Source organism: Pinus tabuliformis, chromosome 1_2 (genome assembly GCF_031772625.1).
Source record: "Pinus tabuliformis cultivar Carrire ecotype Pingquan chromosome 1_2, CPIR1, whole genome shotgun sequence".
NCBI lineage: Eukaryota > Viridiplantae > Streptophyta > Pinopsida > Pinales > Pinaceae > Pinus > Pinus tabuliformis.
The window spans coordinates 252,254,468-252,326,556 of NC_142298.1; positions in this window are offsets into that span (position 1 = coordinate 252,254,468).

Below are 72,089 nucleotides of genomic sequence, written 5' to 3' on the forward strand. Positions count from 1 at the left end.
ATTATATAATCATATGCATTGGTGCTTAACAACATCTGGTGAACCATGATAATATTTTTTTTATCAAAAATAAAAAATAAAAAATGTAGTGGTGCGCTAAGTACATAATGCGTAGCAGTGCGTATAATACTCGATAACACCGAAAAGGGTTGAATTTAAAAAAAAATCGGTCATAAAATTCATTTTGCCCTACTCGGTGCTATACTCTCACAATGCCCCAATGCTAAACAAGTATGCGAACACCCCAATGCGTAACTAACATCAAGCACCAGTGATTAATAGCGAGTGGTACACTGTTGCAGGGTTATTTTTTTATAAAAATAAAAAAACAACGGTGTGCTACCTATATAAAGCGCACCAGTGCGTATACTACTCTATAACACCCAACAAATATTAAGTTTATGAAATGCCAATCATAAAATTCATTTTCACCATTTTGGTGTTATACTCAAATGATGCACCAATGCTCTTAATGTATTTAAATGCATCAGTGCATAAACAATAAGGTGCACCACCATAGGGTTTTTAATTAAAAAATTAGTGGTGCGCTCGGCAATATGCACATACCGATGTAGTTAACCTAGCGCATGTTAGGTACCTATAATACTAGTGTAGCACCCTTATTGTTATTGTTAGTATATCCCCCTATTGTTATTGTTGTACCCATGTATCCCCCATATTGTTATTGTTGTGCCTCATAGAAGCCCACTATTATTATTGTTGTGCCCTTACATTATTGTTATGTAGGCTTTGATTATATTGTGACCCCTTAGGCTCCTATATATACCAAGTATGTCTAATCATTTGTATCATCCAATAATTGTTATTTATGTGATGTAAAGGAGGTCTCCCCCTCGAAGAGGCTATTTCTAATTTCTTTGATCTCTATTTTATTTAGTTTTATGATTTGGTTGCACAATATTTGGTATCAGAGATTTGGATTCTAGGGTTTCACTTCTTCAAATAGGCCATCTTGGAATTTTCACTATAATTTTTTTTATAGAAAGATTCAGAAGTTGAAATTACAACCATGTGGAGTGGAAATATTTTTGAACTTCGTGTACAAATTTTAGATCTTGGTTCGTTATATTTTTAGAGATATGATCTGAGGAAGTTAGGGTTTTTGCAGGCTCCAGAATTACATCTCAAACATGTGACATAGGGAAAATCATCATAACTTTCTCTCTGAGCATCAGATTTGAATTTCGTAAAAAGTAATTGAAATTGCACGAAATTTATTTTTTCTTGTATCATTTTTAGGGCTGAAGGTCGAAACAGTGACACATGGCACTCCGTACAAGTTCACTCTACTGAACCACTCTATAATCAATGCATTGTAGGAGATTGAGCATAGTTTTTTGTTGAAGAATCCAATATTTGTCAGACTTATGACAATGTAAAGAAGACTCAGAGGGCTACCTCAAGACGAAGTTTCAGACCTTGGATATCCGAAATTACAAAGAGACAACAATTTCAATATAGAGCTCCAAAAAATCAAGAAAAATGTGTCTATTTTTCAAAACTTTGCATAACTTTTGTTTGAAAAATCAGTTTGAAGTGATTTAAAGGGCATAGTGAAGCATAGATATCATTGTTTGATTCTGAAATGCCTTAAAAAAAAATGGACACACCTAGTAAGCAACCATAAATCTCTACTATGATGCATGAAGAAGAGGAAGAAATGCAACATGATATATCAAAATTACGAGACCAAGTGCAAAAAATTTCGCTCTCGCAAAGAGTAACCAAAAATGAATTGGAAGCGATGATGAATGTTAAGATGGATGGTTTAGAAGTAAAATAAAAAGGTACATGGAAGGCTTGAAGGATGGTTTAAAGGTAGATATGGGAGTTTTTAATGTAGACATGGACACGATGAATGTCAAATTGGAAGGGTTGACAAGGTTGCTGCAAGAAAGGCTTCTTGGTGGTGACAGGGTAATCCATGAAAATCACATTGAGGACAAAAGGAATATGAATTATTATTTTAGAGACTCCAATGTTGGGTTTAAGACCCACCACATTCCAAAGATCGATATGAGGAAGTTTGATGGCAATGATTCGATAACATGGATACTACAGATGGAGCAATATTTTGATCTCCACGATGACACACAGAAAAGGTACACATTGCATCTTTATATTTAGAACCCAATCAATTTGTATGGAATCGATGCATTTGTCCTCGTAAACCACTTGTAACTTGGTCAATTTTTACGGAGGAAATGATAACACATTATGAGGATATAAAGAGCAACACCTTCTTTAGCCAATTGATAAATCTCAAGCAAAGGGGTTTAATGGTGGAGCACATTGAGGACTTACAAATATTGAATATTAGGGTAACTAATATTACAGAGGAACATAGCATTGATGTCTTCATGGGGACTTTAAACAATAACATCGAACATGAGGTTCGCCTTTGGGAACCTTATTCATTGGAGAAGGAATTGAGGGTGGCAAGACAAGTTGAAAGAAAAATTACGGCAACAATGAAGTCTACCACTCACAACTATAAAGATGGAAGTGTTGTTGCTTCTAGCTTTCCACAACCTACACGGCCGACACCAAAATAATTGGAGGAAAAAATAGAAAAATGGATTTGTTGTAGTTGTGAGTACAAATACATTATAGGTCATAAGTGTGTTGAGAAGAAATTATTTTACATAGATTGTGAAGAGGAGGAAGAAAAGGAACAAGAAACATCAAAAGAGGAGGATATACACCAGGAACCAACTCCAGAGAAAGAAGAAATGAATCCAACCATATCTTGTAATGCATTTGCAAGAATTACCACTCCTCAAACTCTCAATATAGAAGGATACATCAAGAAGAAAAAGGTAATAATGCTCATTGATTCAGGTAGTACCCATAATTTTATTCATTGTAAGATAGCCAAGGAATTGAATTGCTTTGTATATCCAACACCAAAGTGTCAAGTGATGGTTGCAAATGGAGGAACTATAAATTTCTCTGGAAAGTGCCATAATATCAAGCTAACCATGGGCAAATATGTATTGAATAGTCAAATGCTTTCCATTCCAATGGGTGGTGCTAATGTTGTACTAGGAATCCAATGGTTACAATATTCGGGGACAATAAATTTTAGTTTTTAAGAACTTTTCTTGATTTTTTTTGGGAAGGAAAGGAAGTTGAATTAAGTGTTATAGTAGGAAAACCGAGGAAGATAATAAGCTCTAATGGCATGACAAAGCTTCTGAATAAAGAACAACGAGGCGTAATTGCACAATTATGCTCACTAGAGGTTTAAACATCGAAATCATCTATTTATCTAGATCTCCAAAATGTCTTAGATAATCATTCCAAGGTATTTGAGACTCCTAAAGGCCTCCAACCTATTCGTGATCATGATCATTCTATTCACTTGATTCCAGGACATATTCCTCCAAATATCAGGCCTTACAAAAATCCCTATGCCCAAAACCGTGAAATTGAACGTATGGTTGCAGAAATGCTAGAGGCCGGTATAATTCATCCTAGTCAAAGTTCTTTCTCTGCTCCAATAGTATTGGTGCACAAGAAGGATGGATCATGGCGTATGTGTCCGGATTACAGGGAGCTAAACCAGATCACTATTAAATATAAATTTCCCATTCCTGTCATTGATGAATTGACTGATGAATTACATGGAGCAATTTACTTCACCAAGTTGGATCTTCTTTGAGGATATCATCAAATTATAATAAAGATTGAAGACATTCCAAAAACAACATTCAGAACTCATGAAGGTCATTATGAATTTTTGGTCATGCCTTTTGGCCTTACTAATGCACCTTCCACATTTCAAGGTTTGATGAATTCCATTTTCAAACCCTTCCTTAGAAAATTTGTGTTAGTATTTTTTGATGATATACTAATCTACAACAATTCTTGGAAGGATCATGTTCAACATGTTGACAAGGTGCTCAAACTATTAGAGGAGAAACAATTATATGCAAAAACTTCCAAATGTTTCTTTGGAGTACAAGAGGTGGAATATTTGGGTTATATTGTATCTCATGAGGGTGTTAAGGTAGACCCTAACAAAATTAAAGCCATTAAGGAATGGAAAATCCCCACAACCCTAAAGCATCTTCGAGGATTTCTTGGGTTGACAGGGTATTATCACAAGTTTGTTAAGAATTATGGGAAAATAGTAGCACCTCTAACAAAATTACTAAAGAAAGATGCATTTTCTTGGACTCCAAAAGAAACTAAGTTCTTTGAAAATCTTAAAGAGGAAATGTGCCAAGCACCAATCTTATCTACGCCAGACTTCACAAAAACCTTTATTCTAAAATGTGATGCCTCAGGAAATGGAATTATTGCCGTTTTAATGCAAGAAGGAAGACCCATTGCTTTTGAAAGTCATCCAATCAAGGGAAAGTATTTACACAAATCTATTTATGACAAGGAAATGTTGGCAATACTACATGCACTAAAGTAATGACAACCTTGCCTAATGGGAAGACACTTCAAGGTAAAAAAAATCATGATAGTCTTTAATACTTTTTGGAACAAATATTATGTTCATAAGAGCATCAAAAATTGGTCACAAAGATGTTGAGTTATGACTTTGAAATCATCTACCAAAAAGGGAAGCAAAATGTTGTTGCAGATGCACTCTTAAGAAAGGATGAGGATGTAGAAGCATTACTTTGTGCCATTTCTATTATCCAACCTTATTGGATAACTGGAGCAAGGGATGAATGGAAGAATGATGAAGAGGTGTGGGCACTCATTCAAAAGTTGTAGAAAGATCCCAGTACATCTGATACATTTATCTGGAAAAACAATTCATTATGGTACAAATATCACTTGTATCTTTGTAAGAATTCCCAACTTAAACAAAAGATTCTTTTGGAATTGCACACCTCCCCCTTATGAGGGCACTTAGGATTTTTAAAAACTTACCACAGGGTCAAGAAGAGTTTTTTTTGGGATGGCCTTAAATATGATATTCATAAGTTTGTGGCACAATGTATGATTTTCCAACAAAATAAAGTTGAGACAATTAAGACCCTGAGTTTGTTACAACCATTATCTATTCCAAGTCAACATTGGGAGGAGGTCTCAATGGATTTTATCACATGTTTACCCAAGTTTGAAATAAAGAGTGTCATCATGGTGGTAGTTGATTTACCAAGTATGCACACTTTTGTGCATTATCTCATCTGTTTAAAGCTAGTACAATTGCTACTACATTTATGGAAACAATTCAAAAGATACATGGAAACCAAAAGATTATTATAAGTGACAGAGATCCAATATTCACTGGAAAATTTTGGATGAAATTATTTTCTTGCCTTGGTACTCAATTAGCTCATGGCTCATCTTATCATCCTCAATCTGACTAGTAAAATGATATAGTGAACAAATGTTTGGAAGGATATATTCGTTTCTATGTATCTGATAAACAAACACAATGGGTCAAGTGGTTACCTATGGATGAATGGTGGTATAACACTTCGTTCCATACTGTAGCAAAAATGACCCCATTTATGGAACTTTATGGATATCCTTCACTGTCCATCACATCATCTTTAAGAGATAATTCTAAGGTTCAAGCGATGGAAGATCACATCGAGCATCAACAACAAGTTCTGCAACTATTAAAGGATAACCTCACTCTGGTGCAAAATCGAGTGAAACAACAAGCAGATCAACATCATAGTGAAAGAAGATTTGATGTAGGAGACTAGGTATTTTTATGGCTACAACCATACAAAAAAATGTCCCTCAAGCTAGCTAAGAAGGATAATAAACTATCACCCAAGTACTATGGTCCTTACAAGGTGTTGCAAAAGATTGGTACTATGGCATACAAGTTGGAGCTGCCTGCATCATCTCGAGTACACCTAGTTTTCCATGCTTCATGCTTAACGAAGGTTATTGGTGACAAGCTCCCAGTTCAAATAGTATTGCTAGAATTTGATGAAGAAGGAAAAATCATATTTGAGCCTGAAGTAGTCACGGAAATAAGAGCTTGACAATTACGAAATCAATTAATTTTAGAATATCTCATTAAGTGAAAGAAATTACTAGCTGAAGATTCCACATGGGAGGATGAAAATTTTATACAAAATCATCCTGAATTACTCAAGCATAGAGTACACCACTTTTTTGAAGGAGAGGGGCATGTTAGGTCCCTAAAATACTAGTGTAGCACCCTTATTGTTATTGTTAGTGTAGCCCCTTATTGTTATTGTTGTACCCATGTATCCCCCATATTGTTATTGTTGTGCCCCATAGAATCCCACTATTATTATTGTTGTGCCCTTACATTATTATTGTTATGTAGGCTCTGATTATATTGTGACCCCTCAGACTCCTATCGATACTAAGGAGGTATAATCATTTGTATCATCCAAGAATTGTTCATTTATGTGATATAAAGGAGGTTACCCCCTCGAAAATCCTATTTCTAAAGTCGTTGATCTATCTTTTCTTCAGTTTTGTGAGTTGGTTGCATAATAGTGCACCAAAATAGGGTTAAATAAAAAAATCTATCAGCCGTAAAAAATCATTTTACCATTTGCAGTGTTGTAGAGATCTCAAGCAATAATGCTAATCTTGCCTTTTTCAAGTGCCCTATCGTCGGTGTTTCCCTTGCTTTCCATCCTTTTGTTCGTTGCTTTCGAATTTTCTCAAATGATTCTCAAATTTACTTTTTTCATTTACGTGGTAACCATGCCTCTAGGTAATGTCCATGTTTCTCTTTAATTTAACTTTTTAGTGGAGTAGAATTGAAAATTAGGTTAAAAAATCCATTGTTTTTTTTGTTTTTTGTTTTTTTGTTTTTTTTTGTTTTTGTTTTTTGTTTTTGTTTTTTTGTTTTTTGTTTTTTGTTTTTTTGTTTTTTTGTTTTGTTTTGTTTTGTTTTTTTGTTTTGTTTTGTTTTTTTGTTTTGTTTTGTTTTTTTGTTTTTTTTTTTTTTTTTTGTTTTTTTCCCCTATGTTGTGCGTTCGACTAGTTTGGATCGCACCGATGGCAGTGTTCCCTGTAAATTCACAGGGTGAATCGCAAATCAATGCGTTCTATTAATGCACCACAATTTTTTGCTGTGTTCGGTAAATTGATACACACTGGGAAAGTTATAATTTTTGCTGCGACATGCCTGGTAAAAGTTACTTCCTGGTGCGTTTGTTTTTACCAAACGCACCGCATGCATAAATATTTAAAAAATATAGCTCGATGTGTTCATAAATGTAAACATTCCGTTTCGGTGCGAAAATATTATTCATATGCACCAGTGTGAGTTGTATGTCGACGCACCACGTTGAGAAATAAAAAGCCATTTTTAAGCAATGCATTTGGTAAATTGATACATATTGGGAACGTTATAATTTTACCACGATGCATCTTGTAAAAGCTACTTCCTGATGCGTTTATTTTTACTAAATGCACCGCATGCATACATATTAAGAAAATGTAGCTCGGTGCGTTCGTTACCCTAAACATTTAGTTTCTGTGCGAAAAGGTTATTAATATGCACTGATGCGTATTGTATATCAACGCATTGCATCAAGAAATAAAACCAAATGTTTAAGTAGTGCATCAAGTAGTTGTATGCATCTTTGTCAATGCTTTAGTGTGTTTTTTGGCCCATCGTTCTCTGTGCTTTACTGTTTTTTTTGGCTCACTGAGGATGTTTTTTTTTGATTGAAAGTTATATTTCCATTTTTATAAACACATTATATATATATATATATATATATATATATATATATCTATTATGTTTTGTGTATGAGGCTGATGTATTTTATATGTCAATCATGCAGTAGAGACGTCAACAGAGGGAGGAGCAACAACAACAGGAGAAAATGGAAGACTAATACAATGTGGTTCAACCATGGGACGCATGAGAGAGGGAGCGAGATTTATACCCTCAACAACCCAAGTCTTCTTGAGGAATACAGGCCTCCTTAAGTACTATGAAGAGGTGACATCCATGAAGGGGCACTCTGGGTTGTTGGCACAACTGATTTGTCGATGGGATGCCCACCAACATGCTTTCCATGTTAGTCCTAACACGTGGTATGGTCCCACTAAGGAGGACATATATTTCATCATTGGCCTATTGAGGAGAGTGAAGGATTTTCCCCAGTTCCCCGATGTCCCCCATGGTATTGCAACATAGATTTAAATTGTCTACTCTTAGAGATATGTCAGGATGTGTTGTGTGCACCAAATATTTAGATGTCTGGTGTACAACTACAAATCGTTTCTTTTGGTGCAAAGGAGGTTAGATGCCTCTCACTATTAGCGAGTACCATTTCACACTATACTAGTGATGGGAAGTGCATTAGTTTCCCTCTTTTGTTTTATGTCGATTCTTTGGTGTAGAGGGAATGATGTATTAGATGGTATGCCATTGTTTTATGGTAGTTTTGCATGGCTTTAGATAGATGTCGTGCTATGATACAAGGGAGGAAGAAATTCCATTTTACATCATAGTTTTTTTGTTTATTTTTGAGAGGTTTACGAAGATGAGGCCTACTTTTAACCATCGTCCTCCTAGGACGATGACTGAGGTGCAGATGCCCACATGGGGCGAGATGATGCCCAAGAGGGGCCTGCCAGAGTATCTAGGTAGGATTTTCGTCAAGGCACTGTGGCTACTGGGTAGTGAGGATGACCACATGTTTGTCTTGTTTCCATGACCTTATGCTGGGATGGATTGGTGACAATGTCCGAACATTTTCTTTAAATTAATCTAGTTTCATTTTATTGTCTTAATTGATTAGAATAAAATTTATTCTAGCACATTCTTTAACTTGTTTTATTAATATGTTTAATGAATTTGTCTAATTATTGTTGTGTACTATATATTTTGTAGACATCGACAATTTTGTTGGGGACATGCCTCATCCCCCACCAGAGGGAGATGCGGAGATGGACGAGGTTGGGGGGAGGGTGAGGCACATCCTAAGATGTAGATGGACACAGGCATGCAGGCACTTAGGGTTGGTCTTAGATTCAGGATATACTACTGTGACCAACTCTGTAGACTGTTGGTTGAGGAGGGAGTTCGCCCTGTGATAGCTCAAGATATCAGGGAAGATATTAGGCTCGTGGAGCTCTTGAGGGACTGCGCACACGATATGATGAGTATGATGTGCAATATCATCAGAGCAACCAGGCTACTGGAAGCAAGGAGGGATCATGGGCATGCAATATATACAAATCAATATTCACCCAGTACTACCCCATCAGATCATGATGATCAGGGTGATGATCCTTCTAGTGATGAGGGTAGTGATCCTTTAGATACACAATCTTCACCGAGACGTATTGCCCCATCAGATCATGATTAGGGTGTCAATTATCCTTCTCTCAGTACTCCACCTCCTCATCATTCACCATGATCACCCACGACCGCCTAATGTTTATGATCCTCAGAGAGTAGATGAGCCACCTTCTTCTCCACCTCATAGTTCGACTTTTGAGACAATTGACCATCCATCGTCTTTTACTACAGACCAAATTTCCACTACTATTGTATCGTCTTCTATTACTTTAGAACATGCTACCCCTACTATTGTTATATCACATATTTCACTTGATCATGCAGTTATTTGACTTGTGTGTGTGTGTAGTTATTTGTTCATGTTTATGTATTTAATTTACATGTTGGTGTTGATGTGTATATTGTTAGGTCATGTTAGATATGTTCATTTAATGTGCTTGCAAATAGATGTGTATGTGATAACAATTATTTGACATGAGATGTATATTTGAGGATGTGTGTGGTGATGATGTAAGATTACAATGCTTTTATTTTGTTAGATGTGATCATGATGATGATGCCCTGTTAGATTATTAGATTTGTGTGCTAGCTAATGATGTTTATATGTGTTAGAGGTGCATATAATTAGATGATAACGAATTTGAATGTGTATTTTAGATGATGTTTATGTTTGTTAGATGACTATCATCACCACGATGTTTATTTTTATAAAATGATATTTATTATAGAAAATATATTGGTGAACTTATATCAAAATTTTATATATGAAATTACATGCAAAACGACTTACTTAAAAAAAATGCAAAGATATTTTTATAAATTAAAAAGTTTAATATGGTTGAAACTATAGTTATAAAATTACTGTAAATATTTTTCTATTGCTTAGATACTTCATACATATTCATTCTAACTTAATTAGTAAAATATTTCAATACTCACAATGAAAAAAAAATTAAAAGTAAAATAATTTAGTTAGTTCTTAATAAGACGAAAATGTGTAACTCATTCAATTTTTAATATATAATAATAATAATAATAATAATAAATACAATTTAAACAATGAAAAATTACACATGGTCTATATATAGAGATAGAAAACCACTATAGATCCATCTTAATCACAGATTTATGAAGCACTAAAAGAGATTAAATCTTTTGACATGTACATCTTTTTTCAAGTTTTGCATTCTAAAAAGAGATTTTCATATAATGAGATTCAATCCCTCTCGGCTCTTGGTAGATCCATTGTTAAGATGGATCTATATTGGTTTATAAAATTCAATCTATTGTTAAATTTAAAAAACTTAAGTCAAATTTTGTTATAATTAATTTACATTTAATATAACCTAAAAAGTTTTATTTTAATAAAATTTAATTTATCACTAAAGTTATGAGAGTTTCAAGCAATTTAAATTTAATATTTATGTCAACTCTTACCAATTTAAATTTAAATTTTCTCTCTCTAAAGACGAGGAAGAAATGTAAAATAAGGCTTGCGAAGTTACTTGTAGTTGGGGATTTGCTCTATTGGAAGTTCTCCCTTAAAGAGGCAAATGAACTTTTTTCTAATAATAAAGATATAACATTTTGGTGCTAATTTGGTTCTTTATTTTCTATTGTGGTTTAAATTTATCTTTTCTTTTTAATAATAAAATTGACTTAAATAATACAAAAACCATACTATATTAGATTTAACTTTTTGACAAACAATATATTTGAATATTTCTTTTTTGTTTGTTTGTCAAGTTGTCTGTGATCCTCGAGGATTGATCTATGGCTTGAGAAACCACGACCCAAGGGCATCTAATCCATCAAAGTGACCCAGGGATTGCACTCGGCCTGGGCCACACTAGCCCTAAGCTGATCGGATTTTTTAGCATGTCTCCTCCCCTAGCACAAACACAACCACCCCCGTGAGGTTTGATCCTAGGTCGCCTTGCTAACGAGGCCCATCCTCAACCGTTGTGCTAGTGGGACTTGACATATTTGGTTATTTCTTAATGAAGAACTCAAGAAATATTATTTTTCCACATACTTATCACGATATAGTCACTAAAATTCACGCTCTCACATTCTCCTAGCTAGCACATCATGTTTACAATGATAAAGACATGTCTACTTTAAATAATTTACTTATAAATACATAAAAATAGATATTTATTTTACATAATCTAAATAAGAAAGAAAAATGCATCACCAAGTCTATTAGAAATTCAAACAAATGCCTCTTAATCACCATCACACTATTTATCATTTAATTCTTAGCCATAAAATATTTATTAATTCAACTTTTATTTATAATTACCATTGAAAAGAAAAGTCAAAACTCTTCCATTATCCATGAAGAAAAAATTAAAACCTCTCATGCATCCATGTAAGCCCATTTGTTTCTCTTATGGTCCATAAAAAGATGTAATCAACATTTTACACATGCACATAAGACCTCCTTTTAGTTTACATAATGTTGCAAGAACTGGAATTTAAATATAGTAAACATGAGTTTACCTCTCATGTCAAGAATTTAATCTTACATATTAATACACAATTTTTTCATTGTTAAAGTCCTCATAGATTTATCACTACATGATTTATATTGATTTTGATATAAACCCAAAGAAAAAACATGTGAACTGATTAATAAATCAATAAATATCTAACTTCTAATTATACATTCATTTTCTTTAATTCCTTCATCTCAACCGTTTTATGTCAAGTATGGAAGAATCAACGCATTTTATCAAAATCATGAAGTGCTCTTGTGAACCTTTCTAGAATAAATCTTCAATGTTATGTTTCCAAATTCTGTGTATTCACATTATTAGGATATTCTTCTCATTTTCCTATTTGAGAAGGATTGTCACCTCGAATCCTTATTATCATAGATATTGTACACCATGTTTTAAACATTTATATTTATGGAGATATGTTTCATTGTGAAAATAAGGGAGGTTATTTTAATATATTGGAAAACTTTGACGATGGTTGTAGGAGGCCTTTTAGTACACATATAGAACACAAATATGATTTTCCTTCTCCATTTTCGACTATCACTTTGTGAGTTATTTTAGATTGATACTCACAATGTCATTTGAGAAAGGAGATAATGAGTATATTTAGATTGATATCTTAAAAAAATATAGTTATAAATAAGAATTCTTAATGGAGTGCTCACCTTTAGGATTCAAAATGGACTTTTACATTATCTAGGGTAGAAAATGTTTTATATTAGAAATATATGTTTGGGGTCACAAAAGTATGACAAAAGAGTAAAAAATTGATAACTCATGCTTAGAATTACAATCTTTTGATCCATTGTGATGTCTATCCAAAGCCTATAGAAAAAGTCTATTGTAAATTATAATTAAATAAATATGTTAAAATTTTAATTTTTAAATTATAAATTACATAATTGGAAATACTTAGTTTTAAGTGTGAAAATGTTTTCACTGGAAAAAAACGTGTAAAAATGTTTATGAATCTTACCAATTATATAAAATGCCAAAAAGATGAATAAAAAACAATATAATTAGTGAAATCAAGGAAACTAAAACATATCGCAATAGTATAAATGATGAAATAACACAAGTACATATCACTGCCCGTTGTCATCACCCTGATTATCTTCCTCACTTGGCATGATGACACTGTTGTTCTCAAAAATATGTTTTGATCTAGGGACAAGTCTTAATACGAACCACCAATCCCTATCCAGCAAATCTAGGTAAGTTGCAGCATTTGGGGAAAACATAAGGCTCCCTAGCTTCATGCCACATATTTATGGAGTTGATAGATATCAACCCATTATCGCGATCTTCCTTTACATTATTCTGATCAAAGGTGTCCCACCACTTGCACCTAAACAAACATATTGGAACAAATGTAATTCCACTTCAATGATCTCTTGTATCTTTCCAACGTAACCTAACGTCCCATGTACTACGTTTTGATCGTGGTGGCTAGCACAATTAGATTGGTCAAACTCAACTTCCACTCCATAGTCTTGTGTTATGCATCCATCATTGACATCCTCCGCGTGAAAATGATGTCTATATGCCCACATAAATGGGAACAAATGCACCTATAAAAATGTTAAAAAATCACAGTGTCATGTGTCTAATAACTTGAACATAATTAAAATATAAAATATAGATGTTACAATTCAAAGGTGCATTATGAAGTTAAAAATGTACCAAAAGAGATTATTACTGAGTTGTTGCACCCAATCCCGATGTTTACTACATCCTTCTCAGTACGCACGTAATGACCATATGCACCGTATTTCTCTCTGACTTGATCAACAACCCAACTGTTAGGGCATGCCATTGGCATATTTTCTTTTAAATGATAAAGATAAGACACACTTGAGTTTGATTTGGTGGATGGAATAAGTTTGTGGTCAAAGGGTCAAGTTTGTCTCAATTTGAATTAATCTACTAAAGAAAGAGTTGACTAGGTTTCCCCCTTCATAGGGGTTTTTCCCTGACCTTGTGCCTACCTCTTGTGTTCATGATCTTTTTTGTTTGGCATTTGTCTTGATGAATAAAATATGAAAGAACTAATAAGAAACCTAATTACAAGAAAATTTCAAATACTAAGAGAAATCTAGCTAAATAAATTAATCCTTTGAAGCCCTAAATTTCTCAACTGTTGGGTTGTGTTATATTCTTTCCACGACTAGCCGCAGTAGTGAAGCTGGGGTTTAGAGGGAGGGTGGTAACCCACCTCTATGGGGTTCGGGGCAACGGCTCGGGATTTTTTTTTTTTTGGACCCTATATTAGGTGGGTGGACCTACCTATGGTTTTGTGCATGGATTTCGCACATGGTTTTAGGCGCGATGGTTTTTGGTCCATGGCATTTTGTAGATCCAATCAAGGGAACTACGATTATGTTCCAATCCAAGGTTAATGGATTGGGGTTTATGGATGCTTCGACATGTATATATATGTATTGTAACATTGAAAGAAACATGATGAAAAATCAATATGGTAGTCCCGGTTTTGGGATCCAGGGGTAAATCTCTGTGTATACTTGTTTTATGTGTTATGCTCTCGCCATTGTTTATTTTTTGGTTTTAGAATTCGTATGCAGGTAATTTCTGTACGGGGTTAAAACCTACATTTGGTATTAGAGCTGTTTTGGCTTCAAGGGAACGCCTTTGCTGCTGAGGGGTTTTGCTCGGGTCTGTGGTAGACCCTGTTTAGTGGGAGATTTGTGGGATCGATTCTTGTGGTGAAAGAAGATGACAAGTAGTGGAAAGATAGAGATCGAGAAATTTAATGGTCAGAGTTTTGAGTTGTGGAAACTCAAGATGGAGGATCTGTTGGTGGATAAAGATCAGTGGATCGCGGTAGATCCACGTACTAAACCAACGACAATGTCCGATGAAGACTGGAAGAAGTTGGATTGGAAGGCAAAAAGCACAATAACATAGTTACCGATCAAACAAGAAAGTGAACTGGCACTCATTTTTTTGAGGTAGCAAAAGATCACTCGATTTTGACAAGTGGTGATGCCAGAATACACTTTTTTTTGAGTATATTTTTGGCAGTTTAAATTTTCTTATGTATCAAGTATGAGCATTTTTTTTTTCAATGTTAGTGATTTTCATGCTGATTTTGAAGAGTGTTGATGCAACATCAACACATTTTTTTAAATATTAGTGATTTTCATGTTGATTTTGAAAAGTGTTGATGCAACATCAACACATTTTTTTAGAGGGCTTATTTTTGACACTTTAATTTTTTTTGTGTATCAAGTGTGAACATTTTTTTTGTTAGTGATTTTCATCTTGATTTTGAAAAGTGTTGATGAGCATCAACTATTTTTGTTTAGAGGGCTTAGTTTTTACACTTTAAATTTTCTAATGGATTAAGTGTGGATAATTTTTTTTAAATGTTGGTGATTTTCGTGTTAATAATAAAACATAAAAAAATAATAATAAAAACATGACCAAAAAAATTCAAATTAAAAAAAAAAAGCATGACAAAAATAAAAATAATAAGAACATGTTAGTAATAAAACATAAAAATATATAAAAAACATAACAAAAATTAAAAACATAAAAAATAAAATAAAAATAAAAAAACATGACAAAAAAATCAAATACAAAAAATATATAAAAAAGACAAATAAAAACCTAAAAAAAAACCAAAAGTAACTCGTAAAAATAAAAAAAAATTGAATAAAAAATTAATGAAAAAAACAAAAAACGAATAAAAAAATATAAAAAAAATGAGTTGTTTATATATATATATATAATTTAAAGAAAAACAAATTGATCCACAAAAAAAAAATCTAAAAACATTTTTTTTAAAGTTAAAAAAAAATAATAAAAAAAAACTTCATTACAAAAAAAACTTAAAATAATTACAAAAAAAAAATTGAAATAAAAAAAAATTAAGAAAAAACATTTAAATTAAAATAAAATAAATATTTAAATTAAATAATTTAAATAAACAAAATAAAAAATAAAAAATAAAATAAAATAAAAATTTAAGAATTATTTATTTATTTATTTTAAATTAAAACTATAAAAATAAAGAAATAACATAAAAAAATTCAAAAAAATAACAAAAATAAAATAAATTTAAAAAAAAAAAAAAAAAAAAATATTAAAAAAAATTCAAAACAATTAAAAGATAATTAACTAATAAAAACAATTAAAAAAACAATTTAAAAAAAAATCAAAATAAACAATTAAAAAAAAATAATTAAAAAATCACAATTTAAAAAATAAAAACAATTAAAAAAACAATTTAAAAAATAAACAGTTAAAAAAACCATTAAAAAAACAATTAAAAAAAACAATTAAATTAAAAAAAATATAAAAAATAATTAAAAAAATAAAAATAAAAACACACTTCAAAAAAAATTCAGCCCACTCCCCGTCCTCTCGCACCCCTCCCGCACCCGGCTGCCACCCTACCCTCCGCCCTTACCCCACTTCGCCACCTGGCCCCCACTCGACCCCCGACCCTCATCCCACTCCCAAGCCCTCCCCCACTTGGCCCTCACCCCTCTTCCTCCCCTCTCCTCTCTCCTCCACCACCCGGCCCCCACACCACCCCTCACCCTCACCCCCCTACCTCCTCTCCACTCCTCCTCCCTCCGCTCCCTTCTCCCTACCCCTACCCGACCCTCACCCCAATCCCCACGCTCACCCCCCTCCCCTCTCCCCTCTACCATCCAGCCCCCACGCCAATCCCCGCCTTCACCCCCCTTCGCTCCCCACTCTCGCCCGTCCTCCTCCCCCCCTTACCCCTTCCCCTCCCTGCCCGGGCCCCTAGCCAGCAGCCAAGAGGTCACAGGCCGATTCCGGGAATCGGCCTGCGGCCTCTTGTCCGCTGGCTGGGGGCCCAAGTGGGCGGGGGAGGAGAGTGAGGGCAGGGGGTGGAGTGAGGGCCGTGTTGGGGAGGGGAGAGGGGAGCGAAGGGAGGGGCCGGGGCGGTAGGTGGGTGGGGTTATATTTTGTAATTGTTGTTGTTGTTTTTTTTTTTTTTTAAATTTTTGTTTTATATATATATATATATATATATATATATATTTTTTTTTTTTTAAATTTAAGTTTTTTTTTTGTTTTTTGTTTTTTATATAAATTTAAATATTTTTTTATTTTGAGTTTTAAATTTAAATATTTTTATAATTTTAAATTTAAAATAAAATTTAATTATTTTTTTTTCTTGATTTTTATTTTGTTTTTTAATATGAATTTTTTTTTTTAATTATTTAACATTTTTTTTTTGTTTTGTTTTTTTTTTTTAAATATTATATATATATATATATATATATATATATATATATATATAATTTTTGTTTGGTTTATTTTTTATATTTTTTGTTTTATTAAAATTTTTCATTTTTACAAGTTAATTAATTAATTATTATTATTATTATTATTATTTTTTTTTTTTTTTTTTTTTTTTTTTTTTTTTTTTGGTCATGAATCATCCTCTTGCCACCTCTAGCCAATTGGGCTTCGGGGTCGCCAGGGAATTTTTTTTTGGTAAGTTTTTAATTTTTTTTTTAATGTTGTATTTTATTTTCGTAATTTTTATTTTTAATTTTTGTAATTTTTAAGTTTTATTTGGTTTTTATTTTATTTATTTTTTAATTTTACGTGGTATGGTTATTTTTTTTTACATTTTATAGTTTTTTTTATGTCACTACTATATGTTTTTTATATTTGATTTTTTATGTTTTATTACTTGCTATTATTTTTATTTTTATTTTTTTTCAATATTTGAATTTTTGCATTTTTATATATTTTTTATATTTGTTTTTTTTTTTTTTGTCATGGTTTTTTTTTTTTAATATTTGACTTTTTTGTTGTTTATATATATATATATATAAATTTTTTTTTTTTTGTAGGGTATGTGTCGATGCTTGTCTAGCAACCCGATCCCATTATGTGCAATTTGATAGTTGATTTTAAATTTTTCGTTATAATGAATCAAGTCTGCCCCACAATGTGTTAATTTCATGGTTGGTCTTTAAGTTTTCATTACAATGGGTTGAGCTCACCTACACTGCGTGTCAATTCGATAGTTGATTTTTAAGTTTTTTCGCAACGTATCAAGTTGCCTTAGGCTAAGATTTCAAAATCGCTATACATTTAGCATTTTAAAAAAATTACTCTTGGTATAATAACTTTTTCATTCAGGTGTTCATTTTTAAAGTTTTTTTAGTCATAAATTTTTTCCATAATGTCATGCTTAAAATATTTTGAAAATTTAAGATTGTTTTGTAGTCATAATCTTTGGTTTTAATTCCATTGTTGAAAAATTGTCAAGATCTTTAATGTTTTTCTAAGCCGTGATATTTTATCTTTAATGTTATGGTTGAAAATAATTATAAATATTTTTTCTTAGCACTATGCTTGAAAATTGTTGGAATTTTAAGGTTTTTCAAAGAAATGATATTTTAAATTTAATGTCATGCTTAAAAATCATTGGAATTTTAAGGGTTTTCAAAGACATGATATTTTATCGTTAATGTCATGCTTGAAAATCATTGGAAATTTAAAGTTTTTCAGAGTCACGATATTTTGTTTTTAACGTCATTATTAAAAATTATTGAAAATGTACCTTGAAAAAAAATGTTATTCCGACATCAACACTTTTCGATTTCAAGGTGTTTTTTGCACCAAACAAAATGGCTTTTATTGTTTTTTACTGTTATTTTTAAAAAATATTGAAAATTTACTCTGAAAAAAAAAGAAGCTTTATTTCGGCATCAACACTTTTCGATTTCAAGGTGTCTTTTCATGTTTTTTTGGGAATTTTTGTTATGGATCTAACCCAGAAATATATGATAATATAAATAAACCCAAGAATAACAAGATCAAAATAGATAGAAATGCTTCTTTATTGATATCAAACCCTTAAGGTAGGGTAACACCATACATTCACTCATTAAGGAAGGAGAACACTCCACAAGCCATATGCTTGTTCATACAATAATCCTTGACAATATTCCTTCATGTGGAGTCTCTAGCCTTTATATAGGCCTCATACATACAATACTATGGATCATTACCATGGTTCCCTCATACCATCGAACTAATACCATGGGCCCATTACATTATTACTAACTACTTGTGGTCCCTTACATGAAATGGGTTAACCACCTTATTTATTACTATGGCCCATCCCATTATTACATTATTACCTTGGGTACCTCCCTTGGTACCCCATATTATCCCCCCTAGGTATATAACATTCCAACCCCCTTAGCATGTTTTGTCCCCGAAACATGGGAAGAACACAAATAATAAGATCTACTCAAAAGAGTAGTCCACTGGTACCATGCTCGTGTATCTAGCCATCAAAGAGAAAGGGAACCCTCGAGCTCGCTGGTGCCTCGCTCGCTTGAGATGGAAGTTGACCGTGTTAGCTCTTCTGTGTTGATGTGTAGTAGGTGGACCTTCGCTTCTCTCTATATGTCATGCGGGGGTTGTTTTCATTGTGGCTAATTTGTTGCCATCTTGTTGGTTGTTTTCTTGCTGGGTGGTGTGGGTGGTGATATGCTGACTGTGTATCTTTCTTTAATTCACCACCTAATGGAGCCTGATTGGTATCTGGTACATGTTGTGGTGCCTGTTGTTGTTTCTTATCTTCCAATATTACTTCAACCATTGAACCCTTATCAGATGTGTCGACACCTGTAACCTTTTCGGCTTCAGCCTCTGTTTGTGTCTGATTGTTGACCATCAACTGCTCATCATTTGATATGTCAGTCCCTGGAACATCTTCTGCGTCAACTTCCGTGGACTCTACCTGTTTATTGATGGAAATATCCTGTAGTGTAATTTTCTTCTTTTTATACCAGAGCTACAGGAATTTCTTCTGCACATTAATATTGATAGTATCCATTGATTCCATCCAAGGATATCCCAAAAAAACATCCATATTATCCATCTCTAAAGTATAAAAATCACCATGCAACACATACTTATCTATAGAAATCTTCAAATCCTTATACACTTGAACATCCTCATCATCCACCTGTGTGTTTTCAATGTGTTTTGCAGGAACTTGCAATTTGTTTGCCAAATTAACATTGATGAAATTATGCTAGGATTTATAGAAACAATGATCTTCTCTTTCTGAATCAATCCATGAACCTGCAATAAGGAGATACCAGCAGAAAATAACCCTTTAGGTTCCTTGGTTTCCTTCTTTTTTGTAAAAATAAAATCTTTGCTAGGCGGTATGTCTGTCTGTGTGAGCTTATCCACAAGATTAGTTTTACGGTCAAAGTGGTCCATAATAGCTTTTGTGAATATGTCCCAAGTCAAGGGCCTTCGATAGCAATGTTGATGCCTTTGCCACCATTGCCATCTTTCATTGTCCAAGTACATTTTTCCCATTCTCAGCCGAGTCTCATCATCCATGATGTAATTCAAACTAAAACATTTCTCCAGTTGTGCTAGCCATTTGGCTGGATGAGAGCCATCAAATTTATACAAGTCCCTCAAACTCTGATCTAGGCCCGCCATCACAAAAAAATTGGCGAAAATTTGAAATTGTCACAGTTTAGTCAATATTGCTCAGAATCCCTATTATGACCTATTTTCAGAAATAGAACAATCATTCTGCATCTACCCATGTGATAGAAATCTTGATCCAGGCACTGGAATGTCAGATCTGCGCTGCAACTCTCCCGTCGTCACCCAAAAATTCTGAAAAAAGAGCTAATTTTAAATCAGTGATATCTCCCTCATCCGGACTCCGATTCAACTGATTTTTTTTTTTGAAATCGGGTATTTTTTCACAAAGAATTCAGATCTACAATCAAATTTTATAGATCTTGCACCAGGACGTCCAGATCTGTGCCGCAAACTCGCTGCCCTAAAAAATTGTCTGCAACCCCACTGATTTTTAGATCAGCGATATCTCCTTCATCCAGACTCCGATTCGACCGAATTTTTTTTTTGAAATCGGGTAATTTTTCACATAGAATCCAGATCTGCAATTATATTTTGCAGATCTTGCACCAAAACATACAGATCTGATCTGCAAATTCGCCGCCCCCAAAATCCTGCAAAAATAAAAAAAAAATTCTCCACTTTTTTGCCCAAGAAAGTGCTATGATACCACTTGTTATGGATCTAACCCAGAAATATATGATAATATAAATAAACCCAAGAATAACAAGATCAAAATAGATAGAAATTCTTCTTTATTGATATTAAACCCTTAAGGTAGGGTAACACCATACATTCACTCCTTAAGGAAGGAGAACACTCCACAAGCCATATGCTTGTTCATACAATAATCCTTGACAATATTCCTTGACATAATTCCTTCATGAGGAGTCTCTAGCCTCTATATAGGCCTCATACATATAATACCATGGATCATTACCATGGTTCCCTCATACCATCAAACTAATACCATGGGCCCATTACATTATTACTAACTACTTGTGGTCCCTTACATGAAATGGGTTAACCACCTTATTTATTACTATGGCCCATCCCATTATTACATTATTACCTTGGGTACCTCCCTTGGTACCCCATATTATCCCCCTAGGTATATAACATTTTTGGGCTTGAGTACCCTTTTTGAGGTAATAGCTACCGTTTGATCAGTAACTATGTTTAATACGATTGTGTGTCTCAGATTCAATATTGTTGAATGTGTCAGGGGAAGCTACGATGAAGGCTTTGTGGGACAAGTTAGGGACTTTGTACCAATCTAAGTGTTCGCTGAATAAACTGTTCCTCAGGAAAAAGCTATATAACCTGAGAATGAAAGATGGAGACTTGGTGACAGAGCATCTAAACACATTTAATACTGTGGTAAGCCAATTATTATCTGTTGATATTAAAATTTCAGATGAAGATAAGTGCATTAATTTGTTTTTTTCTCTACTATATTTGTGGGACAATCTGGTTTTTGCAATAGGTAGTAATGCAATTGCCTTTTAGTTTGATGAAATAGTCTCATCCTTGCTGACGGAGGAGTTGAGACGGAAAAATATGGAGAGCCAGAATGGTGATGCCTTGTCTGTACGAGGACGGTCCTAGAACATAAACAAAAATAAGTCCTCAAGTGGGAGACCTAAATCTAGAGGGAGATCTAAATCTCCAGGGAAACTTGTAAATGTGTGCTGGAAATGCAGAAAGGAAGGGCACTACAAAAGGGACTGTAAATCTAAAGCCCCTAAGAAAGGAAAGGGATATGATGATTCTCTTTCTACAAAGGCGAAAACCACCTCAGATGAAGGTGGGGATGTGTACTTGGCTTCTTCTTCAAGTACACATGTAGATCATGAGGCATGGTTGATTGACTCAGGTGCATCCTTTCACTTCACTCCCCATAGAGAGTGGTTCTGTGAGTATGAGAAATATGATGGTGGTGATGTCTTCTTAGGGGATGATAGGAAGGCTAGAATCATTGGTCGCGGAAAAGTTAAGTTGAAGTTGCAAGGTGGAAGGATAAGAACACTTTTGGGTGTTTCGCATATTCCTCAATTAGTTGGAAATCTGATTTCCGTAAGCAAGATGGATGATGCAAGTGTAAAAACAGTGTTCAAGAAAGATATCTGCAAGATGGTTCAGGACCATTGGTATTGAGGTAGCACTGTTATTGATGGGTGCAACAGTTCTGTGGTTCCTGAAAGTGGAGCATAAAATCTAGTGGTCTCTGGAGAAAAGATCGTGCTATGGCATCAAAGGATTGGACATATTGGAGAGAAGGGCCTTCGAATACTTCATGGTAAAGGTATGGTAGTAAGTATGTCTAATAGCTCTCTGGATTTTGATTTCTATGAAAATTGTGTATATGGGAAGCAAAATCAGGTGAATTTCCCCTCTGGTGGTAAGAGGGTGAAACAAATATTAGAGCTTGTGCACAATGATGTGTTTGGATCTGTGTCGATTCCATCACTGGGTAAGTCTGTGTACTATGTATTATTTATAGATGACTTCTCAAGGAATACATGGATATATTTCGTCAAGAAGAAATCTGAAGTCTTTGACAAGTTTAAAGAATTTAAGGCTCTGGTGGAAAACCAGACAGAGAAGAAGATAAAGGTGCCAATGACAGATAACGATGGAGAGTTTTGAAAAAAGGAATTTGAAGAGTTCTGTAATAAGTGTGGTATAGCATGATAGAAGACTACTCCATACACGCATGAGCAAAATGGGGTTGCAGAAATAATGAACAAGACGTTGATGGAAAGGGCAAGAAGCATGCTCAGTGGTGCCGGGTTAGGTCAAGAATTCTGGGCAGAGGCGGTGGAGACTGCATGTTATCTGGTCAACAGATCACCTTCATCAACGTTGGATGATAAGACTACATAAGAGGTATGGAATGGTAAGAAATCTTCTCTTTCACATCTGGGGGTATTTGGATGTGATGCATATGTACATGTTCCAAAGGAGAAAAGAACAAAGTTGGATAATGAATTTGAAAAGTGCATCTTTATTGCGTATATGGATGGTTTAAAAGGTTATAAACTTTGGAACCCCGTAACAAGGAAGGTTGTGTATAACCTAGATGTGGTGTTTAGAGAGGTGAAATATGTTATTAAACATGAATTCCTACCAAAGGAACCTAAGAAGATAGAGTTTGAGCTAAAGGAGGAAGAATTAGACTCTATAGCAGAAGAGGAATCAGAAGATGAAGAGCCACAAACTCTGGTTGTGAGAAGATCAGTTCGAGAAAGAAGGTAGCCAAAAAGGTACAATCCATTTGTTTTCTGTTCAAATTTTGCTTTATATATTACTGATGATGATCCCAGAACTGTGAAGGAAGCAGTAGATTTTGAAGATGTCAAACTCTAGAAAGAGGCCATGGTTGATGAAATGACATCTTTGCAAAAAAATGAGGCTTGGGATCTGGTGGAGTTGTCGGTTGGAAGGAAACCCATTGGTAGCAAATGGGTGTTCAAGAAGAAGATGAATGCAGAGGGAAAGGTGGAGAAATACAAAGCTTGGTTGGTAGTAAAAGGTTATTCCCATGTGCCAGGAATTGATTTTGGTGATAATTTTTTCTCCTGTTGTCAAGGTAGCTTCTATTAGATTACTTTTATTTGTTGCTACTGCTTTTGATTTTGAGGTAGAATAGATGGATGTAAAGGCAACATTTCTTCACGGGGATCTGGAAGAAGAGATCTACATGAAGCAACCTGAAGGCTTTGCAATGAAGGGTAAGAAAGAATTGGTATGCAAGTTAAAAAAGTCTCTGTATGGGTTAAAACAGTCACCAAGGATGTGGTATTAGAAATTTGATACATTTATATGGGGACTTGGCTTCAACAGAAGCAAAGCAGATCACTGTATATATTTTAAATTAATTGGTGACCATGTTATTTATCTGGTCTTGTATGTGGATGATATGTTGCTGGTTTGAAATGACAAAGAAATTATCTAGGATTTAAAGACCTAATTGTCCTCCAAATTCGACATGAAAGATCTTGGTGTTGCAAACTATATTTTGGGCATGGAAATTAAACGAGATCGAGAAAATAGGAAGCTCTGGTTAAACCAGAGGAAGTGTGTCAAGAAAATACTGCAGAGGTTTAATATGTAGGATAGTAAACCGGTGAAGGTTCCTATTCCTGTAGGTGTAAAGTTATATGCTGAACAGTGTCCTAAGACACAAGAAGAGGAAGATGACATGTTTTGTGTTCCATATGCAAGTGTAGTCGGTAGTTTGATGTATGAAATGGTTTGTATTAGACCTGACATTGCACATGCAGTGGGAGTATTGAGCAGGTTTATGTCAAAACCAGGGAAGGATCATTGGACAACAATGAAACGGGTTTTCAAGTATTTGCACGACACTAGTGATTATGGTTTGTGCTACTAAGGAAGAACACGATTGGAAAAAGTTTTGGACATCTATGGCTTTGTTGATGTAGACTGGGTTGGAGATCTGGATCAAAGAAGATCTACAAGTGGGTATGTGTTTAACCTATTTGGAGGTGCAGTCAGTTGGATGAGTAAGAGACAATCTATAGTTCTATCAACTACATAGGCAGAATACATGGCAACCACTCATGTAAGCAAGCAAGTAGTTTGGTTGTAGAGATTGTGTTCAAGTATGGGGTTAGTACAACGAGTTATAAGGATAGAATGTGACAGCCAAAGTGCAATTTTATTGGAAAAGAACCCTACTTATCATTCAAAGACAAAGCACATTGATGTTCAGTATCACTTTGCGAGGGATATGGTAGAGGACAAAAAGGTGTTGCTGGTAAAGGTGGACACTTTGAAGAATACTGTAGATGCATTGAAAAAGTCTGTGAGCACTGAGAAGTTCTCTTGGTGTAGAGAAACAATGGGCATTGCAGGGTTGGATCAATGACTAAGCTCTCTTGTGGAAAGAAAACAACAAGTGGGAGAATGTTGGGTTGTGTTATATTCTTTCCACAACTAGCCCTAAGAATTTTTTTTTGGGACCCTATATTAGGTGGGCAGACCTACTTATGGTTTTGTGCATGGATTTCGCACATGGTTTTGGGCGCGATGGTTTTCGGTCCATGGTATTTTGTAGATTTGGTCAAGGGAACTACGGTTATGTTCCAATCCAGGGTTAATGGATTGGGGTTTATGGATGCTTCGGCATGTATATATATGTATTGTAACATTGAAACGAACATTATGAAAAATCAATCTGGTTGTCCCGGTTCTGGGATCTAGGGGAAAATATCTGTGTATATTTGTTTGATGTGTTATGCTCTCTCCATTGTTCATTTTTTATTTTTAGAATTCGTATGCAGGTAATTTCTGTGTGGGGTTAAAACCTACATCAACATGGTATCCGAGCATGGTTCATGTGCATAAGAGCAAGAAGAAGGTCACTAAAGGTGTCGACATTTCAAGAAGAATCCGAAACTCTAAAACCGAGAACCTAAGAGAAGAAGCCTGTAATTATGGGAAAGTTATATTAGTAATTACCTCAGTCACTAAGCTGCAAACCTGAGCAAGGTATGTGAGGGACCTAGGATAACCTAGAGGCTCTATTACAGGAATCCGAAAAGAAAAATTGATAGCCTTGGATAGAAAATAAACAAAGTCCTGTGTAAGATTAAAAGATAACCAAATTATTTGTTGAGGTGTCTTCTTGAAGACAGACCAATGCCGAGGAATTTAAAGGCCTTATGATCCTAATAAGCCACAAAAAGGACCCTATACTACTATTGCAATTCCTGGGCATATGTATTGTTACAAGAACATGAACTAAGATCATATTCAAGGCTTGATCTATCTACCCTACATAGTCATTATAATTACAATTCTATACATTGATTAGGCCACAATATTAAATGGATAGGAGCCCTATTTTGGGGGCCGAGAGGTTAGATGAGTATCCCTCTCAAAGGCCGAGTATCCTAATGAGAAAATCAAAATACTGAAGCAAGCATATAAGGCTCGTGAATGTACTGTATGGTGGGTGACCAAGCTAATACTTACAATTAAGAAGATCGTATTAGTGAGGATACAGGAGTAATTACAATCATCAACTACAAGAATATTTACAAGCTTGAGTAGTCACATAAGAAGACCGAGACCTGTGCATTGAAAGGTTTGTAAAACAAATTATTTTAAGAGGCTTGTCATTCATCCGCAAGTTTACTATAGTCTTAAAAAAGAAAAGACAAGCCTATATAGTATAAGGTTATAACAACACTATGGTACAAATATATATACAAAGTTCAAGTTTGAACAAAGAAGTAGATCTTGGTAATCGAAAAGAGTAGTCATCCTGAGCACATCTAAAGTCTGGTCAATATCCGATCTTGAAGCTTCCTCAATGTTTGACAACTTCCTTACCTACAAAATTGAAGCAAAAGGAATTCAACGCTTGAGGAAACAACTCGAAGAAATCAAGTAATTATTGTTACTGTTTTTATCTAACAAATGTGTATGCAGTTGTAGCAACAAGTCCAATGGATCATCAAAGCAAATGTATATTTATTAAAACTGTTCAATTACTTATGTGGTTCTAGGACTTGAAAGATTTCAATGTATCTAGGATTGTAAAACCCTAGATGGTTCATATAGAAACCCTTGTTCATTCTTAAGAAACCCTATCCTATTCTATATAGAAATCCTAGCTTTTGGGTTTATAGTTAGTCTAGGGTAAAAATTGGAAACCCTAGTAAGAATTGAATTTAAACTTAAGTTTTGAATCTAAAAATCTGAACTTATAATTGTACTCCTAGAAATTATTGTTAATGATTGTTAAATAAGGTTGGTATTATTTCATGAAACTAAGCTTGTAGGAAGAAATAAGGAATCCTCAAAGAAAGGCTTACAAGGAGCTTTGCTACTAAAGGAATCCTTCAAACTAAATCCTACAAGGTTTGTAAAATCTCAAGGTATGTATAACTATTTGTAGTAAGATCTTTTCATATCAAAAGGTATGGTTATTTTGAAATTTATATCACTAACCTTTTCATGTTTAGGTCTTTTGAATCATAAATGATTCTTGTTAGTGAGATCAATGACTAGATTGAATCTACCCTTTTCATATTTCTTGTCATGTGTTTATTTTGTTGAAACCCTAACCTTTAGGGTTCACTATAAAACCCTAACCTTTTTTATGCTTAGGGTATGTTGTCGATAGTATTGAAACCCTAGTTTGCTTAGGGTTTGATGATAAAGTCTAGAACATATAATGATATCCTAATCTCTTAATGTTTAGGGTTTTGATATTGTTTTGGTAAAACCCTAGTATTTTAGGGTTTGTCATTAACATCTCAATTATATGATGAAACACTAGATATTTAGGATTTGAATAATTAGGGTTCACAACAAAACCCTTGTAAAACCTTAGGCATATGTGCTTCTGTATAATTGAAATCCTAGCCTAGTTAAAATTTGTTGTATGTCTAATTTTAGAGTTTGATGTTTGTATCTAGTGTTTACAATAAAATCCTAGTATGAGAATGATATAAGTTTCTAGGAAATAATAATGGAACCATAGAGATAAAATGATGGTATGTTAACTTGATTGTTGATTTAGTTTTTGAAATATAGGGTTTGTAATAAAACCCTATTGGAGATTGATATTCTAGGGAATGATAATGAAACCCTAGAAGTATAATGTTTTTGATTATTGATATGATTTAGTTTTGATGATGAAATCTAGGGTTTGTGATGAAACCCTAGTAAATATTGTTTTAATAAGTCTAATGAATGAAACTCTTGATTGATTATAAACCTAACTAGGTTTAGGTATTGAATATCTAAAATTGTATTTATTGATAAAGTTGACTTCTTTCCCTTGTACACACACACACACACATATATATATGTGTGTGTGTGTGTGTGTGTGTGTGTTTAAATGTTTACGGGTACATAGTCTTCAAGATAATGAAGATGCCTACCTCATATTTGATGATAATTTGATGATGATGTTGAGAATAATGGAAAGAGGGAGTTGTGAGAACTTCGATGACATCAAAGTTTGATAGATGAATTTGTTTCAATGTGAAGGAATAATAAAGTTTTGGAAGCTTTAGAATCTCCGATGAATTGTTAATGAAAAAAAGGAAGAGCCTATGTGACTGGAAAAATAATATAGTTGATGGACTTGTCCCCTAGTTACTTGGATAAAGGAAAGTGTATATATCCCTTGTTGAGAGGGAGCTTGAAGAGAAATAAATGAAGATGTTTGAAATCAGATAATAATTGAAGCAAAACACATCGTTATTCATGATTGATAAAGTTGTGAACAAGACCTGGATTTTCTTAGAAGAAATATTGAGGATGATTTTGGTGATGTTAGAAAAGTTGAAGAAGTAATGCTTCTGACTAGATGTGTTTATATGATAATGATCTAAACAACATCAGAATGATTAAGGACCCCAAAGGTTTGTGTTAAATATACATAGTGAAAGTTTATTACTAATTTGGGTTGTGTTTTTGTAGATCTCTCCATAAGAAGGTCGAACGTTTAAGCTAGCTTGGATTGGTAGATATATCTGGTTTAGTTGATAAGGAGAGATAAAGCAACTTGGGGAAACAAGAGGCTTGGGAGGACATCTGGCTGACCTATGTGTTGATGTTTAGATCCCAAAGTAGGGAGGGTGGCATTGGTCTTGGAGCTCCTACCTTGGATAGGAACCTAGATCCCTATGTTGGTGTTAGAGTGGAAGCCTGATGGTACCTAAAATGGCTGAATCTTGGAACACACCTCAGTCCCACCCGGTTAGATACCTTGGTCAAGTATCTAATTCAAAAGCATTGCAATGATGTATGACTCTTTATCTGTGTAGATCATAACATTTTGAGTTCATCCTTGTACCAATATGTATAAATTATGAATACCTCCCTAGTTAAGGGGGAGTGTTGAAGAATGTAACTAGTGTTGGTCTTCATAATTTAATTTGAGTCATGATGTAATTTATTCATCTAAAGAAAAAGGTTTTTTTTTTTTTTTGAAATGTTTGACTTATTAATGCATGGGTTAATGGTTCATAGGTCATAACACTCATTGTGCGCTTTATGATTCTTTTCATTGAGTCAAAGTCAAAATAAAGAAAATTGTTTTGTGTTAAAGGATATCCACCACCAAGTTAGCTCCTTCTCCTACAATTACAACCACCTATCCTTCAAGTCAGCCTCCAAACAATTGAACAAAAGTGAACAAGTTGGCCTCAAAACAATTTAGTCGACTTCTACAATTTGTTCATGTCGGCCTATTAAAGGACACTCCAACAACTATAAATAGGAATGAACTCAACCCATTTGAAGGGAGAGTATTCTAAAGTTCGATCTGCAGTTCAGTCAAGAATAAAAGGTAATACAAGGATCATAAGAAGGAGCAATAATCCAAGCGAAGAGGAAAAGGAAATATGTTAAGCCATCATCGTGATTCTCTGTCACACAAGTCTTTATGAAGCCTATTGCAAGAGGCAATAACATTAATTGAAGAAACCAAATTGTTGGAGGAACAAGATATGATAGTTGCAAGGACTGAAGATGAAAAGAAGAATTTTTTTAGAAGTTGCAAAAGATGAGAAGATGTTTGGTTGGGGCTGATTTGGTGGATGGAATAAGTCTGTGGTCAAAGGGTCAAGTTTGTCTCGATCTAATTTAATCTACTAGAGAAAGAGTTTATTGGGTTTTCCCCTTCATAGGGGTTTTTCCCTAGACTTTTGCCTATGTCTTGTGTTCATGATCTTCTTTGTTTGACATTTTTCTTGATGAATAAAACATGAAAGAACTAATAAGAAACCTAATCACAAGAAAATGTCAAAGACTAAGAGAAATTAATCCTTTGATGCCCTATATTTCTCAACATAGCAGTCATACACTAGCTTTCATAGGTGGTAGGACCACCTAGCCTTCAGAGAAGGTACACAACATTTACATCCATGATGCCCTTTTGTTACAAGACCTGTGAAATTAATGTATAATACAGGGCATGTTAGTGATCATGAACATCAAAAAAATTGCAACGAATTAAATTAATATGCAACGAACCAATATTGGTATGTATATAAAAGAATAAATATACATATAATTTACTAGAGCAAACTCATAGGCTTGGATAATCATGCATGGTGTAAGCACATATTCCATGCAACATAAAACTTCTCTCTGTTGTCATGATTCTTGATACATCGTATACATGTATCCCTCCCCATAATTCCTTAAATTTATCTACCAATGGTTGTAAGTAGACATCCATATTCTTCATTTGTCTTCTACTAGGGGCTATGAGAGCCAACATAAGATGTTCATTCTTCATGAAAAACCATGGGGGGCTATTGTTATTGGTCACTACTACAGGCCAAACAAAATAGTTGGTGTTTTGGAGGGAATATGGGTTGATTCCATCCATGGCTATGCTGAGTCGTAGACTTCGTACCTCATCCTTGAATTTTTCGGGCCATATATCCTCTATATGCTTCATGGCTATTGAATCTGTTGGGATTCACATAACTCCCGACTTACTTCTGTGTGAGGTATGCCATCTCTGAAACATAACTAATTATTTAACACGAAAGAGCCTTTAAATCCTTGGGATTATAGGCATGTGCCTCGATATCTTACAAGGAGGACCATGTGATTTACCATTTTTTTAATTTATGGTACCTTCCATTCCCACATTTCAGTCATATATCTTTGTCTGCACATTCTCCTCTATATAGAATACAATCATTCAGATATGCATGATATGATATGTACTCTGTTATCACTCATATTTTCCTTAGAAGTTATTGAAAGAAGGAAAGGATCCAAGGTAACTACAAACCAACTTTTAGACTCGGGTGCTAGCCCACCTAAGTCCAGAGAGGGCTCTCTCTTTATGATTTAGCTATGTTTGAAAATATTTTAGGCTAGTATTAATGTTCAGTGAGGTTGTTTTGTTTGAGAATGGTAGAGTTCTGAAACAAATGGAAAACTAGGCTTTTAGGCCATTGGGCTATGGAGTCAATCAGGGATAATTCACTGGATTAAGTCAAATTGCTGAGGTATGAGTTCAACAGGCAGGATGGCAGAATAAAAACAAACTTTGGGGCTTGAATGGATGATAGTTCTTCTCAAAACTAGAGGGCAATCAAGAATCCTCAAGTTAGGATCAGAAAGAGGAAAGGAAGATAGGTCAACTAGTAGAGGGCAATTAAGAATCCTATACCAGGGATTTATTAGAGAAAAACTACAGGGATAGAGGAGCAATTAAGAACTCCTTTATCGAGATAGTTTGGAAGAAAACATAGAAATGGTAGACTGTTGATAGCAAAGAGCAATAAAGCTAATTTTGATATACTTTGAATATTTTACCATTTAGATCTAAGATGCATGAAACATTGAAACATATAGCAAGCAGATAAAATCACAAGGATAGAATACTTATTTGTAATTATACTGCATAAGAATCTGATGAAATGTCCTCAACTTTCATTTCTTTTCCAACAAAAATCCAAATTTTAGTGCAAAAGCTTTCTTAGCTTGATAGCATAGATTTACAGAGATGTTGTAGAATCCACCCACAATACTTTGAATGGAGAAGTATTTATACAAAAATTACAATAAAAATATCTCATAACCACATGAGATTTATTATAGGGAATACAAAATATCTTTTACAAAAAGATAGAGACAGATGGAAAACTGATTGCTGCTGTCCCTTTATTATGAATGAGTTGGAGGTTGAAACTCGAATTTGCCTCTTGTTGTTGCTTTAGTAATTATGTGCTGGATCTTTGCTTACTTTTCCCTACTGATACTCTTTACCTGTTCCTGATACACTTTACCTGTTTACCAGACTTTACCTCAATAAATATTTTCTATTTACCTCAGAGTTACCATAGTAAATTATAGGATATTGGTCATATTGGTCCACCATTATTCATTTGGTATCTTCATCTCAATCAATTTCCTATACACTTTGTCAGCTTCAGTGTATTTTGCAAAATTGGGCTGGACCGTGAATAGGTGTTTCACTTCATGCTCAATATAGAAAAGATTTTCCAAACCATCATACAACACTTTTCCTGTAGGTAGCGCTTTCACTGTGGAAGAGCTGGCTTGACTTTTGGCTTGTTTGTGCAGTTTCTCAATGTAGTCCTCATGAGTCATCAGCTTGTCATTTATGACCAGTGGACTTGGAAGTCCTTTATCTCTTAGAATGTCATATTTTACCATAAAATCATCTATGTCTTCTTGAATACTTTGACATCTTCTTTCCAGGTTCAGCATTAAGTTCTTCTTAGTAAGAACTTTCTTAATTTCAAGGATAGTACCAGTTCGATCCTCGATATCCCATTGTTCCAGCTATTGCTTGCTTTTGCTATTCAAGAAGTTGATCAATTGGGTTGCCTCTTCAGGTTTCTCTCCCAATTCTTCCCTGGTCTTCTGTATAGCCTCTGTAGCTAGTTTAACTAACTCAGTTTGTTCAAAAATGATCTGAATAGAAGACCAAATATCATTGATGGAATCAATGATATTGGTCCATAGAATCTCTCTAATATCTCTCAAAGGCTTTTCCAATGTTAAGTCCTTCTCTAATGTCTTGATTCTTTCAGTCATCCTTCTATTTTTTCTCTCTTCTTCAGTGTAATTAATCTGTGATAGCTCATACTTGTTTTCCAAGCTGGTAACCATTTCTTTTAGTTTCTTTATTTCAGTTGCTTGGATTTTCATTTCCTCCATGGACTTTATTAAATCCTCTGTTTGCATTGTTGAAGTTACTGCTGCTTCTGATGTACTTGCTGTTGTTGCGACTAGCAGAGCTGTTGCTAGGGGAATGTTGGGTGCCAAAGATGTTGCAATAGTAGATGGCACTGCTGTAGAAATTATGGGTATTACAGTCTGAGGCATGGTGGTCAGCTCATCCTGTTTGGACTACAAAGATTTTTCTAGTTCTTGCTCTGTTTCTTTCAACTGCTCATTCAACTTAAGGACCAAGTCCATCAGTTATTCCTCGTTTTGTTTTTCAATTACTTCTATAGTTTGTGGATGTATAAGGGGAGGGAGTTTGAGTTGTTTCCTGAGTGCAACAAAGTCCTCATTCTTTTTATTTATCAATCTTTCAGCTGCTTTAACATCTTTGGGATCATGTCCCAATTCAATCACCAGGTCTTCCAATGATTTTATCCTGGTATCCTTAGCTTGAGAAGAGGCTTTTTCCAACTGTAACTGTGCTGTAGTATTACTTAGAGAATTCTGCAACTGATGTGCAGTGATGGCTTTACTGGTCAATTTGAATAGACCATCTTACCTGTTTGCTTATGGAGCTCGATCTAATCAATTGGGTGGATGACTCTGGAAAGAACTTCAAAATTTGTTTTTATTTAATCAGCCATGGACTTTGGCTGTTGTACTGTTGGCTTCAAAAATCTCATCTGCATCTTTCCCTCTTTGATGTCAAAGGCTGACATCAACCTTGTCTGATTTGTAAGAGCCATTTTCAGATATTGGGCATAGGTTTGAGCTTTGAGCTTCTCATTCATAGCCTTAATTTCTTTGTACTTTTCTTTCAAATCCTGGCTCTGCTTTGAAGCTGTCCTTAGTGATGACACTTCTACACTTGGCTGCCTGCTTAGTGCCTGTGTTTGAGAGGTAGATGGTGTCTCCCCTGCTAATGTTGTTTGCACTGTGTCACTTCTTGTCTCTTCATATTCTTGCTCAGACATAGGATTCAATCTCTACCTCTGCACATATACTTGGTCTAATGGCTCTGTAGAAGGGCTAGCCTCATTCCGACTCCTTTTTTGAATTCTCTCCTCATTAAGAGGGGTCTGCAATACTGGAGGGTTGCCCATGTTTGTATCAGTCTGGGTCAACTCCTCAGAAATTCTCTGTGACCCTGAATCTTTTCCCTGTCCTGAAGTCTATGGTTGTCTTGATGTTTGTGCATTATGCTCCTGTGTTGGTCTCTGTGAAGATTCTCTAGGCACCTGTACAAAGGAATCTAGATCAAGTCTTCTTTCCAAATCTTTCATAACATTTTCTACTTCAACTTGTTCACTATCTTGTTTTATAAGTGTTCCCTCCACCCATTCATTTTGATTTGCATACTGTTCTATCTCTGGAATTCTATGATGGATGTAGGGGGATAGTTTATATTTTTGCCTTCTGTGACAGATGAAGCTGTGAGGATCATAAGGCCAGATGAAACTCTTTTTCAATTTCATTCTCTCACAAATTTCCTCTGCCACTTTCCCTGATTTCCTGTTGTTGCAAATAAATTGGCCTAGGTGATCCTTTATCCTTAGTTGAGCTTTCTTCTTACTCTTCATAAAGTGGATTTTATTAGAGTTGATCATTTGCTCCAGGGAAAATAATCGCATGGGGAGGTATTTGGGCAGTTTAGAGGGAGGAAGCTCACACCCATAAATTCTGATCTCAGTATGGTTCTGGTATAAGTACCAGCCCCCAACCTTGTATTGCTTGGATAACTGAAGAATTCTCTTAATATCATCACTGATTCTAGGAGGGGGACTTCCTATCAACATGGTAGTTACAGGATGCACAAATTGAACAATAAAATGTGTATAAGGATGGGGAGAAGAATGTGAATAGTGAAAAATTGAAGTCCAGAAGATGACTGACCTAGGGTTTCCTCTGGTGTCAAGCTTTTGTACAGAGAAAGGGAATTTATCAGATTGGTAGTAGAGGAAAAGATGATACAGGAATGAAGAATATTTAAATACCCTTTCATTCTCTAATCTCATGAATTGGTCATGCATCTTATCAGCAATGAATGAAGCATAGTCATATTTGGCCGCATGAGGTTGGCCAGGGGTGAAAATAGTCATGTAGGCAAAGGTCATTTCATCTACATACTCACTAGTGGTAAAACGCATAATGCAAGCAAACATGGTGACAATATCCCTACCCAGACCAGTAAAGGCACATGACATGTAGGGAGGGGGGTCCCTTGATCTGTATTGTTCTTCAATGAAGGTCCGACTAACTTGGTTGCTTTCGGAAATAGATAGCCTTGAAGATTTCTCAAGTAAATAGGCAATGGAGAGGGGGGTGAGGTCCTGGATAGGCTGTAATTGCAACATTTCATTTATAGACTTAGTTGTAATGGTGAAAAGGACTTTTTGAACAGGTGACATTACAGCTCTCAGATTGGGGTCATAGTTTGCATGGAATTGGTGGACAATATCTAGGCAAATATGGATAATGGGGAATTGATATTTAGGTAGGTTGGATTCCCAAAGACCTATTTTATCAACATTGTTCAGATAACTGTCCCGATACCTGCAGTGGAGCTTCAAGGGAGTTTCATCAAAAGTAAGGTCCTTAATTTGAAAATCTTTATCGGCCAAGCGAAGGTAGTCCAAATCCCTGTGGGGAGTAGTAATTGGCATGACATTCAGGGCAAAAAGAGCTTCCATCCTTGGTTCTTGTGTCTTCAAGGAAGAAAGTTGGGGTTTTCAAGGTTTTTGGATAAAAAAGGTGCTTGGGGAAGCCTTGGGGCTAAGAAACAACTTAATTGTACTGAATTACTTGAGTTTAGAGAATTTTGGTGGAGGTTTCAGTATGAAAACAAGGTTTCTGAGAAGGAAATGCGGTAAATACTTGTTTATGGTTGACTGAGGGGACAAATGGCTGTGGTGAATGCTTTGTTGGGTGCGCATAGTAGTCTGCAGTGGCCTGGAGTTCAACAACTGATGGTGGTTGACGGTTGGGAGTAAGTTGCTGGTCTGGACGTACTCTGTGCGTGCATGGAAGGCAGAAGTTTCTTTTCTCAGTAAAAAGGGAAAACAATGAATATTTTTGTTTTTATGCACAAAGTCAATGACTTTTGGCGGGTGAATGGGAAAACGATAGTTGGTTTAATTAACCAATGAGACACTTTGTCGTTTAGTGGAAGCGGTAAGCGGGATATATCGCACTGCTTTTGGGAGGTTGGTGGTTTTGGCAGAGGGTCGTGCGATGCCACAAATTGAATGACATGTAGCATCGGCGAAAAGTCAAAACAACTTATATCGCGTGGTTAACATTCAACCAAAAGGCCCGCGCGATATGAGCGAGAGTCATTGGATGAAGGAAGGCAGATCGAATGACAGTTGGCAACGGAAAGCGTTAGGGAGTTAATAGGGGGGGGGGGCGCGATGGCATAATTAACATAATTAAATTGACTTTAATTATATCGGGGATGATATGATTGGACGAATGATATATGACACCTATTGGTATAGGAACATAACAGTGGCTCCACTTGTGGATGGCTTTTCCTCGTGGAAAGTCAAGAACTGTAGATCAATGGCCTTTGAAAGACTTTGATCGTGCTCTACAAATCTCCTTTTCCCTGTTGCTTTATTTGATATTTATGATAGTAAAATTTTTGAAGCTTAGGGCCTTCTCTTCGGGCTTCAACTTCAAAAATTTTACCATCCAATCAACACTGAAATGTAAAAGGATATAGTATGTACAACTGAACCGGTAAAATTAGTAAATTGGGTCAACATAATGCTTCAACATTCCACCATTTATAGGTCCTCCTTCGATCTCTGCACCATCCAATTCTTTAAGAAAATATGAATTATTTCCTCTGAATGCATATATTATGTATGGACCTTTCCACAGGAAGTCAAACTTCCCATGTTTCCCTTTGTCCTCTCTTCTTGAATCCCACTTTAACACTTTGTCTCCCAGATAGAAGTCTTCTACTTTGGTCCTTTTGTCAAAAATCTTCTTAAGTTTTTCTTGCAGTACTTGGGTTCTGTTGTATACTTCCTCCCTAGTTTTCTATAAATGGATAGTCTGGTTAATTCTCCTCTGTATATCATTTGGTTCCACTTGGGCTTCTTGAAGTAATTTCATGACTGGAACTCCTAAAGATGAGGGGAAAACTGCCTCCATTCCATACACTAGCTCATAGGGACTGGTTCCAATGGATTTCTTAGTTGTAAGCCTATCTTCCCACAAAGCATTGGTTAATTTCTTGTTCCAAGTTTTCTTATTGTCTTCCAATAGTTTTGTGATAATATTCATTAGACTTTTATTGGAGGATTTTGCAAGTCCATTCCCTTGAGGATAGTAAGCTAGTTATATGATACTTGTGACAGAAATCATTCATGTTCTTTGTCTTGAAGGCTACAACATTATCTGTGATGATTTTGTTAGGACAACCAAACCTAGACAAAATATTAGCCTCTAGAAAACCTATTATTACAATATCAGTGGCCTGTCTAGAGGGAATAACTTCTATCCATTTGGTAAAGTAATCAGTTGCAGTGAGTATCCATTTATGCTGAGCAGAAGAGGGTGGATGGATTTCTCCAATGAAGTCAAGACCCCATTGTTGAAAAGGTTTTTCTGTGGAAATAGGTTTCAAAGGCAAGGGTAAAAGTTTTCTTTTGCCTTCGAAGATCTGGCATTTATGGCAGGAAGTTACAAATTTTTTAACATCTGCAAACAAGGTTGACCAGTAAAATCCAGCTCTTAGAATTTTGTCAGTAATTGATTTCCAGTAGAGATGTCCACCACAATCCCCTGCATGAAATTCTTGGAGTACTTTGTCAGATTCTTCTTTTAATAAACAATTCAACAAAATACCTTCATGATTTTTCCAAAACAAAGTATTATCCATAATGCAAAATTTCGAAGCTTTCATTTTCAAAAACCTACTTTTAGTTCTGGATAACCCTGGAGGAGCCTGCAGGTTTTGTAGAACATATATAATATCAGCATACCAGGGGGAATCTAGAAAGGGTTGGCTGATCTGTGGAGTCGCCATCTCCTGTTCGTTATCCAGTTCTGCAATAAGATTTATGTCTAGGGCTTGGCAATTTGTTTCTGCCATAAGTTTGGCCAACCCCTGACCTTTAATTAACTTGGTAGGTTTTATCTCTATATCATATTCTAAAATAGTAGCTATCCATTTTCCCCTCTTTCCATCAACTCCATCCTGTGTCAGGATGTCTTTGACTACAGCATTGGGAACATAAGCTATTACATGAGAATACAAAATATACACTCTGAAATCCTTAATAGCTTTTACCAAAGCAAAAGCTTGTTTCTCCATTATTTTATACTTTAATGAGGCATCTCTAAGAGCTTTACTGAAAAAGGCTATTGGTTTTTCACATCCTTGATCATCCTTTTGTAGTAAGACTGCAACTATGGTGTGTTCTGATGTAAAGGAAAAGATAATGAAGTCTCTGTCAAATTTTGGGCTTGTAAGGACCGGTGTTCGAGTTAAGGCTAATTTTATTTATTTGAATGATTGTTTAGCCTCTACTGTCCACTTAATAGCCAAATCGTTTTTCAACATATTATTCAATAATCTAATTAATTCAGCTAAATTAGAGATGAATCTTCTTAAAAAATTTATTTTCCCTAAAATTGCCTGAAGTTCTTTAATGTTTCTTAGGTGAGGTATTTGCAAGATAGCTTCAATCCTGGTTGGGTCAATCCAGATTCCATCTTTAGAGATAATGTGGCCTAACATTTTTCCTTCTTCCAAACCAAATAAAGACTACTTTGGGTTCAGAGAAATGCCATATTTCCTGCATTTAAGAAAAAATTGCTTTGGATGATCCAGGTGTTTTTGATCTAACTTAGAAAAAACTGTTATATCATCAAGGTCTATGACCAGGAAATCATGGATTTCCTTTGCAAAGGCAATATCCATTGCCCTTTGAAAGGTGGCCCCTGCATTTTTCAATCCAATGGGCATTTTGACATACATGAAGGTGCCCCATGGGGTTGTGAATGCAGTTTTTGCTTGGTCATCAGGATGGACTAAAATTTGGTTGTAACCCGAGAATCCATATAAAAGTGAAATCCTAGTGGAACATACTACCCTTTGCAGTATGTGATCCATTTTAGGTAAGGGATAATTGTCTTTGAGTGAGACTTTGTTCACATTTCTAAGGTCAACACATAGTCTGATTTCTCCTGTTTTCTTTCTTGTAGGGATAAGATTAGATACCCAATCTGAAAACCTAATGGGGGCAATGATTCCTGCTTCATACATTCATTTTATCTCTTTTTCAATGGAAGGTAATAAAATAGGATTAATTCTTCTTAGTTTTTGCCTGAAAGGTTTCTGATCTTCTTTCAAAGGGATAGTGTGTTGTATAATACTGGTATCATAAGATTTTAAGTCTTTGTAACTCCAGGCAAAAGCATCCTGGAATTCTTTCATTAACTCAATATATTTCAGCTTTTCATCAGGGGGTAATGATTTAGACAATTTTATCAGCTTAGGATTCTCTTGAGTTCCTATGTTGCATTCTTCAATGTCTGCTTTCAAGGGCTCCATCTTAGGATTTTTAGGAATATCATTGGAGTCAAATAAGTCCTCCAAAGGAGTCAATCCCTTGGGTAATTGGTTATCTTTGAGATTTATGACTTCAGTTTCATCATCAATATCCATTTGCTTTAAGTCCCGAATATATGTTTTTTGGAATTTAGTAGGGTGAAGCATGTTTATTGAGTTTTCTTCCAATTTTTTAATGTCTAACTCATTAGTGTGATCAAAATATGAAACTATGTCTACATCTATATTAATGCTAGCAAATTCTTCATCTAATGTCAGAAAGTGATTAATCTGCTTATCGTTTTCAAAAACTTGCCAGTTCTTAAGATTATCAGGTATAGCTGGCCTGTGCCTAACCTCAGTAGTATATTGGTGATTGGGCTGAAAAGGAAATTTGCAGGTGCTGGTAAACATAGCCAGGCTATGAGCTTGCATGTTATGTTTTCTAGGAATGGTTGCAAGCTTGGTTTCTAAAAAGGTGTTAAGGATTTCTACGACTGTACCTATGTAAAGTCCTAATCTAGGGTCTCTGGTTATGTAAAATCCATTAATATGTTTAACTATCAGTTCAAAATCTCCCATGATTGATACCCTTATAGCTCCTAATCCTTTGACTAGCTTGAGGCCTAGTAGGAGTGCTTCATATTCTGCCATATTGTTTGTACATTTAAAATTTAGCCTATAGGCATGTCCTTCTGCAGGATTATTCTCTAAGTTATATATCCATACCCCTGCCCTTGCACCTATTTTGTTTATTGAACCGTCAAACTCTAAATGCCATAAAATTTCATGTTCATAATTTTTAATCTGGAGTAACATAATCTTTCTTAGCTAAGGTATCTGGATTTTCTTTGTCATTTGATATCTCTTGAATTTGGACAGTTGATTTTTCTTTAACAATTTCTTTTGGTTCTGCTGCTATGTCTTTAGATTTTTTAATTTCTTTTGGTTCTGCTGCTATACTATTTGGAATATCTTCTAGATCAGTTTATGCATTATAGAGAATAAAGGAATCCATATCAGAATGCACTGAGTAAATAGGAAAGTTTTGAGGTCTCTCCTGACTACTCACTACATACTTCATTAAAGTTTCTCTATATAGCTTCTTTGGTTGTCCAAAAATAGATATGGTGGCGTATGACATGTCTAATTGTTGAGACCCCTGAAGTTTGGCACCCTACGATCTGGACAACAGCATGCCATACTTGGGTGGAATGTCTGCTACCACTATGTCAATGAGTATAGTTTTGGTAGGGTATTGAACCAAAGAAACACATAAATCCTTTATAAGTCCTAAACACCTCACTTGACTGGAATCAAAGGAAAATAAATCCCTATAGGATCTAGTGATGTCTAAGTTAAGTTTCTCCATAACAAATTTGGGCATGAGATTATGCGAAGCACCATAGTCGAACATGGCATTATGCAAATTTTTTTCATGGATATTGAGACTGACATAGGAGGGTGGTATCCCTCCTTCCATTGGTTTCCCATTTACTTCAAGGCCAAAAATTAACTCGGGCTGGTCATCAAAGAGATTTACAGAATCTTCATTTTCAATGATTTTTAATGATTTGTTTATCTGAGACCTGTAAGCATCATGTTTTACCAGTTCTATCAAAGGAACTAAAATTTTAAGCTTGGCCACCTCTGCTCCAAGATTAAAGGGCAGGATTACTTTGTCTGTTTGAACTTTTGGATTTCTGGTAGCAGTGTTTTCTATGTTTTCTTCTCTTTCAGGATTTGGGACATTCTTTGCTGATTTTTCTAACATGATCTTTGGAGACTCTTCCACCATTTCCTTGGAGGGAAGAGAAGTGGAAGGTTGTTCATTATTGGGCTGATTATCAGACACATCTTCTATGGTGGGGCTGGAAGGATTTTGATTTGTTTTAGAAAGGATCTGAAGTGTTTTTGTCATTGGAACTGTTTTACCCTTTTTAGGTTGATTAGGACCTGTTTCGGGTTTGGTTCCGGGGCATCAGTACTTTTTTCTGCTTCTTAAATTATACTGCTTATGTACTTCAAAAATAGCAGAGTCATATCCCTGTCTGAAATCAAATGACTCTCCTGTTTGGGTTTGGAATTGTTGCAGCACATGGGACTCTTGGTCATCCTGAGTTAGGAAGACATCTTCCTCATCATCTAGACCCATTAAATTTATCTGAGTGTCTTCTTCAAGGTACTTTGAGTGGGAGGCCTTTGCATAGTTTTCTTGGAAAGGTGGTCTGATGTTCTGGTCAGGAATATTCTTTCCAGCATTTTGGTTCTGATTTTTTCTAAAATTAGGATTTCTCCTTGAATTAGCCTATTGGCCATCCCAAGGAGATTTTCTTTCAATTATTTCAACTCTGTCCAACAATCTATCCATTCCTTTAACTATAGCATCCATCTTTTGTTCAAAGGGTGTATTCTCTTCTTTTGCAGGTATTCTTCTCTCGTTCCTAGCTTTGGCTCTTTTGGAAAGTAGGTTAGCCTCAACACTTATTGCTACACTCTGCATTTCTTCCAGAGTGGGGGAGTTCCTTTCTCTTAACTGGAAAGCCATATCTGAATCAAATCCATCAAGAAATTTGATCAAGGCTAAACCAGGTGGGGGTCTAAGGTCGAGTGGAATGGCACTATAAACACTATTGAACTTAGTGCAATAATACTGAACGGTTTCATGAGGGCCCCTTTTAAGGTTCTCATATTCAGATAAAATCTGTAGGGGGTCCTTCTTTTTCTCCCACCTATTCAAGAATTGTTGGTAGAGAACTCTTAAGCTATCTATACTTTGGGGGGCTAAAGATATAAACCAAGTTCTAACTTCCCCAGTCAGAATCTGAACAAAAATTCTCATTTGAACGTCAACTGTGTCAATTTCATATATCTCAAAATAGTCGGTCATTTTCTTAGTGTGCTGCTGAGCTGTGTAGGTTTCAGTGCCATCAAAAGTAGTAATTTTACTCTGATAGTCTTGAGGCATGGCACCTAGGGGAGCAGGAATCACAAGGGGAGCATATCTATTGGCCATGATTCTAGGTTGGGTAGTGGTATGAACAAGAGTTGGGGTAACAGGAGGTGTTTGGGTTGTGGAGGAAGAACTAGAGGTGGTAGTGGGACGTTGGGTGATGATTGGCGGGAGAGGAAGTGAAGGGATGAAGGGAAGGGTGGAATGGATTTCAAAAGAGTGAGGAAATGGTGATGAACTAGTAGAAAGAGAAGTAGTTTCAGAAAGTTCAGGTGTTCTATCGGTGGTAAGAGATGACTGAGTGGAATTCTGTAGATATCGATCAATTGACAAATTGGCTCATTGGGTTTCAAGTTCTTCGAGGAATTCTAGATCTTGGACTAAGTCCAACAATTCACTGTCAGATGTGGTTCTGAATAGAGAGAGTTTAAAGTGTTCGTCAAAAGGAAGATCTTCTAGGAAAAGCCACTCAACAGGACATGAATGTGATCTAAACAAAGGTCTAGGGCTCAATGAACTTTCTTGTCTTCTAATGATTCTCAGAATCAGGTTGGGATTTTCAAACACAGGGGGAGGATTTGGATCAGGGTTAGCCCTAGTGTAATGAGTTCTTCCTGAAGCCAGATTTTGAGTTTTTCAATGCTATTCTTTTATGGATTTTTCAAAATAACTTCTATTACCCCTTTAAGATATTTCAAATTAAGCTTTTTAGGTTTCTTAAAGGTTTGTTTCAACTGAGGATTAGTTTTTCCCCAGTATGGTTGCCACTATGTTATCACTCAGATTTTCCTTAGAAGTTATTGAAAGAAGGAAAGGATCCAAGGTAACTACAAACCAACATTCAGACTCGAGTGCTAGCCCACCTAAGTCCAGAGAGGGCTCTCTCTTTATTATTGCTATGTTTGAAAATATTTTAGGTTAGTATTAATGTTCAATGAGCTTGTTTTGTTTGAGAGTGGTGGAGTTCTGAAACAAATGGGAAAACTAGGCTTTTAAGCCAATGGGCTATGGAGTCAATCAGGGATAATTCATTGGATTAAGTCAAATTGCTAAGGTATGGGTTCAACAGGCAGGATAGCAGAATAAAAACAAACTTTGGGGCTTGAATGGATGATAGTTCTTCTCAAAACTCGAGGGAAATCAAGAATCCTCAAGTTAGGATCAGAAAGAGGAAAGGAAGATAGGTCAACTAGCAGAGGGCAATTAAGAATCCTATACTAGGGACTTATTAGAGAAAAACTATAGGGATGGAGGAGCAGTTAAGAATTCCTTTATCGAGATAGTTTAGAAGAAAACATAGAAATGGTAGACTATTGATAGCAGAGAGCAATAAAGCTAATTCTGATATACTTTGACTATTTTACCATTTAGATTTAAGATGCATGAAATATTGAAACATATAGAAAGCACATAAAATCACAAGGATAGAATACTTATTTGTAATTATACTGCACAAGAATATGATGAAATGTCCTCAACTTTCATTCCTTTTCCAGCAAAAATCCAAATTTGAGTACAAAAGCTTTCTCAACTTGATAGAATAGATTTATAGAGATGTTATAGAATCCATCCACAATACCTTGAATGGAGAAGTATATATACAAAAATTACATCAAAAATATCTCATAACCACATGAGATTTATTATAGGGAATACAAAATATCTTTTACAAAAAGATAGAGACAGATGGAAAACTGATTGCTGCTATCCCTTTATTTATGAATGAGCTGGAGGTTGAAACTCGGATTTGCCTCTTGTTGTTGCTTTAGTAATTGTGTGCTGGATCTTTGCTTACTTTTCCCTACTGATACTCTTTACCTATTCTTGATACTCTTTACCTGTTTACCAGACTTTACCTCAGTAAATATTTTCTATTTACCTCAGAGTTACCATAGTAAATTATAGGATATCGGTCATATTGGTCCACCATTCTTCATTTGGTATCTTCATCCTGATCAATTCCTGTACACTTCGTCAGCTTCAGTGTATTTTTCAAAATTGGGCTGGACCGTGAATAGGTGTTTCACTTCATGCTCAATATAGAAAAGATTTTCCAAACCATCATACAACACTTTTCCTGTAGGTAGCGCTTTCACTGTGTAAGAGCTGGCTTGACTTTTGGATTTTTTTGTGCAGTTCCTCAATGTAGTCCTCATGAGTCATCAACTTCTCATTTATGACTAGTGGACTTGGAAGTCCTTTATCTCTTAGAATGTCATATTTTACCATAAAATCATTTATGTCTTCTTGAATACTTTGACATCTTCTTTCCAGGTTTAGCATTAAGTTCTTCTTAGTAAGAACTTTCTTAATTTCAAGGATAGTACTAGTTCGATCCTCGATATCCCATTGTTCCAGCTGGTGCTTGCTTTTTCTATTCAAGAAGTTGATCAATTGGGTTGCCTCTTCAAGTTTCTCTCCCAATTCTTCCCTGGTCTTCTGTATAGCCTCTGTAGCTAGTTTAACTAACTCAGTCTGTTCAAAAATGATCTGAATAGAAGACCAAATATCATTGATGGAATCAATGATATTAGTCCATAGAATCTCTCTAATATCTCTCAAAGGCTTTTCCAAGTTAAGTCCTTCTCTAATGTCTTGATTCTTTTAGTCATCCTTCTATTTTTTCTCTCTTCTTCAGTGTAATTAATCTGTGATAACTCATACTTGTTTTCCAAGCTGTTAACCACGTCTTTTAGTTTCTTTATTTCAGTTGCTTGGATTTTCATTTCCTCCATGGACTTTATTAAATCCTTTGTTTGCTTTGTTGAAGTTACTGCTGCTTCTGATGTACTTGCTGTTGTTGTTACTGGCAGCGCTGTTGCTAGGGGAATGCTGGGTGCCAAAGATGTTGCAATAGTAGATGGCACCGCTGTAGAAATTATGGGTATTACAGTCTGAGGCATGGTGGTCGGCTCATCCTATTTGGACTGCAAAGCTTTTTCTATTTCTTGCTCTGTTTCTTTCAACTGCTCATTCAACTTAAGGACCAAGTCCATAAGTTCTTCCTCGTTTTGTTTTTCAATTACTCTGCAGTTTGTGGATGTATGAGGGGAGGGAGCTTGAGTTGTTTCCTGAGTTCAGCAATGTCCTCAATATTTTTCTTTATCAAACTTTCATCTACTTTAACATCTTTGGGATCATGTCCCAATTCAATCAACAGGTCTTCCAATGATTTTATGCTGGTATCCTTAGCCTGAGAAGAGGCTTTTTCCAACTGTAACTGTGTTGTAGTATTACTCAGAGAATTGTGCAACTGATGTGCAGTGATGGCATTACTGGTCAATGTGGAATAGACCATCTCATCCATTCAATTATGGAGCTCGATCTAATCAATTAGGTGGATGTCTCTGGCAAGAACTTCAAAATTTGTTTTTATGTAATTAGCCATGGACTTTGGATGTTGTACTGTTGGCTTCAAAAAGCTCATCTGCATCTTTCCCTCTTTGATGTCAAAGGTTGACATCAACCTTGTCTGATTTGTCGGAGCCATTTTCAAATATTGGGCATAGGTTTGAGCTTTGAGCTTCTCATTCCTAGCCTTAATTTCTTTGTACTTTTCTTTCAAATCCTGGCTCTGCTCTGAAGCTGTCCTTAGTGATGACACTTCTACAATTGGCTGCTTGCTTAGTGTTTGTGTTTGAGAGGTAGATGGTATCTCCCTTGCTAGTGTTGTCTGCACTGTGTCACTTCTTGTCTCTTCATATTCGTGCTCGGACAGAGGATTCAATCTCTGCCTCTTCACATATACTTGGTCTAATGGCTCTGTAGAAGGGGTAGCCTCATTCCAACTCCTTTTTTGAATTCTCTCCTCATTAAGAGGGGTCTGCAATACTGGAGGGTTGCCATGTTTGTATCAGTCTGGGTCAACTCCTCAGAAATTCTCTGTGACTTTGAATCTTTTCCCTGTCCTGAAGTCTTTGGTTGTCCTGATGTTTGTGCACTATGCTCCTGTGTTGGTCTCTGTGAAGATTCTCCAGGAACCTGTACAAAGGAATCCAGATCAAGTCTTCTTTCCAAATCTTTCATAACATTTTCTACTTCAACTTGTTCACTATATTGTTATATAAGTGTTCCCTCCACCCATTCATTTTGATTTGCATACTATTCTATCTCTGGAATTCTATGATGGATGTAGGGGGATAGTTTATATTTCTGCCTTCTGTCACATATGAAGCTGTGAGGATCATAAGGCCAGATGAAACTCTTTTTCAATTTCATTCTCTCAAGGATTTCCTCTGCCACTTTCCTTGCTTTCCTGTTGTTGCAAATAAATGGGCCTAGGTGATCATTTATCCTTAGTTGAGCTTTCTTCTTACTCTTCATAAAGTGGATTTCATCAGAGTTGATCATTTGCCTGTAGTACTCCAGGGCAAACAATCGCATGGGGAGGTATTTGGGCAGTTTAAAGGGAGGAAACTCACACCCATAGATTTTGATCTCGGTATGGTTCTGGTAGAAGTACCAGTCCCCAACCTTGTATTGCTTGGATAATTGAAGAATCTCTTAATATCATCACTGATTCTAGGAGGGGGACTTCCTATCAACATGGTAGTTACAGGATGCACAAATTGAACAATAAAATGTGTATAAGGATGGGGAGAAGAATGTGAATAGTTAAAACTTGAAGTCTAGAAGATGACTGACCTAGGGTTTCCTCTGGTGTCAAGCTTTTGTACAGAGAAAGGGAATTTATCAGATTGGTAGTAGAGGAAAAGACGATACAGGACTGAAGAATATTTAAATACCCTCTCATTCTCTAATCTCATGAATTGGTCATGCATCTTATCAGCAATGAATGAATCATAGTCATATTTGGCTGCAGGAGGTTGACCAGGGGTGAAAATAGTCATGTAGGAAAAGGTCATTTCATCTACATACTCACTAGTGGTAAAACCCATAATGCAAGCAAACATGGTGACAATATCCCTACCCAGACCAGTAAAGGCACATGACATGTAGGGAGGGGGGTCTCTTGATCTGTACTGTTCTTCAATGAAGGTCCGACTGACTTTGTTGATTTCGGAAATAGATAGCCTTGAAGATTTCTCAAGTAAATCGGCAATGGAGAGGGGAGTGAGGTCCTGGCTAGGCTGTAATTGCAACATTTCATTTATAGACTCAGCTGTAATGGTGAAAAGGACTTTCTGATCAGGCGACATTACATCTCTCAGATTGGGGTCATAGTTTGCATGGCATTGGTGGAAAATATCTGGGAAAATATGGACAGTGGGGAATTGATATTTAGGTAGGTTGGATTCCCAAAGACCTATTTTATCAGCATTGTTAAGATAATTGTCCCGATACCTGCAGTGGAGCTTCAAGGGAGTTTCATCAAAAGTAAGGTCCTTAATTTGAAAATCTTTATCGGCCAAGGGAAGGTAGTCCAAATCCCTGTGGGGAGTAGTAATTGGTGTGACATTCAGGGCGACAGGAGCTTCCATCCTTGGTTCTTGTGTATTCAAGGAAGAAAGTTGGGGTTTTCAAGGTTAATGGATAAAAAAGGTGCTTGGGGAAGCCTTGGGGCTAAGAAACAACTTAATTATACTGAATTAATTGAGTTTAGAGCAATTTGGTGGAGGTTTCAGTACGAAAATAGGATTTCTGAGAAGGAAATGCGGTAAATACCTGTTTATGGTCGACTGAGGCGACAAATGGCTATGGTGAATGCTTTGCTGGGTGCGCATAGTAGTCTGCAGTGGCCTGGAGTTCAACAACTAATGGTGGTTGATGGTTGGGAGTAAGTTGCTGGTCTGGATGTACTCTGTGTGTGCATGGAAGGCAAAAGTTTCTTTTCTCGGTAAAAAAGGAAAATAATGAATATTTTTGTTTTTATGCACAAAGTCAATGAATTTTGGCGGGTGAATGGGAAAATGACAGTTGGTTTAATTAACCGATGAGACACTGTCGTTTAGTGGAAGCGGTAGGTGGGATATATCGCACCGCTTTTGGGAGGTTGGTGGTTTTGGCAGAGGGTCGCGCGATGCCACAAATTGAATGACATGTAGCATTGGCGAAAAGTCAAAACAACTTATATTGCGTGGTTAACGTTCGACCAAAAGGCCCGCGTGATATGAGCGAGAGTCGTTGGATGAAGGAAGGCAGATTGAATGGCAGTCGACAACAGAAAGTGTTAGGGAGTTAATGGGGGGGGGCCCGATGGCATAATTGACATAATTAAATTAACTTTTATTATATCAGGGATGAGATGATTGGACAAATGAAGGATTAATAATTTTAATGATATAGAGGGTGATTGTATTGGCGGAGGGGCTACTAATTAATCCAGATGACTAATTAATCCATTTTTTAACGTGTCGGGGGGTTTTGGCTCTTAATTAATCGCGGTTCGATTAATTAATCCAACTTAATTAACTTTATTTATGGTTTATTTTTCAATCCATCGGGACGAGATATTTATTTATTTTGGGATTTTTATTAATAATACGGGAAAGGGTAATTTGTTTCGGGAGTTTAAATAAATAATAAGAATTAAAAGTTAATATGACCATGGAAAAGAAAATGCGCTAAGTAAATGTTTTCGAAAATACATTCATCATCCAACATTATGACTTAGGCTAAAATGTGTTTGGGGGGGGGGGGTTTATAAAGAGCCATTTATTTTTCCTGAGTAAAAAGTGATTTTACTTTAGGAAAAGGATTTGAAGGGAATGAATGAATTATGAAGGGGGTGAATTTTGATGAAGGGGCTTTAACACTTAGGCCTTGTAAGTTATTGGGCCGAGGGTCCGGTCCCTCCAGAAGTCAGAGAAATGCTCTGAGCCCCTTTAACTTTCAGGTTGTTGGTGCCTTTAGTACTTATGGGAAATTAGTAAAATTTAGGGAAAAATAAGTGAGGAGGTTAATTAGTTTGGCTTTTGCCTAAGATGTAAATGTCTTCATTGTCATCCATATCTTTTAAGTGCTTTTGATGATGAAAGTATATGACTTGATATCTGGATAATCATTCATCATACATAATTCTGCAACCATTCATCTATTTACCCTACCTACTTATCCTACCATTTTTTCTTCTCTTTATTAGGGTGCACTTAAACTGGCAAACCCTTATCAAAACATTTCTTTTCTTTTACAATGGAAATCTATCTAAGCCTATCCTTATTACATCCAAGGGATCAAATTAAACTGTTGAGCGTCCTTTTATTCACTTTACCTATCTACTTATCTGCCAAGATTAAACAGTTTGGTCAGATTTTATTCTCTATCTCTAAGCATGAAATTCAAAACATGGAATAACCAAGTTTAAACTATTTGGTTACCATGGATTGTGGCATAAGTAACAAGTTGCACACAATCATTATTATGCAAAAAGTGAAATAGTAGTGGCATTTCGACTAGCACACTTTCATGGTCTTTTTATTTTTCTTGGGGCTCATTTTTTATTTTTCCTGACCCTTTCATTCTTTTTGTCCTTTTATTCTTTTTCTACGACATACCCTCTTTACATTTTTTAATTTTTTTGATTTTTTACAAATATGGAAAACAATTACAACAAGCAAAGGTATGTACATATTTCAGAGCTAAACCAAGTCAATCATGATATATGACACCTATTGGTATAGGAACATAACATACTCAATACCCAACATTTTCAACAAATGCTTTACGTCTTCACAACTAATGGGCAAGACATTATCACTCGGAAGAACCTTATATTTGAATAGCCCGCAATTAGTGGGAAATATAAATGTATAATGTCAATATTTAACATTCATAAAATCGACCATTTTTAATGTTGATTATGTGACAAGATTTGATCTCAAAATATAAGGGAATTGATGGGGGTCAATTACCTCAATATTGTCGAGAAACATGCATTCGACATGCCAAAATTTGCTTTCAAGTTGTACAGTAACATCGTTTTCCCCAACTAGGTAGACTTCGACTGGCCGCCATGTCCAAATAGAGGGGTGGTGGAAGTATATTTTAGGATTTTGAATAAGGTATTAGTGATATCAGTATCATCCCCTAACTTATCGTTCGGAAATGCATCTAACAACATTGCCTCCATGACAGTCGTATCTCGTAAGTAATCATCCATATCTGCAACCTCTATTTGATTGCCTCTATTGCCAACTTGTGATGAACTACTATTGTTGTAATCATTCCTAATTAGTGAATCCGGACATAGTGGGAATTGAATAGGTAGTTGATTCAAGCATTCTTTGCATGCTTCCTCTTCGAGTTTTTCTCTTAATGTAACCTTCTCTTGATTTGACATTGTAGTGGGGTACTCTGGAAGATGGTAGGTGGGTCACTCATCATCACTAGAATCCTAATTTTAAAAAATATTGAACATTAGTACATCAATGATATTAGTAAGCACAATGCAATTGGTTTGTTGAAATTACATTATACCAAACAATTATTACCATCGCTGACCCAAGATTGTGGCTGGAAGATGCCATGTTCCAATTAGCAGGGTGAAGCAACTGTCCATTTTCATCTACCAATTGCTTGCGGTATGCTGCTCCTGATAAGAGCTTCTGACATTTTTGAAATGGGGGAATATTTTCTGCATTTGAACTCGATTTTGAATCAGGATCCTGCAAATTTGGATACATTTTTATTCAAATTGACATGGATAAAAAAAAATAAAAAAATAGATAATTGAAATATAAATAAAATCTGAACTTACTAGAGATGGAAAGGGAGAACTCTGCGAAGGAATTTGAGCAATATGGAACAAGATGGAATCTGAAGAATTGACCATTTGATATTATGAGATTTTCTCCCTGCATTTGAGCAAAATCAACAATAATTTTTTGTGTACATACCTCAAATTAATTTCGAGAACCATATAACCACAATATGAATTTCAATATAGTTTTCAAACCATTTTTCAAGAATAAGGCAAATTTAAGCGAAAAATGTATACTATGAATTACTATAACTCATGTGGATGCATCCTAAAGGATAACCTGAGATAAATATGCCATTTTATGTGAAAATAAAAATTCAAATAACTTTTAAAGCATATCAGTGCTCTTGTAAACTTCAACTCACCGATGCATTCAATAATAACAACATTGATGTGTTAACGTAATAACCACACCTGTTTCTAGGATTTCGAAATAAAAAATGAAATTCCATCATATTGATACTCTTCTAACACTAATCACATTGATGCGTTTTATAAAAACTGCATTAATGCATTAAAATAATAATTGCACCAATTTCCAGGATTTTGAAAAAAAAAATTCCATCATATCAATACTCTTCTAACACTAATCGCACAGATGCGTTTCTATAAAAACTGCACTAGTGCGTTAAAATAATAAGTGCACCGATTTTCGGGATTTCCCAAATAAAAAAGGAATTCTATCATATTGGTGGTCTTATAAAACTCATTGCATCGATGTGTTTCACTAATAACCGCACTGGTTTCCAAGCTTTCGAAAAAAGAAGAAGAAAATGAATTCTATCATATTGGTGCATTATAAAAATTTAGCGCACCGATAAGTTTCCTTTGAAACACACTGACGTTCGCAAAAAAAATAAATGAATAAAAATAAAAAAATAAAAAACCGTTTGTTTTTTTTTTCAAATAAAAAAATGAGTGGTAAATGATTATTCGAGATCTAATTTCATAAATTCTTTAAATAGTAAGAAGTTATTTACCATTTCATTATTTTTCCCAAAAATTCAAGGGATATATTTGCAAGAGAGACAAACTTGGAGCACTATGGAGCAACAAAATACTTTCAAACAACAAAACTATTCAAAAGATCAAGAGTGGAAGGTATGGTGATTTAATCAAAACCTTGCATAGTAAATTTTTAAATTTTTACTATTGATTTTACTAATAAAAACTTGTACAACTTTTGTTAGATTTAATTAAAAGAGAGATTTGCAAGAGAGACATACTGGGAGCACTATGGAGTAACAAAATACTTTGGAACAACATATCAACTATTCAAAAGATCAAAATTTGAAAGGTATGGTGATTCACTCAAACCCCTACATAGTAAAAATTTTAAATTTTATGGTTGATTTTACTAAAAACAAATTTTACAATTTCTCTTAGATTTAATTAAAATTCAGAAAATAATAAAAACCCTGCATAGTAAAAATTTTACTATTGATTTTACTAATTTTTTTTTTTACAATCTCTGTTCCTATTTAGATTTAATTAAAATTTAGAAAAAAACAAAAAAAAATTCAATACTTACCTTAAACCCTTGCTTATTCTTGCTTATGTGACTGCAAAATTTCACCTTAGGGTTTAACTCCCTCTACCACTTCACAATTAGGGCTTTTCATTTTAGGGTTTTTAGATTTAATGGGTTTGTGTATTAATATATATAATGTGTTTCACATGTAAAGCATGGGGACCAATTGTTGAATGGGATTCAAATCCTATCGGCCATGTCTGTTTTTTTTTTAAATGACTTCAGTTTACCGGTGCGATATGTTTTAAGAAACACATCGATGCTTCATGTTTGATATAATGCACAGGGATGCCTATGACAAATAACATCGTTAAGGAAAAAAATAATTAAAAAAATAATTTTCACTGCCGGTGCTCGATAATTAAACGCCTAATGCTTTTATTAAATTATAATGCATCGATGCCCCATGTTTTATATAACGCACTAAAACACCTATGACAAATAGCATCATTAAGTCAAAAAACATGTGTTTATTTTCTTGTTTTCATTTTTTACTGTGATGGTGGTTCTTTTATCATTACATATCGCACCGTCATAATTTAAAGTTTTTACTAAAAATTCGTTGTTAGTCCTTAATAATTAAACACTTGGTGCATCAACTGAATTAAAAACACAGGTGCGTTTTGTTCACATAAGCGCATTGGTTTCCAGAGCTCTTTTTGGAAGGAAATTATGTGATTTATTTATAAAATATATTTAATGGCTTCTGTATTTAATGGTATAGGTTTATATTCATAAAAAAATGTCTCAGAAGTTGTCAAGTAGCAAAAACACTAATCAACACAATGATAACACATTCAAAAAAGTAGAAAATGCAAGTTCTTTGTAAATTATTTAAAAAATTAATATGTATTAGTTAGTGTGTGTCATGCAGAGTCACAAAATGAGGAATCTCGATAAGGTTATTTCTAATCTAAGTGCAGGGGAACGTAAAATCTTGATGGAAAAATTATAGAAGGATGAATAAGGTGAATGAAAAATATTGTTCAATATGCGTTTTTTATTTTCTTTTGAATTTTCATTAATAATGTACTTAAGAATATTAGATAACATCTTTCAAATAATATATTAATTCATGTATGTTTAATGTTCTACAGGAACCAACAACAAAGGAAAAAAATGTCGTTCTAAGAGATTTTTTATTTATAAATTATGTAAATGACGATGAATTGGTCCTTAGCTCATATCGAGTGGTGTTGGAGGTTAATGAAAGGGAGGAAATGTTTTACAGAACTATGAGGGATATAGTAGAAGGAACATATAGACATACTTTCCACATACAATACAAAATTCAATCCAATGATTCCAAGAACCAAGTTATATTAAAACTACAAGACGCTTTTCTAGAGCAATGGTCAATGAGACATGTTAGACTTGCAATAGCAAAAACAGACAACAACAAAAAATAATCATTCCAAAAGTAATATTTCTAATTAAAGTGCTTTTCTAGAATTATATGTATATATTACTACAAAAAATTCATTTATTAATATCAATTTTGCTATATTTAGTTTTCATATGTCAATATGCAAATATTTTATTACTTTTGCAGGAAGATTATGAAAATCCCAAAGGATCAACGAGATGATATCTGCAACATGCCAGTAGGAATGTCCAAAAAAGTGTACAAGGACATGGTCAAATAAATGGACATAATTGCATCACAAGAGGAGCTATCTCAATGGAAATGTGTTTCAAATGTATGTAACCATATGAAATTTCTATTAGGTACATATAAACAAATAATTTAGCATTAAATATTAATTTTCAAGTATTTTCTTGTAGAAAACAAAATAAAATGGAACCCATTCAACACATAAAATAAGACGACAAGGAAAAAAATGGTTGATATCAAAGTTTGTGAGTAATTGTTAATATTTCCTTATAAGAACTTAAGATTCCATTTTTGCGTATTTTAAATTGTTTTACAACAACCATCCTTGAATGTCTTCAAATAGGTGCTAACATATAAAGAAGAGCCATTAAAAGAATTGATTGACATTGGGTTAAATATGGGTTATGAGTATATGTTGGCATATCAAAAATTAATTGTGGATTTTGTAAGTATCTATGTTGTTTTAATTCTTTGAGTTTATAATTAATAGAACAAAAAAATCCTAACAAATAATTTAGCCTTGAATATTAATTTTCAAGTATTTTCTTGCAGAAAAGAAATCAAAATGGAACCCATTTAACACATAAAATAGGATGACAAGGACAAAAAGGGTTGATATCAAAGTTTGTGAGTAATTGTTAATATTTCCTTATAAGAACTTAAGATTTCATTTTTGTATATTTTAAGTTGTTTTACAATAACCATCCTTGAATGTCTTCAAATAGGTGCTAACATATAAAGAAGAGCCATCCGAAAAATTGATTGCCATTGGGTTAAATATGGGTTGTGAGTATATGTTGGCATATCAAAAATTAATTGTGAATTTTGTAAGTATCTGTGGTGTTTTACTTCTTTGAGTTTATAATTAATAGAACAAAAAAATACTTTCTATCAAATCTATGATTTATTATGGGGTATACAACTTGTAAGAAAGAAACTATGGAATTACACCAACAGAAGAGTTGTTGCAACAAGGCACAAGACTTGGTTTTGAAACCATGTGTACATTTCATGAGTCACTTGTTGCTATGGTACATTGCTATTCAATTTACATTGATGTATATTATTTATTTCAGTTTTCATTATTCTCACCAATGTAGATACACTCATTACACTATATTTTTATGTTTGCAAATGGAACAAGAAAGAGATGAAAACAGTTGATGCAATCAATAAAACACCCGTCCAAATACCCCAAGTCATAGAAGTAGCTCAAGCAGTGCTGGCAATAGTTTCAATGAAGAATGATGATCTATTTAGATATCAATGCAAGCTGTTGTCTGTGAAAATCAAACATTTTGTTTAATGTAATGGACATAGTGTCCCAATTGAAGGACAAGGGGTTACCAATAACTATCCCATTTTGTATGACAAATAGCCTCTTATTCATATATAATAAAATACATTTTAATTTTTTCTATTTCATTGTTCAATGTCGTTGCGAAATGTTACACCACTGATTAAATATATGGATGATTAAATATTATAATGAAGAGATGCAAAATATGATGATATAACAAATTAATCCAAACATCATATACAAATGCACTAATAATAAATTAATTTATATGAATATTGTTATAAGATATACGCTGATTTTTCGATGAATAATGGATTTAAAAAATCACAATAAATGCACTATCACAGGTCGATATTTTTAAAAAAGAGAAAATGGATACTGGGACATCGTATATTAATATGCACCGCTCTGAATACTAATTTTCCAGCAATGATATTTATAATAATTAATAATGGTATCTTCTATAAAAAATGGTATAATAATAAAAATGTTGGTGCGTTTGTAAAACAAATACGCACTGGTGTGTTATATTATGTAAAAGAACTGGCAGGGCAAGACTTTTTTTTCATGACCCAATGCCTTTCTCGAATATTACAACACCTAGGTGTTTAGAAACAAATGAGCATCGAGGTGTTATACTCTTCAAGCATCGACATTGTTTGCATTTAACGCCTCGGTGCATTGTAATTCCTAAAGCACCGGTGCTTTCATAACACTAACACCCTGTTGCTCCAAAATATTTTTTTCACCCCTGGTGCATTATTCAAATCAACAACACCGGTTCTTTTATAGCGCATTGGTGTGTTTTTGCAATACATAAGCACTGACACTATAAATAAAATAAAAAAACACCAGGTTTGCAATTTTTTTTGCCTGCACTGGTGCAGTTTCTTAAAAGTACTTCTCGGGGCGTTTGTTTAATACATAAGCTTCAGGGAGGTATACTTTTTAGGCATTGATGTTGTTTGCATTCAACGTCTCAGTAGTTTTATTTAAAATTATAGCATCGATGCTTTTATAGGTTTAGTGCACCGATGTTTTTTGTTTTTTTGTTTTTTTGTTTTTTGTTTTCCATTAAGTGCACCGCAAAAAAATATCCGCTAAAACCTCCAACCGCTCATATTTTTTTTATTTGTGATGAAGTTCCGTTATCAGCTCCGCTACCAAAACCATATGTTGTAACACATGTTTTTTTGATAGTTTTTGCCAGTTATATAACATTAAATACCTTCATTATAACCTCCTCTAGAAGGTATTTTCCTTGTAGTGTAACCAACCACCACTAGGAATTACTCAATTACTAGCCTAGTGAATGACAAATCCACTTGCGTTAATATTTCTTTATTGAAAGCTATAAAGAATATACCAATCAATGTGAAACAATCAATGAATTATGTATTAAGAAATTAGGAAGAAAAAAAAGGTCAACAAATTGTACAATTTGTTGGGAAATTAAGTAGTCTAATGTCAACAAATATTACAAAAGGAAAATATGTTAATCCATGTATGCCAATTGTTATAAAAAATATTTCTATTTGGAAAACATTTATTGATTTAGTTGCAACTATTAACGTAATGATGACGGAAACAATGTAAAATCTAAATATATCTAACCTTCTATTTACATCTACAATACTTGAACTAACAAATATATCTAGGGTAAAACCCGAGGATGTTGTTAATGATATTATTATGTCTTTGGATTCATGAGAATATCCTTTCGATTTTGTAAATCTTCAACCCAAATCTAGCTTGAGAGGACATCCTCTAATTTGACCTTAGTTGTGTAGAAATTAATATATAGATTCAAAACTACTCATGAAATTTGCTAAATCACAAGACTTGAAGCTACTCTACTGATTTGCGGAAGTTAATTCATCATCTAAAATAAGAATCATTGACATGCAAAAGGAAACATCACACATACACAAAGATTTATCTAGGGGAAAGAAACTGCTTAAAACCACTTACTATTTATATTGTATTAATAAGAGAATAGAGAAGAAATACAATGCTTTCTCAAGGCCGAGCACACCCTACACTTGTATAGTCTATCCCTTTGCCTGACTGACTAACCCTGGCCCAACACTTGGCCATTTTTTTCAAGCCTCCAAGCTCTTATTTCCTTGCATTGTTCCCTTTGGAATTTTCCCCCATTATTTAGGAATTTCACACCAAGGAATTGCGTAATTACCATAGGCCAATCCTCTGACTGCATGCACCACCTGTACAACTTGGAATATTTTACAACTGATAGTATAGTGCTCTTGAACTTCAATATCAACCGGGTAACTTGAATTCTTTGCATGCAACGATTATTTTGGGATGATTGATCAGTTGACAGTTGATCATTGAGTGTGGTTGAAGTTATGTTGAAGTGCTGGACCCACCAAAATTTAGGGGATCTCCTCGGTATTAATTCCTAATTAGACCTCACACCTTTTGGTGTAGGAGTCCCATTCAGTATAAACGCCCGGTTATCAAATCCTTAAAGATTTTCCTTGGCTCTAACTGTCTGCACGAGAGAGGGGTGCAATGGTGTTTTCGAAAATCAAGGGAGGTGTGCCTGGTGAGTGTTCAGTTGCAACTCTGTTGAGGTCCTTCTATTATGGAGAGGGGAGAAAAGTGAGACTCTAAGTGAGACGTAATAATACCACCTAAGAAGAGACACACATGAACCATAAAGGTCCATCTAACATCCAGTGGAATAGTCCACAGTGGATGCAATGGTTGTTACAACAAACAAATAGAGAAAGGTCCGTCTAATATCCCGTGGAATAGTCCACAAGGAAGGGACAATGTTAAAAACCATTACAATACATTCTCAATAAGATAAGTACAAAAATAGCCGAAATATTTCAACTATCTTAGCACATGTGAAAGAAAACATGAAATACAAACATCCGCAGAATAGTCTTACAAACATTCATAATCCATGCATGAAGAACGTGTTGGCGTTGAAGGCTTCTGTTATTAAATAAAAGTTCTAAGACACATGTTTACAATGTACATCACTAGCCCCAATAGTGGGACATTGGAGCCACTCGTTGCTCCTTAAAGAACTAGATGATCTCTCTAATGCCTTGTAGGAGGAGCCAAGGTGAAAAGTCCTTTACTCATACAATGAGGGAGTATATATAACCAAGGGTGACTCTTGGACTACCCTCATGACTGTTTGACTTCCTATGAATTTCCAACTTACATGAATCTTTACATTCCATGTGTGTCCTTTGGACTTCCACTTTACAATACATTTGGATACAATATACATGGTCCATAATGGTGATGTGGCATATGACCACTCTTGTCATGACATGACACTGCTGACATAAACTTCTTGATTATGTGGCAATGTCAAGTCATTGTTGCTTCTAAGTGCTAGATGTTTTCTTGAATAGGCTTTCTCTTCACCTTTGCATGGCTTGGTGATGTAGAATAATCATTGATCTTTAGTCTTGGGTGGTGGTCACAAACTTGTGTCCCTTTGCTTTCTCTCGATTGATCAACTTGTGAGTTCAACTATAAGAGAGTATTTCAGCATGCTTCCCTCCTTCTTCTCCTTCTCCATCATCTTGCCATGACATGATAGTGTACTTATTCCTACAATTCATTCATGACGAGAAGACATTAGTCTGAAAACCCCCTAGTCTAAGATGATGCATTCTAATCCATCAACTGAGCTCGGGACAAGTGACAGGCTGGGAAGAGGGCTCAATGACTATGCATTTAGTTGTTCCAGAAGTCAGGGGGGATAACTTGAGCTCTGAGACTACGTAGTGCACAACTCATGGAGGCCTAAAGGATAAAACTGAGCAGTTTCTGGAGACAGTGGTGTCAGGCTGAGGGAAAGGTCACTAGGAAAGCCAACTACGCAGATTTGGATGTCAAGGGAAGCTAGGCTTCTGTGCATTGCGCAGTTCCTCAACCAATGGAAAATATTGTCAGGCGGAAAGAGTTGATTGTGCGGACACAACCAACCTCCCTAGGAGCCTAAGACTCTCTAGTGACAAACAAGACAAACAAGAGCAATCCTTCTCTAAACATGCATTTACTATATAAGAAATCAAGTGTTTAGATCCTACCTGTAATCCAACGCTGTTGTAGCAGTCCAGCTCCGCTGATCTGGATGAGCTCCTCCTTCACTTTGAAACCTACATACACTAACAATCAAATGATTAAATAGCACTTGATAATCTCATAGAATAAAACATATTTAACACATAGACCAAGGAGTACATGAAACAACTCATAAATAACAAGTTATTGAGAAGAATGGACTCATTTGCATTAATAGGTAACAAAAGGAACAAATACAACCTGAGCCTTGGTGTTGTGCAAGTCCCTCCCAGGGTCCATCAAGAGTTCTCCTTTACTTTGACAAAGCTCACCCACTTCCAAATAGAACAAGCAAAGATGGCAATCTCTCCTCACAAGCTTCTAAATGGGAGTCCTAATTCCAGCAACATCTACCCTTAGAAATGTATAGCTTCCAACTTCCTCTCCTTCTGGCCCAATGCCTGTATTTATAGTGCTCAAGAAGAAGTTATTCAGGTCCACCATCAATGGGATGATCCCCTCTTTGGATGGGATAGCTCCCTTATTGATGGGATAAGTTCCTCTTTGGTAGGAGTACATGAACCATCTGGAGGCGCTCAATACACGTCGAACAACCTTCTAGAATGCTCTAGAAATGACCACAAGTAAATTTTTAAAGATGAAACTTGCGCATTTTGACCTTTACAGGGGGACGCACCTGCCCCTTTACATACAGAGCGTCCAAAGACGCAGCTTTTGTGAACATTGGGTGTGTACCCGCAGGTAAGGTTGAGAGAACCTGCGTACCCAGAGATAAATACATTTATAAAGACTTTCTCTCTTTTTGGAGTTTACCATGGAGAGCAGAGGCATAAGACTTGCCTAAGAGGATAGCATGACTGTTGATAGAGCCATACTAACTGTAAATAGTCATGGTGACAGTTTTTAGTGTAACAGATTGCCCCTTAAAGTGCGAAGCCTGTAATAGATTAGGGTTTTGTATTATCTAGGAAGGGTGAAGCGCTTTATCATTTCAAGGATTATCTCGTGGAGAGCCTGGTCAGAACCTGCAATTTTCAACACAAAATACATGTATAAGATTATATCATCACTGAGGTAGGCATTCCCATACTCAGATCAAAACTTTAACTAACAGACTAACTACTCTGATACAGGAATGATCTTGCAGTACATCATAATCATAGACTTTTGTAGACATAGTATGGGCGCAGCCATCTGTTTATGATTAGTCTACTTAGATAATGAATACAAAACTCCTCGCAGCTTGGATGGTGGAAACTAGATCCAGGGTCTTCATTTCTACTTCCCGAATTGGTACGATTCTAACCATGCGAATAAATGAGTTGATGTCGAACATGGTAGAAACCACTTGATTACCAGTCGATGATGTAAACTGTTAACAAGTGTGAGAGAGACCACCAGTAATGTCAATGGTTCTCAAAGTACCCAGTACAATCCATGAGATGTGAATGAATGAGTTGATGTCGAACATTTCACGGAATCCTTCGATCGAAAGTCAATGATGTAAACTGACGTCAAAGGCGAGAAACCTGCCATTGATGCATGCAGACTTCAAGGTACTGACAATTTCTAAGTCATCTCTCTAGATAATGTGCTGATGTCGATAGAAAGCGACCCGTTGCGGGCAAGCCCACAACACGAAATCATTGTTCAAGTTGAAGAAATGTTGCTGTAAGGACTGACTCAGGGATGGTCAAATGGATGACAAGTATTTTGCAGATGAAAGTTTTGCTTGTAGACCTCTTGAACACGTAACGACACGACAGATGGCTTGGTGATGAATAACTCAAAGTTAATCCCCGGAACCCGGCTGAAGACTTTCAAAGTGGTTTGATCAACTGTGAGGTAAAGAATTTCCCAACCCAGGTGAATGAAAAGTGTCGTGTCCAAGAGTGGTAATAAAGTTTCTTCTGAGACAAAAGATAACAAACAGGTTCATTCTTCTCTCTTTTCCCCCACCATTTTTGGCAAGTACCTCTTTATTTTTAGCAAGCTTGAGGAGGATAACATATGCTTGATTATAAGCTCATCCTTCGGATGAGTCCAACCTAGTTTTGATTCGAACCCTAGGAAGGAGTGGTTCGTTCCTGTTTGTAATTGAACAGGTCCTTTACTGTGAAATGTTTAACGAGCCCAGTATAGGAAAAACTCGGCGTTTTTCAATTTTAGAGAGTCTGAAAAACTTAAGAAGACTCCAAGTTGAACTTTTTCGTAGATTTGTGTCCCTCAAGCCCGAAAAAGTATAAAATAATACCTGGGGGAACCGCTTGATCTTGCGACCAAGGAGTACTTTCATAATTAGTGCCACTGACCTGAAAAGTAAAAAGCGATCAAGGACACGTCGTTTTATTTCCAATATCGAGTTTGAAACGACAAAAACCCGGCAATCTTTTCCTGTTTTTACGGTCAGAAAAGGGCTATAAGGGGACCGTCTTTTAATTCCGTTTTAACGAGTGTAAAAGAAACGCTCGGCAATCTTTTCATTTTTTAGGAGTCAGAAAAGGGCTTAAAAGATGACTCTGATATTTTGGTTCGTGAAAAATGACAATTTTCCCTCTAAATCCCTTTGTCCTGCACAAAAACGACACATTACTCATACCTGTTTAAGATAGGCAAAAATACATTGAAAAATATCCTTCCATGGTGGAAAATGAACAAACCTAGCATTCATCCATCCAAAAAACCTATAAAAAGACTTTTTACCATGTCATTTTTACCATTTTACTGTTGAGGTTGAAAAAAGGGCTTTTGGCAAGAAATTTCCCGTGGTCGCTGCGGAGAATCCGACCGTCAGAATCGAACGCCGTCTCTTCCAGGTATTTCACAACATCCTCCTTTTCAATTTCATCCGATTAAAAGTTTGTTTTAGGTTTTAGTTTTGATTTTTGGGGGGTTTTGGGTTTCAAAAATCGCTCTGCGGAGTACGCAGGTGCCCTAAGGGTGACCTGTGTCCCTCGACTTTTTCCCACACAGGAAAAAGGTCGGGGGACGCAGCCCACCTTCAGGCCAGCTGCGTCCCGACGCTCTGTGTTCTAAACGCGGGGTGCGTCCCCCGCGAAAGGCGGAAATTGAAAACCCCAAACCCCAAATCAACCATTTAAAATTTCCCAAACTAATTCTAATCTTTGTTTCTTGGTGTGTAGGGCACTCACCATGTTGGATTGGAGAGAAAGAGAGCACGAGGACGTTGATTTAGCCGCAATTAATCATCAACCTTCCATTGATGCCCTAAAGGCATGCGGACTATATAAATACTGGGCCATACCTAGCATGAGGGCTCAGGTGAGATTCTTGGAGTGGCTGGTTGAGAGATGGAACATTCATGAGGAATGCTTTTACATCAGAGGGCACCAGCTCGAGATAGAGCCCTCTGACATATACTTTCTCACTGGCTTGCCAAATAGGGGCGAGCAACTCAATCTAGCCGGGACTAGGCCGGGTGGCCAATCCCTTGCTAGTCTCCGGGCAGATTGGTGCATACCCAATGCACACCATGCGAAAGGCGTAGAAATCAAACACATCTCTCTGCGTGAACTCAAGGTTATAGCTTTCACGGTTACCAGAATTTGCGGTGCAGCCGCTTTACATATTGCCACCGGGTCCCAAATGCGGATGGCGATTGACTGTTTCCAAGGCACCATTTTCAACTGGTGTGATGCTGTGTCGGCTAACATGAAGAGCCAACTGACTAGGGAAAAGAACGGACAACTGAAGACCTTTGGATATGGGCCTCTAGTTGTGAGCTTTGCCTTAGAGAGAGTTCCGATGCTGATCCCTCAGCAACTCACTGTTGAAATCTTGGGTCCTCGGGAGCCAAAGCTGATACGATGGGTTACGGTGATGGCCCGGCATCCTGACGAGGGCGCGACGATTGTTCGATTCCCTGATAGTTATTTTCACTGGTTAGAGGACCAGGTTTTTTCGATCCAGGACTTTCCGTATGCCAGAGTAGATTTTCGAGGTGATCCGGACATGGTTCTTCCACAGGGAGAACAATGGGACGACAGAGGTACTTTATTTTCCACAAGTTTTCAAATTATATATATTTTTTTGTTTTTTATATATATCGTCTCAAAACTGACAGTAAAAATTTTCAAAATGCAGATGTTGGTCCACAGCGCCCAGCCAACCTCCGGCCTTTTGAGAGGAGACATCCAATTGCACCGGTACCGACCCCACAGGACGCGGCTGCAGAGTCACTAGCTGAGTTGGAGCAGGATCTAGAGCGTCTGACGGTGGATATACCTGAGACTACCATATATGATATTCCTATCAGGCTTCAGCGCTATGTAGTCGCAGTCCCTGGACCGTTTAGGAGATTTTTGTGTAAGGTAGCCCGTGCAGTGGTGTCGTATAGGGAGCACCACCAGTGATTGGCTAATCACTTTTGTAGACGCATATGACATTTTTGGCTTTTTGTACTTATCATTTTTGCCGATCATAAGGTGTTTTTCAACCTATGATCGAAGACGATGTATATTTTTTGACACACTCCTATCTATATATATCACTATTACCGGCTTATCTTGTTTAACATATGTGATGAAATGTTTTTAAATTTACTTGCATGATTATTGTAAATGTCTGTCCAACATTCGAGAAGCAATTGCATCTGCTAATGTATTTAAAGACCTTGGAATATGCTGATATTCAATGTAATCAAATTCACGCTCCAAGAGACACACTCTCAAAAACAATCTTAATAACACAGGATTTCTAATGGCATATACTCTATTAAGCTGTAATACAACAAGTTCAGAATCTAACCTCACTATCAAACGTCGAATTCCAAATGAAATAGATTCGGATAATAATTCAACCACTGCACTGTATTCTGCAATGTTGTTCGTTGTTTGACCGAGCCTTACCCCATGCATAGAAACTAACTCGTCAGAGGGCGAATAGATAACCCAAGCTGCGGAAGAGATATTCCGTGTACTATGACAAGCACCATCAGCAAATCCAATGTATGTTTGGAGAGGCGTCGACATCTGCAATATCAAGAGTAAAACCAAGATAAGCCAGAATAACGACGAAAAACACACTCTCTAAGCTAAGCACACTAACCAAAATAACAAATCACACTAGCTAGAAAGAAAAACTAACCTAACTAAAAATTCTCCATACCCACCATTTAAGCATAATACCTCTTTAGGTAAAGTCCATTTCTGGGTTTACCCAAAGAGTCCCCATCAAAATCTACCAGCTCATAAGCCCCTTTTGCTAGCTTTCGCTTTACAATGTAGGGTCCATGCCACATAGGAACGAATTTTCCAGCACCTAGCTTATCGTTAGCTTGATCATATAATAGCACTAGGTCTCCCTCCGAAAAACTTCGAGGGGTCACATTTCTATCATACTGAGCTTTCATTCGCTTCGCGTGAGTCTCGATTGCCAATGCAGCGTCACGTCGAGTCTCATCTAATTTAGCTAAGTATAATAAATGTTTCTCCTCTTCGGAAGTAGCTGGAAGTAATTCGACAGCCATTTGAAGTGACGGGATTTCGCATTCAATGGGTAACATAGCTTCCAAGCCATAAACTAGCTAGAAAGGAGTGAACCCTGTTGAAGTTTTTACTGAGGTTCGGTACGCCCATAGCGCTGAAAATAACATGTTGTGCCAATTCGACCGATGAATACCAATGGTTCGTCGGATCATGATAACCAGAACTTTGTTGATAGACTCAACCAAACTGTTGGCGCTCGGATAATAAGGAGTAGAGCTATCGTGGCGCAAACCAAGCTGGCTTGTAAGCTCAGTCATCATGATGTTTCGAAAATGGCTCCCATGGTCAGTAATGATTGCTTGTGGGACACCAAACCTAGTTATAATATGATTGAATACGAAAACTGCAGCTGTTTTGCCGCTTGCGTCGAATGTAGGCATCGCCTCGGCCCATTTAGTAAAATAATCAACCGCGAGGATGATATACGCATGCCCCCCGGCCGAGTGAGGGTTACAAGTAATAAAATTGATACCCCATTTGGCGAATGGACCAACGACAAATATAGGGTGGAGAGGAGCAGGTGGTGCGCGCATCTTGCGATCAAACACTTGACAGTTGTGGCACTTCCGGACTGCAATGATACAATCTTTGAACATGGAGGGCCAGAAGTAGCCAGCGCGCAACACCTTCTGAGCTGTGGCATACCCAGACATATGACCGCCACATGCTCCAGAGTGACAATCATTCAAAACCCTCTCAGCCTCTTCGTGAGTTAAACAACGTCGAAAAACTAAGTCTGCCCCCCGGCGATAAAGTGTATCTCCAATAATTTTGTATTGCTGGGATTGAAACCGAATTTTTCGACGTTCCGACTTTGAAGCTTCAGGCCGAAAGGTTTGGGTTTGGAGATAGATGATTATATCCCCATACCACGGATCTAAAGTACTGATAAGAAACAAAGATTCGTCCGCAATGGACTCCTCTGCCACAGTTTCTGTGTCAGCACGCGGGAAATCACACATCAATTCCGCAAAAACTAAGGATTTCTTAGACTTGGACTTCTCAAACTCCAAGTCGAACTCTTGCAGGATAACGATCCATTTAGAGTACTTGCCCCCTAACAGTTGTTTTGTCAAAATATAAATCATAGGGTTGCAATCCGAAATAACTGTAGTTTTACGGAGAAGAATGTAGTGACGAAAACGCTGGACAGCTTGAACGGCTGCCAGGGCCAATTTCTCCACATGCGAATATTTTAACTCAGTGGGATTTAAGGTCCTACTAAGATAATATATCACATGTTCCGCTCCGAATTCATCTTCTTGAACTAACACCATTCCAATAGTGGAATGCGAAGCTGCGAGGTATAAGAAGTAGTCCTGGTTGTAGTTGGGAGGATGCAACAACGGTGCATGGGTCAACGCGTGTTTAAGTGCATCAAAAGATTGTTGGGCAATCTCGTCCCAAAAGAATTGAGCGTTTTGTTTCAACAACCGTGTAAAACCTTTAGTGACCTCGGCGTAGTTTGGAATGAATCGGCATAAAAAGTTCGCTTTCCCTTGAAAACTTTGGAGTTGGCGCAAACTCGAAGGAGGAGGCAATTTGATGATAGCTTCAACCTTCGAGGGATCGATGTGAATGCCGGCTTTTGAAACAACAAATCCCAGCAATCGACCCGTCTCTATACAGAAAACACACTTGTGGGGATTCAACCGAATTCGATAATGCCTACACCTCATAAAGATTGCTCGTAAGTGGACAAGGTGATCAGCTCGATGTAAAGAATGAGCAGGCAAATCATCGAGATACGGTTGCACAATGTGCTTGATGTCATGAAATGCATAAGACATCGCCCGTTGAAAAGTGGCCCCGGCATTCTTAAGCCCAAAAGGTAATTTACAATAAGCAAACGTCCCCCATGGACAAATGAATGCCGTTTTTGGTTGGTCGGCAGGTAGAATATTGATTTGATTATAGCCCGAAAAACCATCCATAAAGGAAAACATTTCACTTCCGGCACAATCATCAATAATTTGATTGATATAAGGCGTAGGATAGTTGTCTTTTGGACAAGCTCGATTGATATCCCTATAATCGATATAGATTCTTATTGTTCCTTGTTTCTTGTTGACCGGAACAATATTCGATACCCAATCCGTTAACGGGATCGGATAAATGAAACCTGCTTTCAACAGCTTCTCGACTTCTGCTTTAATCGCAGCCGCTTTCCGAGGGTGAATCTGACGCAACCGTTGGCGGACGAGTTTAGCATCTGGGTAGGTCTTTATTTCATGAACAACAATGGCAGGATCGATTCCCGGCATTTCCTCGTAAGACCAGGAAAACACATCACAGAATTCTTGGAATAGGGCCTTGTAAGTTTGGATTTCATCTTCTATACATGAGGCACCTATATGAATGTTTTCCTCAATTCCGGGCTTCACTGAAATATCAATGGGAATAGTGCGAGAAATATTCCCTAAATTCAACTCTGAATCAGAATGTTTCGTTGGATTCTGAGCGTCTTTGACATATTCAGCGGTAAAGATAGATGAAAAATCATTTTCAAAGGCATCATCCTTAGGTAAAAACGAAGATCTGTGATGGAGATCTTCCCATGGTAGATCGTCTACACTCAGGATTTCGCGAAGTTTTTTGATAGATGACACGACTTCGGGAAATGCTATCCGTTCTAAGGTTGAGGTGAAAAGTGATTCTTCACTGACCACATTCACTTGGTCGAGCTGGGTTGAACGCGAGTCGGTAAAAGACATGACAACTTCATAAGCAATTTCATATGGACTCAAAGGCATAGCATCACCAAATGAGTCTATCTCAGATTCAGATGGGAAAATCCAAGGATCATCATAAATAATGTTGTCTGATGTAATCATATGAATTGATGCAAATGAAGGGTCTGCGTTGATTGGAGGGAAAGGAAAAGTTCCCAGTAAACCGGAATCTTTAACTAAACCTACGCCAACGTCCCTATAAGGGATTGTCGTCTTACCGACATGCTGGATACTCTCTGAAGAGGCTGGGTCGGATGAAAAGTATGTCAGCTGATCAATAGTCACGATCTTACCGTTATATGGAAACTTAATTACTCTGAAGACCGATGAAACGACCGCTGTCATAGCATATGACCAACTTCGACCCAAAAGAAGGTTGTAGTCTAGAGGGGCATCAACCACTTCCACATCCAGACTAACGGTTTTACCTTCTACCCCTATAGGCAATTCCTTTAGAATACCAAACGGACGGAACCCACAGCCATCAAAGGCCTTAAGGATGGTCGGGGATTGGTTCAATGAAGGAGAACCAAGCGATCTCCAACATTGAATCGACATAATACACGTAGAAGCTCCCTCATCAATTACAGTCCGATGAATAGGCCTGTTTTTTACTATCACTGGAATTTGGAAAGCCAGTTGATGGGGGAGACGCGGTGTACTATTTTCTAGATCGAAGATTATTAGATTCGGGTCCTGAACATCAACAGCTCCGATAGCCGACAAAAGTAATTTTCGTTGTGCTAGGCATGATTGCAGCACTTCTAAAGCCGACATTGCTGAGGGTGAAACAGCTAAGTCCTCAACAATGTTGTAATTCTGGGCCGCTCTCGCATGTGGATTGAAAGGAAAGGAAAAGTTCCCAGTAAACCAGAATCTTTAACTAAACCTACACCAACGTCCCTATAAGAGATTGTCGTCTTACCGACATGCTGGATACTCTCTGAAGAGGCTGGGTCGGATGAAAAGTATGTCAGCTGATCAATAGTCGCGATCTTACCGTTATATGGAAACTTAATTACTCTGAAGACCGATGAAACGACCGCTGTCATAGCATATGACCAACTTCGACCCAAAAGAAGGTTGTAGTCTAGAGGGGCATCAACCACTTCCACATCCAGACTAACGGTTTTACCTTCTACCCCTATAGGCAATTCCTGTAGAATACCAAACGGACGGAACCCACGGCCATCAAAGGCCTTAAGGATGGTCGGGGATTGGTTCAATGAAGGAGAACCAAGCGATCTCCAACATTGAATCGACATAATACACGTAGAAGCTCCCTCATCAATTACAGTCCGATGAATAGGCCTGTTTTTGACTATCACTGGAATTTGGAAAATCAGTTGATGGGGGAGACGCGGTGTACTATTTTATAGATCGAAGATTATTAGATTCGGGTCCAGAACATCAACAGCTCCGATAGCCGACAAAAGTAATTTTCGTTGTGCTGGGCATGATTGCAGCACTTCTAAAGCCGACATTGCTGAGGGTGAAACAGCTAAGTCCTCAACAATGTTGTAATTCTGGGCCGCTCTCGCATGTGGATTGAAAGGAAAGGAAAAGTTCCCAGTAAACCGGAATCTTTAACTAAACCTACGCCAACGTCCCTATAAGGGATTGTCGTCTTACCGACATGATGGATACTCTCTGAAGAGGCTGGGTCGGATGAAAAGTATGTCAGCTGATCAATAGTCACAATCTTACCGTTATATGGAAACTTAATTACTCTGAAGACCGATGAAACGACCGCTGTCATAGCATATGACCAACTTCGACCCAAAAGAAGGTTGTAGTCTAGAGGGGCATCAACCACTTCCACATCCAGACTAACGGTTTTACCTTCTACCCCTATAGGCAATTCCTGTAGAATACCAAACGGATGGAACCCACAGCCATCAAAGGCCTTAAGGATGGTTGGGGATTGGTTCAATGAAGGAGAACCAAGCGATCTCCAACATTGAATCGACATAATACACGTAGAAGCTCCCTCATCAATTACAGTCCGATGAATAGGCCTGTTTTTTACTATCACTGGAATTTGGAAAGCCAGTTGATGGGGGAGACGCGGTGTACTATTTTCTAGATCGAAGATTATTAGATTCGGGTCCTGAACATCAACAGCTCCGATAGCCGAAAAAAGTAATTTTTGTTGTGCTGGGCATGATTGCAGCACTTCTAAAGCCGACATTGCTGAGGGTGAAACAGCTAAGTCCTCAACAATGTTGTAATTCTGGGCTGCTCTCGCATGTGGATTGAAAGCAGACCTTCGAAGTACACCCTTGGCGGGCGGTTTAATTACTAAGTCCGGGTTAGGTTTCTCGATTTGTAGTGGATCGGAACCGGGAGCTGAGGTTGATGGGTTAGAGTGAGAAGATTCTGCTTCCTTACCATCAACAGGATTCTTACTACCATAATCTTGCGATCGAGTCGCAATCCTCACATGAGACATCATCAAAATGGGTTCTTCACTGGCATTCGAGGAAGAACCTATCATCTTATTCTCCTGCTCCGGAAATGGATTTTTTAACACAGCAGGAGTGGGAGAACCTTTGACTATTTTCACAACCTCGGCCCGATGAGGGCAATCTCTTGTAAAATGATCCTCTTCACAAATAAGACAAGGATATCGAGGTTTGCGCTTTTCGTCATTGGTTTCCGACTTTTCTGTTTTCTCCTTCGGAGCCTTGTCTGCTTTAGCCTTCTTCTTTCCTTTCTTCTTTCCACCGTTTTTTGATTTGGCCGTAGATGACTCTACAGCGTGAATATCGGCGGTAAGTTCAGGAGAAGACTCTCCTGTCGGGGAATCGGGCAAAGTGATTATAGGAGTAGTTGAAGCCTTGGAAGACTTCTTCTTGCTCTTTGTATTCACGATACCAATCATACCATCAGCGGCATGAGATCCCGAAGGAGCAGCAGCGATTTGATTCGATTTTGGAAGATCCGGAATCTTCTCGTGTAACATACCCGACTGAGTATAAACTAAGTCAAGGTATTGCGCCTGAGCAATGACTTGCTCCTCAGTAACTACTCCGGCCTTAGCTACATCTTCAGTAATCTTCGGTAATAATGATTTAACAAACCATTCAGCTAAGATTTGGTCCGGGATAAAAACTTTCACTAACCTTCTTCAACGCCTCCACTCATGAATGTGATCAGAAATATACGTGGACGTCGATTGTTTTAGTGAAGTTAATAACTTCGTGCCGTTATCGTATCTGACTGGCAACTGAAAGTGAGTTAAGAACGAGGTAGCTAACTGGCTAAAATTGTAAAAAGAGGCCCGTGGTAACTCAATGTACCACTTGGCCGCGGGACCAATGAGTGTACGCTGGAAAAGACGCAAGCGGATCGAATCATCCGAGATAGAATTTGAAGCACACCAGAGGTGGTAAGTCATCACATGATTGGACGGATCCTCTCCAGACTTACCTTCGAACTTGGGTATATCACTGGGCAACTTATTTGGCATTGGCGGCCAAAACTGAAGATATTGAATTGGATCGTTCGTTAGGCGCGTCAAGTCTGGTAAATCCAAAGTTGCGATAAACGGCAACTGCCGGTTAGGATCTCTAAAACTCTGGGTCACAAGACCAGTCCCAGGAGGAGGATATCCAGGATAACTAGGAACATGAGTTGCATTTGGGATATTATATCCTCCTGGAAAACCAAGATTAACCGGACCGTACTGGGGTTGTTGAGGTTGTTGATAAGTGTACCCAGGATACGGTTGATACTGGTAAACCGGCTGTTGGACAGCTTGCCCAGGTTGGTACTGTCCCTGGTACGGTTGTTGGACAAATTGAGGTTGAGTAGTGACAACCGTACTTATACCAGGCTGACCTGTAGGCATCTGGACCGTGGTTTGAATCGTAGATCCAGACAACGGTAAAGATGTCTGAGGCGTGGTCGCAGAGACAGTAGAAACCGGAGCTGTCGATACTCCAGAAGTAAGTGCGGCAGATGTAGCGGTAGTTGCAGCAGCCGTTTGAGATGGAGTACTAGGTGCGATTGGCGGCTGAGTAACTACCGAAGTTACAGAAGTTTGAACATTTGACTGGACAGGCTGCGGTTGCTGGGGTGGACCAGAAACTACGGGTTGTCCAGCTTGAGGTACCAACTGTAAACTTGGCTGCAACACCTGTTGACCCTGTGATGGATCCCACACTAACATTCCGGGGTATTGACCCGTAACAGGTTGAGGATACTGAGATCCATAACCAGATTGAGGATAGGATTGATAATTGTAAGGTGCAGTTCCCATACC